The sequence below is a fragment of the Pinus tabuliformis genome, chromosome 5_2 (assembly GCF_031772625.1).
Source record: "Pinus tabuliformis cultivar Carrire ecotype Pingquan chromosome 5_2, CPIR1, whole genome shotgun sequence".
NCBI lineage: Eukaryota > Viridiplantae > Streptophyta > Pinopsida > Pinales > Pinaceae > Pinus > Pinus tabuliformis.
The window spans coordinates 1,040,796,171-1,040,868,259 of NC_142306.1; the positions used below are offsets into that span (position 1 = coordinate 1,040,796,171).

The following is a 72,089-nucleotide window of genomic DNA, read 5'->3' on the forward strand; positions in this document are numbered from 1 at the left end:
CCGATAATCAATGCACATTCTCCATGAGCCATCTTTCTTTCTCACCAAGACAATTGGAGACCCAAATGGTGATGTGCTGGGTCTTATAAACCTTTTCTCAAGCAGCTCCTGCACCTGCTTCTTGATTTCTGCATTCCCTAAAGCAGACAATCAATAGACTCTGATGTTAGGCAATGGAGCATCTTGATGCAAATTAATATCATGTACTATTTCCTTTTGGGGTGGCAGAATTTTAGATTCTTGAAATAGTATATCATATTCTGATACAACTTTTTCTAAATCAGCTTGCTATTTAGCATTACAGCCCTCAAAAATACTGGTTTTATCAGGTTTCTTTTCCTTTACAACCATCAGTTAAAATTGTTTGCATGAATTTACAATTCTTTTCATCTGCCCTGAGTATATGAGAGTATAATTATTCTTGAGTTTATGAGCTCTTACAATATATTTGATTCCATCTATAACGAGTTGATACTTGTTTTTAGCTCTATAGAAAATAGCTTTCCTATCATACAAGTAAGGACTTCCTAAAACAATTCCACATATATCCAAAGAAACTATATCTAACTCAACCTCATCTACAAATGCTGACCCAAAAGAAAACTTAAGTTTACATTGTCTAGTCACTTGTAGCTTTGCTTTATCACATAACCAACCTAATGGATATGGATTCTTGTGAGGTGTGGTTAGTAATCCCAACTTCTTTAGAATTGCTTCATAAATTAAATTTACTTGTGAGCCACTATCAAACAAAGTACCAATCTTTTGATGCTTGGAAATAACTCGAATATGAAAAAGCTCATGCTTTCTCCTCTCATTTTCTTCATTATCAGTAGATTGTGTAGAATTACTAGTAGATGCTTGAGAATTTTTACCTTTTATACCTGTGGCTGCGATTGTTGTTTCATCTCTTGAGTCTGACCCCAAATCCTTTTGAATAGTTGTAGTAGTCTTCTTCTTTTTGCCATCAAACTTATTGGATCTTAGCTCCGGATGCAGAATCCAGCAGTGTTCATCATCATGCCCATCCTTCTTGCAGTGAGTGCATGAAGGTTTGTTCTTTTGTACATCATTTGTCTTCCTCTCTTTCCATTTCTGTTTTCTCTTTTCCTTGCTTTTGCTTGCAGTGGGTTTTGATGATCCCCCAACTTCTGGGTTCACATTCTTGCCTCTAGCCTCTAGATGTGTAGCCTGAATAGATACCTCATCTATGCTAGTGGTATTAAACATAAGAATGGTGTGCTTTATATAGCTGTGTAGACCACCTATATACTGCAGCAGAGTTTCAGGTGAGTCTAAAGAAATTCCTAGAATCAAAGCCCTTTTTCTAAATTCTTGAGTGTAGCTTTGTACACTTTTCCCTTTTAATTGGCGAAGCGTTTTCCAGCTCATCATGGCTTGCTGCATATAGATAGAATTTCTTTTTAATTGCAGAACAAATTCACTCCAAACAGAAAGAATTTTACCATGCTTGTTCATGTCAGCTTGTGTCCTGCCTTCCCACCATACCAAGGCAGTGCCTCCAAGGCATAGGTTGGCTAGTTGAATCTTACTTTTGTCTGAGTTAATGCTCTACACCCTGCAATACACATCAATATGTCTGATCCAATTATCTAGCTTATCTGCATTCAACTCTCCATCATATATCGACAAATCAAATTTAACATCTAATTTAATCAAAGATGTTTTCCTTTTATTTTCAGGGCTATTAGGAGGTGTGGGAAACTTTTCTTCTTTCCCGTTTCCTTTAGAATGGTCATGGATGAGAGATTCCTCTACTCCTTTATCTTGTTTGGAGTTTGTTGAATCTTCATCTCTACCTTTCTTAAATTCCCTATACATTTCCTCCACCTTGGCTCTCATGGTCATGCAACTATCCATGAACGGGGAGTCTGATTCCAAGGGACTTTCTTCTGCCATTTTCCACTTAGGGTAGACTCTTCCAATTTCTGGGTTAGCTTCAACCAATTCTCCTTCTCCTAATTTGAGCTTTTTCCTAGTTAGCATTCAACAACAAAATCCAGCACAAGCTTGTCTAACCTTAACAACCTAGAGCGCTAATACCACTTGATCCGAAATTGATTGAAAACAAAAAATAAGGTATTATAGACTCGTGTGCATGGATGTGCCTATGTTATTTTATGCAACGGATCGATAAGATTACGAAATACACAAAAACTGGAGTAGTTAGAGAAAACACAACAGGAAAAACATATAAACACAACAAGTTTAATAAGGAGTTCACCCAATACTCCTGGGATACGTCTCCCGGTCCAACCTTTTGTGGTGGCCTCTCTATTGTGTTTTCAAAGCAGATTTTTTACAACAGTGAGCTCAATTTGAGTGTCACTCAATGGATAGATATCAGCAAGATTGTACTTGGATTCCCCAAGTTTCTGGAGTACACAGATTCTCTTTACTGATTCTTGACCTCCTATGGATCACAATGGTATGAGCCCAATCTCAGACTCAATGCATGATAGGTATTTACAGAGGAGTTCGCTTGAACCTCTCAAGCCTTCTCTAGAGTACACAAACTCTTTGATCTCTCAGTCTCTATCTTGAGACTGCGTTTTTCTTCTGCAGGTTAGCTCGATTTCTTCTCTGTGTTCTCTGTTCTCAGCTTTCCACTTCTAGCTTACTTGCTAACTGCCCTACTCTTTCTTTGTCAACTTGTGGCTTTAAAGCCAATCTTCTTTCTGACTGTTCATTTCCGCTTCCCGCTTTCTGGTTCCCTTGCCTCTGTCCATTTGAATTCCTTTTTTCTACCTCATCATCACTGTATAACACCTCACAGGGAGGTGGCCACCTGTTCCATAACGAACTGAGTGTCAGTTCTCTTGGACATTTTCGAACAACTATTTTTACCATTAACTCCAAGAATGCTCGTGAACACGATCTTTTGCCAATGCATCGTCCACGTCAGACTTCAAATCTTATACAACTTTTCTTGTTTACCCCATCGAATCCAGTCATCCATCGGATTGTGTCTCAACTGTCGATCTAGAGCCTCCAGATCATATTGTTATCGTCCATATCGGGTGGATAAGTAGTATGACATTTACCCATCCGATGTGACCGGTTTTGTCTCTCTTCCACCAGACGCGTGGCATCCATTGTGTGGCATCGGGCGGGTCTTGGTTGAAACCGCTTACCGCTCGAAGTCCTTCCTATATTCTGCCGGTTTATGTGGGACCCCACCTCTGATGGAATCAGTGCGATATCCGTTACATTTTATAACCTTTCGAGTCCGGGTGCTCGAGGATTTTCCTTCTTTGAGGGGTTTTCACAGCGATATGCGATTAGCGACTTGTCACTAATCGCATATCAGAAACCACACTTGTTTCTTGAAAATACCTCCTGTTTTGCTATTTCGTGATAGCGTGCGTTACCATGGGCCGATGGTTTGTGCGCATGACCAAGGGTCCTTGTTGCTCTGCACTGATGACAAATTACAATTGTTTCAAGGATATTTATGATAAGCTCGATCTTTATAAGACTTTGAAACTTTGGCATGAATTTTACAGAGTTCATGAAAACTTAGAGAGTGTTTTAGGATCCAATTTGGATCACAGCCTTCCCAATGAAAAAGCTTTTGGACCACCAAAAGTTGGTTTTCAAGCATCAATAAAGTGAGGGTACAAATTCCTCGCTTGCCCAATTTCTATCCATTTTGCACTGCTTGGTTTTGAACCTTTGAGTCCAATCCTGAGGTACTCAACATCCCCTTTGCACGTAGTTCTCACCTTCCTGTACAGAACTGTATCTTCCTGCAATTCATTAAGATATTCAGGCAACAGATCATCAATAGAAGGCAATTGACTCTTCTCTTCGGGATCTTCAATCAATGAAGGTTCAAATAGTCTCAAGCTGTCTGCATTAACAACTAAGTAGATGTGCATGTGAGCTAGCAAATCAAGGTGAAAAGCATTCTCACCAATTTTCTCAAGTATCTTGGAAGGTCCATACCTTATTGGCTTCAACTTCTTACCTTCACCTTGCATTCTACCTTCGTTGATATATAGTTAGACTTGATCACCAACTTGGAAACTATGTTCAAGCCAATGCTTATCATGCCTTGCCTTGTACTTGGCTTGGCTCTTTTCCAGCTGTTCCTGTACTGCCCGGTGAATCTCTAGGATTTGTTCAATGAACATGGTTGCCTTGTCCACATCATTGTGTCCATCAACCTCTATGTCTTTTCCAAAGACAAAATCCAAGGGATACCTTGGTGTGAAACCAAAATAGGTCTCGAAAGGAGATCTTTGTGTAGAATAATGTTTAGCACGGTTGTAAGCATGCTGCACATAACATAAATGTTCATCCCAAAGCTTAGGATGCTTGCTGCAATAGCCTCTGAGCAACTGGATCACTATCCTATTGACCATTTTTGTTTGGCCATCTATTTGTGGATGAAAGGTTGTACTCTTCTTCAGTCTAGTGTCCATCAATTCCCACAGACTCGACCAAAACTTCCCAAAAAATCGAGAATCTCGATCAGATACAATGGAAGTGGGTAATCCAAAATGAACCCATACATGCTGAAAGAACAACTTTGTTGTTTATTCAGCTGTAATCTATTTGTTACAAGGTATTAAAATACAGATTTTGCTGAACCTATCCACAATAACATATAAATAGTCATGACCTTTTCTAGATTTAGGCAGTCCCCCAACAAAGTCCATGGAAACACTTTCCCATGGCTGAGAAGGAACTGGTAGTGGAGTGTACAAGCCTAGTTTTCTATTGTTGGGGTTGCTTTTAGCACACATAGTACACCCTCTTACATATCTAGAAACTGTCTCATTCATTTTTGGCCAATAACAAAATCTTTGTAGTTGTGCAACTGTTTTACTTACACCAAAGTGACCTGATATTGGAGAAGTGTGTGCTTCTCGAATTATCTTTACTCTTTCAGTTTTTGGAATGCATAACTTTCCAAATGATACAAGAGTTGGTCCTTAACATGATAATCCAATTCTTCTACTTGTTTGTTGCGACTTAAAGTTGCATATACATCTTTAAAATCTATATCTTGAGCAGACTGTTCAATGTAGCTTTCATGCAATATTGAATTATGCTTAAGTATAGTAGATGCATTTATGATTGGTCTAGACAACAAATTTGCAACTTTATTGTGTATGCCCTTTTTATATCTGATGACAAGATGAAACTGTTGTAGGAAACCCATCCACCTATAGTGTCTTGATTGCTGCAACTTAGTTTGGGAGTGTAAATATTGAAGTGGTTGATGATCAGTATGTATAATTGTCTCTTTGCCCATTAAATAGTGTTTCCACTTTTTCACACTCTGTACTAATGCATACAATTCCTCATCATATGTGGGATAATTAAATACTGCAGAATTAAATGTCTCAGAATGATAACATATGGGTTTACCATGTTGCATCAACACTGCTCCCATGGCATAGTCACTAGCAACTGTTTCAATATCAAATGGTCTTTGTAGATCGGGCAGTGCTAGTACTGGTGATGTACTAATCTTTTCTTTTAAGGTGTCGAAGGCTTTCTGCTGTTTGCCTCCCCACTAAAACACCTTGTTCAATCCGGTTAAAAAATGTAAGGGAGCTGCAATCAAGGAAAAGTTAGCAATAAAATTCCTCCAATACTGTACTACTCCTAAGAAGCTTCTAACCTCTGTAGCAGATTTGGGTTTAGGCCAGTTTACAATGACCGCAACCTTAGAGGGATCTAACTTCAATTCACCACCCCTACAATATGACCCAAATAATTCAAAGATGGTTTGCCAAATTCACATTTTGAGAGCTTAACATAGAGATTTTCTCTTTTCAAAACATCTAGAGTCTGCTTGACATGCTTCAAATGTTCTTCCCATGTTTTACTAAATATAAGAATTTCATCTAAATATACAATGACAAAATCATCAATAAAAGCCCTGAGTACGTCATTCATTACTCTCATGAAAGTAGCAGGAGCATTAGTTAAGCAAAAAGGAATCACTAACCACTCATATAATCCTGCTTTGTTTTGAAAGCAGTCTTCCATGCATCTTGCTCTGCAACTCTGACCTGATGGTAGCCACTATGCAAGTCCAATTTGGAAAAATAAACAACTTCTTTTAATTGATCTAATAGATCATCTATGCGAGGAAGGGGATAACAATTTTTTATCGTTATCTTATTCAGTGCTCGGTAATCAATGGACATTCTCCATGACCCATCTTTCTTTCTCACTAAGACAATTGGAGACCCACATGGTGATGTGCTAGGTCTTATAAAACCTTTATCAAGTAGCTCCTATACCTGCTTCTTGATTTCTGGAATTCTCTAAAGCGGACAACTGGTACATTTTGATGTTAGGCAATGGAGCATCTTGCTGCAAATTAATGTCATGTACTATTTCCTTTTGGGGTGGCAGACTTTTAGTTTCTTGAAATAGTATATCATATTCTGAAACAAATTTTTCTAAATCAGCTTGATGTTTGGCATTACAACCCTCAAATATACTGGTTTTATCAGGTTTCTTTTCCTTTACAACCATCAACAAGAATTGTTTGCATGAATTTACAATTCTTTTCATCTACCCTGAGTTTATGAGAGTATAATTATTCTTGAGTTTATGAGCTCTTACAATATATTCAATTCCATATTTAACAAGTTGATACTTGTTTTCAACTCTATAGAAAATAGCTTTCCTATCATACAAGTAAGGACTTCCTAAAACAATTCCACATATATCCAAAGGAACTATATCTAACTCAACCTCATTTACAAATGTTGACCCAAAAGAAAACTTATGTTTACATTGTCTAGTCACTTGTAGCTTTGCTTTATCACATAACCAACCTAATGGACATGGCTTCTTATGAGGTGTGGTTAGTATTCCCAGCTTCTTTACAATTTCTTTAGAAATTAAATTTACTTGTGAGCCACTATCAAACAAAGTATCAATCTTTTGATGCTCGAAAATAACTCCAATATGAAAAAGCTCATGTCTTTTCTTCTCATTTTCTTCATTATCAGTAGATTGTGCAAAATTACTAGTAGATGCTTCAGAATTTTTACCTTTTATACCTGTGGCTGCGATTGTTGTTTCATCTCCTGGTCTGACCCAAAATCCTTTTGAATAGCTGCAACAGTCTTCTTCTTTTTGCCATCGAACTTCTTCGGTCTCAGCTCTGGATGCAGAATCCAACAGTGTTCATCATCACGCCCATCCTTCTTGCAGTGAGTGCATGAAGGCTTGGTCTTTTGTACAACATTTGTCTTCCTCTATTTCCATTTTTGTTTTCTCTTTTCCTTGCTTTTGCTTGTAGTGGGTTTTGATGATTCCCCAACTTCTAGGTTCACATTCTTGCCTCTAGCCTCTAAATGTGTAGCCTAAACAGATACCTCATCTATGCTAGTGGGATTAAACATGAGAATGGTGTGCTTTAAATCGCTGTGTAGACCACCTATATACTTCAGCAGAGTTTTAGGTGAGTCTAAATAAATTCCTATAATCAAAGCTCTTTTTCTAAATTCTTGAGTGTAGCCTTGTACACTTTTCCCTTTAATCGGCGAAGAGTTTTCCAGCTCGTCATGGCTTGCTTTATATAAGCTAGTGGATAGAATTTCTTTTTAATTGCATAAACAAATTCACTCCAAACAGAAAGAACTTTACCATGCTTCTTCATGTTAGCTTGTGTCCTGCCTTCCCACCATACCAAGGCAGTGCCTCCAAGGCGTAGCCTAGCCAGCTGAATCTTACTTTTGTCTGAATCAATGCTCTACACCCTGCAATACACATAAATATGTCTAATCAAATTATCCAGCTTCTCTGCATTCAACTCTGCATCATATATCGGCAAATCAAATTTAACATCTAATTTAATCAAAGATGTTTTCTTTTTATTTTCAGGGCTATTAGGAGGTATGGGCAACTTTTCTTCTTTCCTTTTTCCTTTAGAATGGTCATGGAGGAGATATTATTCTACTCCTTTATCTTGTTTGGAGTTTGCTAAATCTTCTTCTCTACCTTTCTTAAATTCTCTATACATTTCCTCCACCATGGCTCTCATGGTCATGAAACTATCCATGAACTGGGAGTTTGCTTCCAAGGGACTTTCTTCTGCCATTTTCCTCTTAGGGTAGACTCTTCCAATTTTTGGGTTAGCTTCAACCAATTCTCCTTCTCCTAATTTGAGCCTTGTCCTAGTTAGCATTTAGCAACAAAATCCAGCACAAGCTTGTCTAACCTTAACAACCTAGAGCTCTGATACCACTTGATCCGAAATTGATTGAAGACAAACAATAAGGTATTACAGACTCATGTGCATGGATGTGCCTATGTTATTTTATGCAACGGATCAATAAGATTGCGAAATACATAGACACTGGAGCAGTTAGAGAAAACACAATAGGAAAAACATATAAACACAACAAGTTTAATAAGGAGTTCACCCAACACTCCTGGGATACGTCTCCTGGTCTGGCCTTCTGTGGTGGCCTCTCTATTATGTTTACAAAGTAGAGTTTTTACAAAAGCGAGATAAATTTGAGTCTCACTCAACAGATAGATATTAGCAAGACTGTACTTGGATTCCCAAAGTCTCTGGAGTACACAGACTCTCGTTACTGATTCTCAGCCTCCTATGGGTTACAATGGTATGAGTCCAATCTGAGACTCAATACATGATAGGTATTTACAGAGGAGTTCACTTGAACCTCTCAATCCTTCTATGGAGTACACAGACTCTCTGCTCTCTCAGTCTCTGTCTCGAGACTACCTTTTGCTTATGTAGGTCAGCTCGATTTCTTCTCTCTGTTCTCTGCTCTCAGCTTTCTGCTTCTAGCTTACTTGCTAACTGCCGTGCTCTTTCTTTGTCAGCTCGTGGCTTTAAAGCCAATCTGCTTTCTGACTGTTCATTTCCGCTTCCTGGATTTCTAGTTCCCCTACCTCTGTTCGTTTGAATTCTTCTGTTCTGCGTCATCATCATTGTATAACGCCTCACAGGGAGGTGGCCACCTGTTTCATAACAAACTAAGTGTTAGTTCTCTTGGAATTTTTTGAACGACTATTTTTAAGGTTAACTCCAAGAATGCCCGCGAACACAATCTTTTGCCAATGCATTGTCCACTTCGGACTTCAAATATTATACAACTCTACCTGTTTACCCCATCGAATCTGGTCATCCATCGGATTTCATCTCCACCGTCGATCTAGAGTCTCTAGATCCTACGGTTATCATCCATATCAGGCAGATAAGTAGCATGACGTTTACCCATCCGATGTGAGCGGTTTTCTTTCTCTTCTGCTAGATGTGTGGCACCCATTGTGTGGCATTGGGCAGGACTTGGTTGAAACTACTTTCTGCTCGAAGTCCTTCCGATATTCTGCAGATTTATGTGGGACCCTGCCTCTGACGGAATCGGCACGATATTCATTACATTTTATAACTTTTTGGGTCCGGGCACTTGGGGCTTTTCCTTCTTTGAGGGGTTTGCCCGGTCGCTAATCGCGTATCAAAAACCACCCCCGTTTCTCGAAAAGACCTCCTATTTAGCTAATTCATGATAGCGTGTGTTACCATGGGCTGACGGTCTATGCGCTTGACCGAGGGTCCTCGTTGCTCCACACTGATCACAAATTACAACTGTTTCAAGGATATTTCTGATAAGCTCGATCTTTATAAGACTTTGAAACTTTGGCATGAATTTTACAGAGTTCATGAAAACTTAGAGAGTGTTTTAGGATACAATTCAGATCATTGCCTTAGCTATTTCTTGTCAACACATGAGAGTGGTCTACTTCTTGTTCGAGAAGAGAGGTTCACGTGCTTGGTGAGTGCTTAGTGTTACTTGTGTCAAGGTTATTTCACCGCAGAGGGAGAGGGTGGGAGTGAGTCTCAAGTCGAAAGGGAATAGTCCCAACTTTGTTAGAGACACACAACACAACATGACATGTGCAACTTCCAGCGGAATAGTCCACATGAATGCGGCAGTCACAAACACATAATGAATGGATAGCACGTAAAAAACCCAACGGAGTAGTCCACATGAGTGTGACGGACGTTATAACAAGTTTTTTGGAATGGTTATGTCGAGTGTCTAGCGGGATATACCACACGGGCGAGACAAAATTAAAAAATTATACAACACATTTTTGTAGGAATATGTATTAGAACAACTAAAATAGTTAGACTATTTTAACACAGGTTAAAGGAACATGCATTAAAAGTGTCGAAAGAATAGACTTACAAACAAATACTATACACATGTGAAAACATGTTGGCCTATTGTCAGGATTTTGATTAAGTGAAAGTTCCAAGACACATCAGTACACCATACATCACTAACCCCGATAGTGGGGCATTGGAGCCACTACTCTCTCCTCAAAGAAAAGACTACAGATTCTCAAGGCTATATGGGAGGAGCCATGGGTGAAAAGTCTTTTACATGTACAAATGAGTGGTATTTATAGCCAAGGGTAAAGCTCACCCTTGTGACTATTCGACTTCCCTCATGACTGTTTGACTTACATGACTCTTCAACTTTGCATGACTCTTCAAATTTATATGCGGGTATCTTGGTCTTCCACGTTACATTACATTGATTACAACAGTGTGGCCCACAGTAGTGATGTGGCTGAGATGACTCATGACATGACTCGACACGACATAGTTGGTGTGTTCATGTTGGTGGTGGTGTGCATGTCGAGTTGTAGCACTGCTGAGTGATGGATTTGCTCTTGGTGTATCATAGCTTCACCTCCATATGGCAAGGTGTGCAGAGCCTTCAATGGTCTTGGTGTTCGCTTGATGTTGCATGTGCACATTGCTCCTTCGCTTGTACTTTGGCATGATTCATGTGTTCATCCATTCGCGAACAAGTCTCCTTGCATGTGCTCATTTTTCATCATGTTCGTTGTCGTGCCATGTCTCATCCATGTACCTGTATATGAAATCACTCATGACGAGATGACATCAAATCCATAAATCTCCTAGTCTACCATGATTCATTATTTTTCGTGTTTGGATGCAGATGACTAGGAGAGAGGAAAAGGGTCTGAAATTTCACAAGGAAAATTTCAAGCTGGGATGCGGGCTTCATGCATTGTTCATGAAAATTGCGTAGAGGTCACTAGGAGGCTGAGATGGGCAATCCATATCGACAATGATTTTTTGCGGGATCTGACTCAGCTGGAGGGCATATATGCACATTTTTTCCAGGGAGACAGTGTAGGAAACAAGGGGAGACTGGCAGCAACAACTACACAACTTCTCCATAGAGCTGGTAGCAGGCTGCGAGAGGCTGCTCAGAAAGATTCCACAATTTTTTTGGGGAACTAGAAGTAGGCTATAGGAGGTTGATCGAAAAAATTGCGTAGAGATGGGAGCCTGGCCTGCTGGATACCCCTACGCAGTTTCTGAGTTGAGGGGGATGTTTGGCAGCTGGGAGACTGCTCATGAAAACTACACAGTTTTCTGAGTGAGCAACAGGTCAGCTGATTGGGAGACTGGCTGGAAAAACTATGCAATTTTTTAGGGTAGTTCAATGACAGACACAGGGTGTCTATCTAGCTTGTTTACACAGTTTCTTTAGTCAACGGAAGCGGGCATGCTTGGTAGCTTCTGCCCAATTTTTTGAAGGAGTGAGACCTAGGGTCACTACCTAGTCAAACTCTTTGGTTGACCAGTTGGAGGCTCGATTGATGTGCCTACGGGAAGTGCATATTGAAATGGATTTCTAACAAAATTCTACATTTCTCTGGGTGACATTCAGTCGAGTTGATTCTAGGATTACGCAATGTAGACTGCCTGAGAGGCAACCTCAAGCTCTACGCAATTCTGGGTATCAATACATGATCACTGAGAGCTGAAACTGCACAATGCAGGTGCGCAGATGTCCGACTGTTGGAGGATGGTCCGGTCGACAGAGTTTCAAAAAAATGACCAATTGTGTGAATGATTCACTTTGTACATGCATGACCTTGCAAACACACACTCAACATGACTTGATGACAAGACACCTTGAACCATCAAGACAACATACACCTAGTGTGACTGACCGATGGTGTAAGCAACAAGCGTGACACTTGTGATAGATCGTTGAACGACTGTGATGATGCTTGTGTGATAGTGCATATAATTTCGTGTGTGAGTGCGATGGATGTTTACATAGTGTACACAACTTGTACACACGAAGGTAGACCTTGTGCATGGCCAGAACATGACTTCCAATATGACACTGTGACCAACATGCAAAAAGATGTCGAATGAACAGTCAAGTGAGGAGGGTGCAAAGGCTCAACATGGGCTCACAGGATGAGCCCAGGTGCTTGCAAACATCAAGTAAAAACCCAAGGAAGGCTCTGAAATTGGATGCAAGCCAAAATTTTGGAGGGTGTTACAGCCACTACAACATACCCCTAACTTGTAAACTCTTAGAAGGAAACATATACTTTGAATCATTTAAGTGAATTTATTATTAATTTTGTTATTACTAATACTTTATATAATAAAATGATAAATTTCAAATAAACTTGTCATTTTATTCTATAATGTTTTGTTTTTTAAACCAATTTTATTTATATTTTCTAAAATAATTTATATGGAATTGTTTTCCAGAATGTTTTTATTCTCTCTCTTTTATTTTATCGATTAAAATAAATGTTTGATAACTAAACTTGAAATAAGTTGTTGAGCATAAAAATTAATAATAATGAAAATGATAATTATTTAACCCCTACTTACCTTTATAATAAAGTTCAAATCATACTGACTTCTCAACCAATTGGTCTAGACATGCTTTTTTAGTCCAAACACTCGGCAATCTAGAAGGGCAGAAATCTGATTTGATAATTTGAAAGCATAATTTGAGGACACTCAATTAAATATATGGAAAGTTCTGACAATTAATGAAGTCACTTCCAGGTATATCGGAAGGTCGGTAAGTGGTGGGGGAGATGCCAAACTTGAGTGAGAGGGTATAAACTTATATGTGAGTCACACACATAGAAAACCTGAGTGAGAGGGTATAAACTTATACGTGGGCCAATAGCATGTGAGTCACATACACAAAAAACTTATAAGCAGGAGTGAACACTGCAGTTTCTGGCGAACATCACTCATCAAAGCTTATAAGCTGATTAGTGCAAGAATTAACTCAATAATGGCTGGAAATCAACATGAACACCAACAGAGTTTTAACTCAGAGTCTCAAGGCTTAATTGTCATGCATGCTTTTGTCAATCTCAAAGGCAAGCCCATTCTCAGGTCCAAAACTGGAATATGGAAGGCTTTTTCCTTCATCTTTGGTAAGATTATGCAATGCAGTGGTCTGTTTCACTTACATGCTTTCTTCTCTTCAATAAATAAATACAAATTTGTTTTTTTCTTCTTATTGAATACAAATTTAATATGACATGAGTCTTCTTTGATTGATTCCTTGGTCACAATTTGTAACAACTGACATTTCTTCCTTAGGAATTCGAAATTGGTGATTAATTTCTTATTGGGCTTATTCTATAAGGATTGACCTTTGATTGTTTTTAAACATGACAGCCTATGAGGTCTTTGAAAGGATAGCTTACTATGGGATTTCACCCAATTTGGTGATTTACCTTACAACTAAGCTGCATGAGGGTGTTAGCACTCCTCAATGTAGAAACTCCTGTAGATTCACAAGCTAATGCAATTTGCTAAAGAAAGAGACAAGAATCTACTTCTACTCTTTATAGCGGAAGCCCATCAACATCAAGCAAACAATAATAAATAGAGGAAGAGAATCGAAGGAACATAACACAATAAATATCCGGGGAAAGCCACAGCTCAAAACCCCACTATTTGTTTTGTATTAATCCAGAAAATCAAGATGAAATTACAATGCTTGTTCTCTCTAGAACAATCCCAGCACTCAACAAATTCAATCTCCAACTCATAAGCAAGCTCAAGGCTAAATCTCAGCCTCTTCACAAGCTCTCCAAGTCTCTATTCCAATGTCTAATTCCTATGAAGGATAACTTGTATTTAAAAGGAAATAAAACCTCTAAAAATAATGCAATCCCTCAAGGATCAGTTCCTGATTGCATGCACTATCAGTGCAACTTAGAAAAATCTAAAACAAATAGTACACTATCCCTACACTCTAGTCTCAACTGGGTCTTTCTCAGAATCAACATGCATGAGTTTCTGATGGTGGAATCTTCAGTTAACTAGAGTAGCACTAATTAGGTCACTAGTGTCCCAACTGACTATTTACTCACTATTAGTTCTTGAAACTAATTGGAACTAATTTAATTGGACTTAACTCAATAAACTGTGTTAAATAATTACAACTCATTCATAACTCATACTTAACTCCTATAAGTTAGGGATAACATATACATGTCTTCTAAAAGACTTAAAATTCGGATTTCCTAAATTAATTAAGTCAATTAAACTTAATTAATTATTTTCAAATTACTATGAGAAAATAATTCTATTTTAATTCATAGTTTAATTCAAGGGCAAATTAAACTAGAATTTCTTATTGCCATTTCTCAACACTCCCTCTCAACAAGAAAGGGATTATCCACTACCCCAATCCTATCTCTGTGAAACTAAAATTTAAATCTTGGCAATGCCTTTGTCAAGATGTCAACATCTTTCTCCTCTATGGGAATGTAATCTAACAACATGATCGCCTCAATACACAATATCTAAGATGATGATACCATATATCTATATGTTTGGACCGATCATGAAAAACTGATTTTTCAGATAGTTTGATACAACTTTGGTTATCACAATAAATCATTGTCGAATCCGCCTGTTGACCAAACAAAGCAACCAAGATCTTCGTCATCTAGATAGCCTCACATGTTTCTTGAATTGCATCCATGTACTCTACCTCTGCCGAACTGAGTGCAACCAATCTTTGTTTCCTGTTGTACCAAGAAATTGCAGTTGAACCAATACTAAAGATCCCTCATGATGTGCTCTTCCTGTCAGATGGACTCCCTGCCCAATCTGCATCGGTGAAGCCTTGAAGCTTCACTACCTCTATCCATCTATACCACAACCCAAGCTAAGTAGTGCCTCTGAGGTAACACAATACATGCTTTTTGGCCTTCCAATACAACTTGGTAGGCCTAACCATCGCTTAACTAACCTGGTTAACTGCATAACACATATCTAGTCGTGTGTTCACCAAATACATTAGTGAACCCATAAGCTGCCTATAAATAGTAGCTTCCACTACTTCTCTTGAAGTAGCATCCTCCTTCCTCTAGTTACCATCTAGAGGAGTCTCCATGGGTTTACTGCTCTCCATGTGGAATCTCCTGAGTATCTCATTGGCATAATTTCCTTGAGAAACAAACAATTCCTCATCTCCCTACCATACCTCCATGCCAAGAAAGTAATGCATGAGCCCCATGTCCTTCATCTCAAACTCTCTTGCAAGATCCTCCTTGCAATATTTTATGAGCTTCTCATCACCTAGGGGGGATAGTATGGGGAACAGAGGGAGGTACCTAAGGGAATAATGTAATAATGGGATGGGTCATAGTTAATGGGTAATCCCATGGTATTAGATAAATGGTATTGAGAGAACCATGGTAATGACCCATGGTATTGTATGTATGAGGCCTATATAGAGGCTAGAGACTCTCCATTGAGATATTTCAAGGATTATTGTATGGACAAGCATATGGCTTGTGGAGTGTTCTCCTTCCTTAAGGAGTGATTGTAAGGTGTTACCCTACCTCAAGGGTTTGACTAATAAAGAGAAGAATTTTCATGTTATATTATTGGGTCGATCTTGTTATTTCTGGGTATATTTGTTATTCTCATATATTTATGGTCAAATCTATTACAAGTTTACTTCTCTCCATGAAGAATCTCCTGAGTATCTCATTGGCATAATTTCAGTGAGAAACAAACAATTCCTCATCTCCCTGCCATACCTCCATGCCAAGAAAGTAATGCATGAGCCCCATGTCCTTCATCTCAAACTCTCTTGCAAGATCCTCCTTGCAAGATTTGATGAGATTCTCATCACCTGTCAATATGAGATCATCTACATAAAGTACAGTGATCAAAAGCTTACCTTCCACCACTATGTGATACAAGTTCACATTTGCTTCACTCTTCGTGAAGCCCAACCCAGTGAAGTAGCTATATATCCTAGTGTACCAAGCACGGGGTGTTTTCTTCAATCCATACAACGCCCTCTTGAGTTTGTACACATGTGACTCATGGTCCAAGGTTTCAAAACCTTCGGTTTGCTCTATGTACACCTCTTACTCAATCATTTCATTGAGGAAGGTAGTCTTCACATCCATCTGATGGATACCCCAACCCATCTGTGCAAATAGCGTGAAAATAGATCTGATAGATGAGTACGTTGAAACATGAGAAAAGGTCTCATCATAGTCAATCCCCTCTACCTATGAAAAGCCACGGGCCATAAATCTGGCCTTCTACTTCTCCACACTATCATTTGCAACTTGCTTTACCTTGTAAAGCCAATGGGAGCTCACAACCGACTTGTTCTCCGGTATTGAGACCACATCCAAACCATTGTTTCGAACTATGGAATCATACTCCTCCACCATCACATCAACCCAAACTGGCTGTTGAAATACTTTCTGAAAGGAAGAGGGATCTGTCACAACACATTCACCCATAAATGCCATGTATCTAGTGTACCTCTCTGGTGACCTCCTCTGTCTACGCTGAGAAGAGGGTGCTCCCACATTCTCCCGTGCATCATCCAAAAAAAATTTAGCCTCTCTAGTGCGCTTTCTTCCCTCTCTGGAAGACTCTGCCTGAGTGGATGTCTCTACTCTCGGAACCTCTGCATGTGGCTGCTCCACATCAATCTGAGGCTCCTCAACCTTAGGAACTAAAATTTCCTCCTCCGCATGTAGCTCAAACTCCCTCTCAAGGGATGCTCGCATGACCTTCTCCTCATTAAACTTGACATCTCTGCAAATCACTGTCATCTGACTAGTTTGCATGTACACCCGATAGTTGTGGGGAGTATCAGTGTACCCCACAATGATCCCCAACTCTGCTATTGGCTCAAGCTTCTTCCGTGGATCTTTGGTCACATGGAAATAAATAGATGACCCAAAAATCCTAAAGTGACCAACATCTGGCCTCTTACCGAAACAAGCTTCCTCTAGTGTTTTACTCTCAAGTATCCAATGTGGACTACGATTCTGAATATAAACCACTTTGTTGCATGCCTCAGTCCAAAAGTGTAGTGGTAGGCCCTGATCATGCAACATCACCCGTACTTCCCCTACTATGCTCTTGTTATTCCTCTTGGAAACCCCATTCGGTTGAGGGTTATGAGGTTCCGTCAACTCTCGTTTAATACCTTCCACTGCATAGAAGTTCTTAAACTCATTAGAGACATATTCTCCACTGTTATCACTCCATAGATATTTAACCTTATTTCCTGTCTCTTTCTCGACCAATGCTTTGAATTCACAAATCTTTGTGAATGTCTGATGCTTTCTCTGCATGAAAAATATCCAACATTTATGAGAATAGTCATCTACAAATATAACATAATACCTGTGTTTGGTGGTTGATATTGTCAAGAGTGATCCACACACATATGAATGGACTCTCTCCAAAATAGACTTTTCTCGACTGTCTCTATCTCCAAAGGAAGACTTGGTGTACTTTCCCAAAGTACAACCCTTTCATGTATCAACTTGTTCAAGTGTACCTTTGGGAAGACCGATAGATATTTTTTGCAATGTCTTCAAAGCCCCACGATGCAAGTGGCCCAATCGCCTGTACCACAACCCACTGATGTCTCGGCTCAACATATTTTCTACTTTTGAACTCAAATCAACACAATCCTCTACCTCTATCTTATAGAGATTCTAAACTCGAATCCCTATCTTCTTTACTTGACCCATGGCTATGTGTCGAAGGAACACCTTTGCTTTCGAAAAGATCACATCATAGCCTCTATCCTCAAGCATGGAAATGGATACCAAGTTCTCCATCAGTCAGGGTACATGCATAACATTCTTCAAGGTGAGTGTAGCCACGTGATCCATCTGAAAAGTAATAGTGCCCATTCCAGTAACAATATACTTACCGTCATCACCCATCTCGATATGCATCTTGAGATATTTCTCCTCCAGTTCACTCAATGACACTTTGTCGCCAACCATGTGGAAAGAAGCTCCACTATCTAAGTACTAGACACTTCCCATTATTGAAGACACCATGCATGCAATGAGGAAAAATTCCAATTTGAATTGGGAGGCCAAAGCCTCACTTGCTGTTCCTCCTGAGGATTTCTCCTTAGACTTCTTCAATGGAAAATTTGTAGCAAAGTGACCCATCTTGTGACAATGAAAGCATTTAAATTTCGACATGTCCTTCTTCTTACCTCCATGATAAGTGTTATCACTGAAAAGATTTCAAAGGAAAAGCGTAAGGTAAGGGAGAATTGGTCTTGGTTATTCTCCTGTGTTTCTTTCATGCATAAGAAGACAATTGGCAAGCTTAAGGATGACACTCATCATAACTTTTTGAAATCTAAAGCGAGGCAGTTATCAATTTCAAATTCAAGCAAGGTAGTGTTCAAACCAATAAAGTGCAGGTTTATCTTCAAGTTTCCTTGTAGGGATTTCATAGACATGTTTGAAGAAAAGAAGAGTAACCAGAAGCCAATTTCAAAAGAGTAAAAGTCATTTGGAAAGATGTAAAAGTTCCAAGACATGAACTAGTTGACAGCCATGCTCAACATTTCACTTGGATTGTCCCTACAATAAAGAAGGAAAAATATATCAGAATGATCAATGGAAATTAGGAACTAAAATCAGGATGATGAAGAGACAGTTGAGGACCTGCAAATTCAGTTGAGAAAACCAGGAGGACAGTCTTAGCATAAAAGAACCGGGCAGTAAGTGATTGGAGCCTTAACACAATTTTGGTTAGAACATTACCTTTTTGAAGCTGTTTATGGATGAATTATGTCAAAGATATGTGGCCTATTGGCATAAGATGAAGCTGTGAAGAAATCACAAGAAGAATAATTTTTGAGAAAAAACTGTGTTTTTTGATTCACACAGCAGTTTCGTAGTGCACTACGAAACTGCTGTCACTGCACATTAGGTTTTCATGGACCAATGTTGAAAGAAAAAGGCAAATCTTCTTGAAGGAGAACCTCTACAAAGAATCATTTAAAAGGTGTAAACATTCAGCAAGGGCAAAACAAGTAGAGGAGAGACATTTTTGAACTCCAAACTTTATCAGTCAACTTATCAGTCAAACTGTCTTCTTGTTTTTACCAGTCAACTTCTAGAAGAGTTTCTGAGCAGTTTAAAACTCATCTCTGAAAATTGAAAGAGGTTTTCATTCCTAAGATACTAAAGTACAAAAACCTCTTCCACTTTCTTCAAATCAATTATGAGCTGGGAGAAACGGGTGACTAAAACTTGCGCTACGAAACTGCTGTAGGTGCAAGTTTTTCACAGGCATATTTCTCTGTTTGACACAGGTTTTTCAAAGACACATTCTGGGCGGTAGGAAAGGTGTTTCAAAAAACCAAGAGAGGTTTTTGTTAAGCACGGATTGGTTCACAAAAGCCTCCTTCAGTTTTTTCAAATAAATTGTTTGTGAGAAGTTATGAGCTCTGTCCCAAGACCTATTTTTCAGCCAGAACAGAGCAAGGGACAGTTTCCTAGTTTCTAGGAACAACAAAAGGATGAGTCATCAAGGGCCAGCTGGAAGGTTATGGGCTTCATCAAATTCGACTTCATGGAGTTTTATGTGTCAAAAGGAGTGTTTAATGCTTAGATAAGGTTGTTGTAATCATGATAAAAAGTTACACTCCTAGTTGTATTAGGTCTCTAGGACTCCTAGTTAGCTGTCCTTTGTATTAAATAGTTAGTTTTAAGTGTCAATAGGTGTCAAATTAGGAGGAATTCGAATTCCCCTCATGCTGGAGGAAGGAATCTACATGAACTCTATATATGGGAGAAGAAATAATGTATTAGGGGTTGGAAATTTTATGCAAAAGCTTGTATTTGGCCTATGTAAGACTCATTTTCAGTAATACATGCTTGACTTTACTTCTCAGGATTCATGAAGGATTTTTTATGTTCAGAATATGTGATGTTGTCCTTTTCTTAATTCTTACAGTGGTATGGATGTATAATCACTCAGAATTCACTGAATGTGCTCTGACTTCCTGTATACATTTATAAAATGTGTGGTCCCATATGAGTTTATGTTCTGAATGTTTAAATGCTGAATGCCCTGACTTCCATGTAAGGTTGAGTTCATTGTTATATTGAGGTGTTGTTGACTCCATAAGCCCAATGGATAGTTGTTTAATGTGTTTCCACCATTCATATTTTTCACAGTTGTTCTATAAGAGTTAGCCATCTTATCTTTAATCAAAATCATTAATCCATCAAGAGAGAGCCCTCTCAGGTTGAGGAGGCTAAGCCTCAGCCTAAAGTAGGTTTGAAATAGTTACTTAGAGTCAACCTGACCAGCAGCCTATCAGGGCCTGATTTTGAGATAACATTTTGGTGCGTCTGCCGGGAGTCTGAAGATTATTCATTCCTGAAATCAAGAGACTGAACTTCTGAAGGTAGCAGGAGCTTAGACATCATTTTGAGGCTGCAAAACTACCTTGGTGACTCCACACATCGAATAAGAAATTGGAAGGTGACTCCATTGCTAGAAGATCAGTAGCTTGATGAAGTTTCAAGATGAGTTCCACTGCAAGAATGAATGCCAGGTATGCTCCTATGAATCGGTCTCATATCCCTGGTTTTCCAAATCCTATGCCCAAGGTTGATTGGTTAGATGATCTTCCAATATTCAAAGATGAAAAGAAAGACAATGCTGCTCTTCATTTGGTTAGGTTCCATATGCATGTACGTAGTCTTAAGGTTCATTTCCCTGAAGATTGTCTCATGAAGATGTTTATGACCACTTTAGAAGGAAAAGCATGGTCTTGGTATAAAGGTTTGGAAAATGGTTCAATATATTCACTTGCTAATTTTCATGATGAATTCTATGAGATGTATAAAGAATGTCATCCTTCCTTATTGTTGCTCAAAGATTGTTGTAGACATTCTTTAAGTCTTATTCAATATTTGGAGGATTGTTATGATGATGATGAATTTATGGATGAAGAAATTTTAGAGGCTCTTCATAACAATGCATTTCAACACCAAGAAGAAAGTATAACATCTCATGAAATGCAGCATGAAGATCAGCAGGGGTTTACTTATGAAAATCATATTACATCCTCTGAGATTGATGTAGAGATGCAGCAGATTTGTCAGTCTTTTGATCATAAAGAATATGAAATTGATTGCAAACACCAAGAAGAAATATTGGAAGAAATTTTTTATAATCCTCAGGTAGAAGAAAAGGTTGTTAATTTTTGTGATTCCTTGCAGCAGCTTACATCAAAGAATGATCACAATAGTGAGGAAAATTACATTGTCTATGGGAATCATGCAGAAAGGCAGTTGGATAGCACATCAAAGGAATTTTGTGTGGCTAAGGATCAGTTGTCTAAAGAGATAGAATGTTATGATGATTATCAAAATAACCATGTTTTCTTTGACCCTATAAATGAATACATGGCAAAGTTTTGCACATCAGTATTTCAATTTCATTTGCATTATGAAGATCATATACATTATAGGTTGATTTGGTCATCTCACTACCATGGTTATTTTGAGGTTGAATGCAGTCAAGAGCCTCCAATATCAGAGAGGACAATTGATTGGCTTTATTGGAAATATCATGTTGCTTGAGCTACAAGTGGAGCTTGCAGCTGATAGGGTAGGTAGGTAGGAAAATGCAAATAAGCTCAAGGTTGACTGAGCATTTTTTTAGTAGTGGTAGATTTCTTTCTCTCACAATGATCATCAAGTTTAAGCCCGAGGTGAAAGCCCAAGAAGCTTAAAGGGGATGCTTGTCAAACAAATTTCCGTTTCTCATAAGAGGATAAGGCACTGGACCTGCGAGTTCTTAGTGTACCACAAGGGCACACTATCCCAAGTGGAGCCACTGTTATCACTGAAAAGATTTCAAAGGAAAAGGGTAAGGTAAGGGAGAATTGGTCTTGGTTATTCTCCTGTGTTTCTTTCATGCATAAGAAGACAATTGGCAAGCTTAAGGATGACACTCATCAGAACTTTTTGAAATCTAAAGCGAGGCAGTTATCAATTTCAAATTCAAGCAAGGTAGTGTTCAAACCAATAAAGTGCAGGTTTATCTTCAAGTTTCCTTGTAGGGATTTCATAGACATGTTTGAAGAAAAGAAGAGTAACCAGAAGCCAATTTCAAAAGAGTAAAAGTCATTTGGAAAGATGTAAAAGTTCCAAGACATGAACTAGTTGACAGCCATGCTCAACATTTCACTTGGATTGTCCTTGCAATAAAGAAGGAAAAATATATCAGAATGATCAATGGAAATTAGGAACTAAAATCAGGATGATGAAGAGACAGTTGAGGACCTGCAAATTCAGTTGAGAAAACCAGGAGGACAGTCTTAGCATAAAAGAACCAGGCAGTAAGTGATTGGAGCCTTAACAAAATTTTGGTTAGAACATTACCTTTTTGAAGCTGTTTATGGATGAATTATGTCAAAGATATGTGGCCTATTGGCATAAGATGAAGCTGTGAAGAAATCACAAGAAGAATAATTTTTGAGAAAAAACTGTGTTTTTTTATTCACACAGCAGTTTCGTAGCGCACTACGAAACTGCTGTCACTGCACATTATGATTTCATGGACCAATGTTGAAAGAAAAAGGCAAATCTTCTTGAAGGAGAACCTCTACAAAGAATCATTTAAAAGGTGTAAACATTCAGCAAGGGCAAAACAAGTAGAGGAGAGACATTTTTGAACTCCAAACTTTATCAGTCAACTTATCAGTCAAACTGTCTTCTTGTTTTTACCAGTCAACTTCTAGAAGAGTTTCTGAGCAGTTGAAAACTCATCTCTGAAAATTGAAAGAGGTTTTCATTCCTAAGATACTAAAGTACAAAAACCTCTTCCACTTTCTTCAAATCCATTATGAGCTGGGAGAAACGGGTGACTAAAACTTGCGCTACGAAACTGCTGTAGGTGCAAGTTTTTCACAGGCATATTTCTCTGTTTGACACAGGTTTTTCAAAGACACATTCTGGGCGGTAGGAAAGGTGTTTCAAAAACCCAAGAGAGGTTTTTTTTAAGCACGGATTCTTTCACAAAAGCCTCCTTCAGTTTTTCCAAATACATTGTTTATGAGAAGTTATGAGCTCTGTCCCAAGACCTATTTTTCAGCCAGAACAGAGCAAGGGACAGTTTCCTAGTTTCTAGGAACAACAAAAGGATGAGTCATCAAGGGCCAGCTGGAAGGTTATGGGCTTCATCAAATTCGACTTCATGGAGTTTTATGTGTCAAAAGGAGTGTTTAATGCTTAGATAAGGTTGTTGTAATCATGATAAAAAGTTACACTCCTAGTTGTATTAGGTCTCTAGGACTCCTAGTTAGCTGTCCTTTGTATTAAATAGTTAGTTTTAAGTGTCAATAGGTGTCAAATTAGGAGGAATTCGAATTCCCCTCATGCTGGAGGAAGGAATCTACATGAACTCTATATATGGGAGAAGAAATAATGTATTAGGGGTTGGAAATTTTATGCAAAAGCTTGTATTTGGCCTATGTAAGACTCATTTTCAGTAATACATGCTTGTCTTTACTTCTCAGGATTCATGAAGGATTTTTTATGTTCAGAATATGTGATGTTTTCCTTTTCTTAATTCTTACAGTGGTATGGATGTATAATCACTCAGAATTCACTGAATGTGCTCTAACTTCCTGTATACATTTATAAACTGTGTGGTCCCATATGAGTTTATGTTCTGAATGTTTAAATGCTGAATGCCCTGACTTCCATGTAAGGTTGAGTTCATTTTTATATTGAGGTGTTGTTGACTCCATAAGCCCAATGGATAGTTGTTTAATGTGTTTCCACCATTCATATTTCTCACAGTTGTTCTATAAGAGTTAGCCATCTTATCTTTAATCAAAATCATTAATCCATCAAGAGAGAGCCCTCTCAGGTTGAGGAGGCTAAGCCTCAGCCTAAAGTAGGTTTGAAATAGTTACTTAGAGTCAACCTGACCAGCAGCCTATCAGGGCCTGATTTTGAGATAACAATAAGAATCTGATTTGGAATGAGAAATTTTACCTTTCCCCTTCCTTGCCTTAATCGCTAAGGCACAGTTCTCTTCATCATTAGTCTTTGATGAAGAGCCATCCCTGGTGTTCCTCCTGATCTCATCCTGCATCAAATCCAACCATAGTCGTTCCCAATCTGGCAGCTTCTCTTGACCATTGACAAAGTCTTGATAACTATGCCAACTCTTTGGGAGTTAAAAAAGAGCAAGGCTCACCATATCCTCCTCGAAAACCATGATTCCAACACTTACAAGTTCATCCTAACATTGATTGAACTTGGTCAAGTACTTTGGAATCGTCTCGCCTTTATCCATCTTGATTTTATGAAGTTTCTCCTTCAGTGCCAACTTCCTTTGATCATTGTTATTCTGATATAATTCTGTCAATGATTTCCACATAGCATGCAGAGTTTCCTTGCCATAAATATTCAAGACAATGTGGTCTCAAACTCCCTCAAGGATTATCCACCTTACCTTCGCCACACAATTCTTCCATTCGGTCAAGTTCTGTGCATTCGTAGCTGTTGGCTTGGGGACTTCTTGATCAATGAATTCCTTCAAGACATGATCTTCTAGCATAGTCTCCATCCTGCCCATCCAGGCTATAAAATTCGAGATTCCTTCCAAGGCATACTCAATCCTCAAACCATGGAACACCATCTGCCGATCCTAAACTATGTATTGCAAATTCGACTTTCACTTGTAACCCATAAACTCAAAACTTTGAAATCTCCTCTAAAGAGCTGATTTTCAATGAAAGATATCTCCCTCATCCGAAGTCCAATTTGGCTGATTTTTTTTTTAATTTGGGTATCTTTTCCCAAGGAATCCAAATCTACATTTTTTTCCTGAATTTTTCTCACATAAATTCTCAGATTTTCTCTACAAACTCTCTGCCAAAAAAACAATCTTTCTCGAATACCATGTAGAAAATCCTATAGATTCACAAGCTAATGCAATTTTCTAAAGAAAGAGACAAGAATCTACTTATACTCTTTACAGAGGAAACCCTTAAACAACAAGCAAACAATAATAAATAGAGGAAGAGAATCAAAAGCACATAACACAATAAATATCCGGGGAAAGCCACAACTCAAAACCCCACTTTTTTTTTTGTATTAATCCGAAAAATCAAGATGAGATTACAATGCTTGTTCTCTATAAAACAATCCCAACACTCAGCAAATTCAATCTCCAACTCATAAGCAAGCTCAAGGCCAAAGCTTAGCCTCGTCACAAGCTCTCCAAGTCTCTATTCCAATGTCTAATTCCTATGAAGGATAGCTTGTATTTAAATGGAAATAAAGCCTCTAAAAATAGCACAATCCCTCAAGGACCAGTTCTTGATTTCATGCACTATCAGTGAAACTCAGAAAAATATAAAATAAGTAGTACATTGTCCTTGCAATCTAGTCTCAACTGGGTCTTTCTCATAATCAACATGAATGAGTTTCTAATGGTGGAATCTTCAATTAACTAGAGTAGCACTAATTAGGTCATTAGTGTCCCAACTGACTGTTTACTCACTATTAGTTCCTGAAACTGATTGGAACTAATTTAAATGGACTTAACTCAATAAACTAATTTAACTAATTACAACTTATTCATAACTCATCCTTAATTCCTATAAGTTAGGGAGAACATATACATGTCTTCTAAAAGACTTCTAATTCGAATTTCCTATAATAATTAAGTTAATTAAACTTAATTAATTATTTTCAAATTTCTATGAGAAAAGAATCATATTTTAATTCATAGTTTAATTCAAGGACAAATTAAACTGGAATTTCTTGTTGCCATTTCTCAACACCCATCGTCCCAATCCATCCCTTTAAACCAGATTTCTCCATGGTTAAGGATACTAGTGGGTAAGGCTATGGAATCTGCTAAGATGATGAAGCCAACCCCTACTATGTTTGACTTATCCCTCTTAAAATTGGTGGAAAAGAGGCTTGTCAATTTTGCATGGGAACCCGCCTCTTGAATCCTTTGACAAAAACCTAGGCAGCCCACATCTTGAAAGGATTTCTTGATGAAAGACGAGGCCATGATATCTTGGACCTAAGTGGGCTCACACCTAGAAATTTTCCCTCCTTTGTTTTACTTTTTATTCTCATTTTCCATGGTTTCAGTCTGCATGATAAAACCCTAGTTTGGTAGGGAGGAAAGATAGAGTATGATTTGGGAAAGTAGGAAAAATGGGACAATTGTTTTGAGGGAAGGGAATGAAGGGGTTAGGGGTTAGGGGTTAGGTAAATTTGCAGGAAAACTCTAGAGGGTAGGGATAGGTGTTAGGGAGTGTAGGGAGGTGGAACTTCTTGGAATGAGTGAGGGAAAGGTGTGAAAAATGGGATGGGATTATGAATGAAGGTGATGAGAATAAGCATGAATATTGCAGAGATGGATGGAGGTGGGTGAAGGTGAGGGTGAGGTGGAAAACATGTATATTCTAAATAAGATGGGGCAGAGAGGGATGGAGGTGGAGAAGAGATTGTATATTTCAAACTAAGAGAAAATAGTGTGAAGGTGGGGAATATAATGTACATATTTCAGGTGGATTATTTTAACTAATCCTTCGAGATTGTTATCGTATAATATGTAATTAGTTCTAAATTCTGTTTTTAAAATTAATAAGTTAGCAAGACAAAATTGTATCGTACCTAGATTGCACATGTATAAATAAGTAATTTTATCATTAATACAATGCTCTTTCATTGTGGAGTTTATTTGGGCTTGTATAGTGGTATCAGAGACCTGGTTGAGTTTAAGGATAGTATTTGCATTTACGACAGTAAACAAGAGTTTAATCACAGTAAGTAAATTTTTTTAAGGATAGAGTATATATATATTTTGATGGTTTGAATTAAAATTTTTAAAGGATAGAGTGTATATATATATATATATATATATATATATATATATATATATATATATATATATTGGTGGTTTGAATTAAATTTTTAATTGAAGAGTGGTCAATTTTATGGTGATTTGAAATACATAATTTTTAAAAGGCCACTCGTAAAATAAAATATTTATAGGCTAATAAGATTCGAACCTATCTCTTTGCTAGGCTACTTTTGAAACTTACAATTAAACCATAAAGCCAACTTTGTTTGAAACAAGAGGATAAACGGATTTATATGTTTTCAGAAGTATTCCATATATTTTTAATTTGAAATGATTTGAAGAATATTTGGCTGCATAACAATTATGGCTTCAATAGTTTCCATAGTTGGAGTTGTTCTTAATGGAAAGGAAAATTATCAAGAGTGGTTTAGAAAGCTCAAAAATGCCCTTGTTTTTAACGATTTGTGGGAATTTTTTCAAGGCAAGAAGGATAGTGATGGAAAAAAAATTGCACCGGAGCCACCTGATAATAAGAAGCAGCATGCAATTATGAAGACAAAAGACAACAAGTTAATAACTTCATCAGTTACAAAAGAGGTAAGTTGATATATCGTTTCTTGTGGTACCTCATTCAAAGCATTAAAGAAGTTGAAAGAATTATTGTATGATTCACACTCAGAACTCGAAATTATTCAGTTATTGTTAAAGTTGTTTAATTTGGAGATGAAGGATAATGATCCTTTGAAGAGTGCATTTGAAATAAAAGCCACTTTTCATGATATAGAAGCCACTGGAATTAAAGTATATTTACAACTTACAACTTTTATAAGTCCTTCACCCTATCTATTCACACTATTTGGAATCTCTCCAAGCTAGTGGGCAGTTAAAAGACATTACATTTGATAAACTTGTAAGAAAAATAGTTGAGAGAGAAAAGGCCTTTGGGAAGAAAGAGGCTCCACCTAACTCTAATGTAGAAAGTTTGTGCCATGCACAAAAGGACTAGAAGTCTCATGCTGAAACTTATAGAGGCGATAAAAGTAGTAGAGGTCATGGTAGGAGAAATTATAGAGAGAGACGCGGGGGGGCGAGGGGAAATAATCAGGGAGACAGACAACAAAATGATAGACCAAAATAAATTTTAATGATATACCAGCAATCAAATGTTTTAGATGTGGTAAAATTAGTCATACTTCTACTAACTGTAAAATACCTTGGGAGAAAGTCACTGAAATGAGAGAATATTTCAATGAAAAGAAAGGTCAGCCACCACCAAATAAGGGAAAATCATCAGAGTCTGCACATTACATTGTTTCTCACTGTAACTTTAATATTAATGATGTTTTCAACACTACATTTTCTTCATGGCAAGATAGTTGGATTTTGGATTTAGGAGCCACTTCTCATATGACATTTAGGTGATATTTTTTTGAAACATTTAGTAGTGATATTGATGGTGTTATTTACTTTGCTGGCAAGTCTCAAATTAAACCATCTGGCATTGGGTCTATTCATTTGAAAATACTGAATTTTGTAGATTATGTTGTACATGATATACTTTATATTCCATAGTTTCAATGAAATTTGATGTCTCTTATCCATATTCGGCAAAAAGGGCATTATATTCATATATTTGATGGCATCATAGAGATAAGAAGAGCATCTGATCATGCAGTTATTATGAACAGTGTGGAAGAAGGCACTCTTTTAAAGTTAAATGGTACTTCATCTACTAATTGTCGTGAAATTTCTACTTTTTTGGCACAGAAAATTGATATCCTATCTCCCAGCTTGTTATGGCATGCTCGATTTGGTCACATCAATTATGGCAGCATCAGAATGATGAAAAAGAAAGGTTTTAAAGGTATTCCTATAGTTCCAAGAAAGATTACACCTTGTGATGCTTGTATTCTAGGAAAGCATTGTAAACAACCTTTTCATAGTTCTTCTTTTAGATCAAGTTCATGAAAATTAGGTCTCATAAATTCAGATTTATGTGGACCTATGCCTATTACAACTGCAAATGGAAATAAATATGTGCTGACATTTATTGATGATTACTCAAGAATGTGTTGGGTGTATTTGTTGAAGAATAAGTCACAAATGTTTCAAGTTTTTAAAACTTTCTATTTGATGATTAAAAATGAAACTCAAAAAAATATAGGGATTCTCAGAACTGATAACGATGGTGAGTATACTTCTCATGTTTTTGAACAATATTTGAAGGAAAATGGCATCACACATCAGACTACCATACCTTATAATCTACAACAGAATGGCGTTGCAGAATGTATGAATAGAACTTTGCTTAATATGGTTAGATCTACGATATTCTTTAAGAATGTTAAGTTAATTCTTTTGTTGGAAATAATACTGAGAGGGCGGGTGAATCAGTATTATCAGATCAATAATTTAATTTTCAAAACTGATTTGTATACGCTACTTCAGCACAGTGAACTAGTGTGTATACACAATTGTACTTAATGCAACTAGCGTATATGCAGAGATCTTTTGATTTACCCAAATTATCATGTATTGAACTTTAATCAGTATATCAAGAATTCATTAGACAGTGTAGTAAAAACAGATTAAAGAATCACACATAAGCAACACACATGAACACCAAGATATAAGGTGGAAACCCAATGTGGGTGAAAACCACTTGCTGCTGTCGTCTCTTTCTTCTTTTAACAACAAGAAAATTATGTTTAAAATTTTTGTACTGGTGTAGTCTTATACCAGTACGCAGGCTTCTACCTACAGAAGGCTACAACCTTCTCTCATTCGCCAGCTTCTACTAGAAGGGAGCTACAACCCCCTAGCTCTCGTACTAACCATTTTGTTTGCTTAGTACGTAGGCGCCGACTTACAGAAGGCTACGACCTTCTCTTTTTCTTCCAGGGACCACATTTCATAAATTTTCAGACTGGATCCATCAATAACATCATAAGTGTAATTCAATCATCAAATATATCTGCATCAACCAATCACCTTTTGAACCAACCACAACCAAATCAATCAATCATTTTGACAACCCATCAATCTGATCATTTAGAATACTATCACCAGAATACAGTAACCAGAACCCAGACCAGAACCCAGAACTCTGCAACAGCAAACAACAACAGCTAAAACATATTTTGTAAGGTATACGCTGCTTTCATATGCTAAACCTGCGGTATATGCACTTTCCTCAAAGCCAATGAGCATATACATCTGCAAATATTAATTCATAATTCTGCAACTATACCAGACTTCAGTTATACCGAGATCATATCATTTACATAATAATATATGCATTAGTATTTAGATCTAGAATATTCATGAGAAAAAACACATAATGATAGTTCACTTTATGCCTTAAGATCCCGATCCATCATCAGATCTTATCCTCCATCAACTGCTAAGGTTCTTCCTTGGTTCAAATCTAGCAATGCACCATAACCCAATAACCTACATACTAGATCTCACACTTCATCAGATATTCAATGCTTGTGTATCTTGGCCTAATGATCTTCTCCTCCTTTTATAGTTTTAGGCCTTTCTCAATACCATGGACCAAAACCACTTAGGACCAATACCTTGGATCAAATACCTAGGGTCAATACCTCGGACCAAATACCATGGACCAATACCATGGATCACAATACCATGGACCAAATACTTCGAACCAAAACTTAGTTTTCCAAGGTATACATGCTTTTCTTTCTATGAAAGTGCGTGTGTACGTTATACGCTCTTTTTGTTCTGTTAACCTGCGTGTATACGCGGCTTGGTCAATAGTGAACCTGCTTATACCTCTCTTTCTTCATTCTATGAAGACTAATATGTAATTCTTTCCCATCAAGTATAACACATACATCATAATGCCAACAATTCTTCATTGTTTGCCTGCTATACTTTGATTCCTTGAAGCTGCCCTACATTGCATTCTGTCACATCTGATATCTCTTATGTAGATTCATCTAGTTACCATATACAAGTGAGTTGTTCTACTACAAGTGGGTTTCCATCAAGTACAACACATACATCATAATGCCAACAATCTCCCCCTTTGGACTTGATGGCAACAACAACCACACCAAGTCACTCTCCCCCTTTGACATCAAGGGCAAAGGGTCATGCTCCCCTTGAGTGCATGCTGAATTCTCTGATATGCTGAAGTGTGCTGATTGAGCTCCCATGATCGAGTCCATGCTCCCCCTGAGCATAAGTGATCCGGATTTAAACAGGAATGCAACAAATTACAGAGATAACCATATACACAAAGATGCAGCGGAAATAATACTTCATTTCATTAATGGAAAATACTGAAATATGCTTACAACCAGAAATGGGAATAAACCACTTAGGGCGATGGTAGCTTATCTCTGAGAAGAGATGTGGTGGCTACATGCCTCTGAACTGTGTTACAATGAGGCTCGAAGGCCTATTTATTGTTGAGAAACAATGGAAAACCTTTCACATCCCGAAACCTAACCCTAGAAGATGAAACGCCAAATTGTGGGCCCCGTTTGGGTAAATTGGTACATCAATTTCCCGGGGTCGTAACTTTGGCATACGATCTTCGTTTGACGCGTACAATAGCTCATTAGAAAGATCTATCCAAGGACTACCACTTTGGGAGGCAACATGGGTCCATGGACCCATGTTGCCCCAGATTTCCCAAAAAATGTTGTTTAGGGCCTCAAAACAGCTCCGGAAGTTCAGGACCCAAAAAAATACTAAAAATAGTAAACTGTGCTACAATTTAGGAAACTGAAAATGCTGAAAGAGACAGTTGTGGGGGTCCAAATGGGATAGGTGGGTGGCCACCAACATCCACCTGGATCATTCCTCCCCCCTTAGGAAGCAATGGTCCCCATTGCATTGAGTTCCTCCTTGAGATGAGGAAGCTTCTGCTGAGCTGGGTCTCTGGTGAGTTGTTCTGCAATCTTTGATGTGTCCAGAAATGGTGGGAAGCATGGTCGACGACGGTCCACATTGAACACTCGGTGCAAGCCAAGGAATGGAGGAATGTTGTGCTTCAAAGCATTGTTGCCCGTAGCCTTGGTACTAGTGTAAGGACCATGTCGGAGTCACCTGAGTTTCTGATGGGTTCTGGTAAGGCATTCTCTCTGCAGATGTAACCAAACTTTGTCGCCCACCTGAAACTTGTGTGGTACCCCTGTGGGTGAGGAGAAGTTGTTCCTGTGTCTTGTCATGACTGTATCCCTTTGCTGCTACTGCTGCATGGAGGAACCCTTCGCGGGGGTCATGGATGTGATGACAATCTTCCCCTTACTTTGGGAGTGAACCAGACAGATGAATTTCCTGGTCTGGGAGATGAGCTTGCTGCCTTTCTTAGCGGTGATCAAATATGTGGTGGTAGGTGGGGCTACCTCCGGTATCCTGTATAATGAATTATTCAAAGAAATAATGACAGCACGAGGCCTTGACTCATACACAGCATGTCGCCTCCACAAGTATGGTTGGCCTAGTAATACATCACAAACATCCAGAGGTGTAACATCACACAATACCTCATCTGTGAAGGGCTTGATGCTGTAGGGAAGGCGGCACTGCTGGCGAACTTTGAGATCTCGTCCTTCATGAAGCCATCCAATACTGTACGGCTGGGGGTGTGGTGTAGTCGGTAGGCCCAACCGCTTCACGACCTCAGCTGAAATAAGGTTCTTTTGGCTGCCACTGTCGACAATGAATTGCAGTGGCGAACCCTTCACCCACATCTGTGAGTGGAAAAGACGCTCCCCTTCCTCTGGATTTTCGGGCTCATTTTTCTAGATCTTAGCAGTGGCAATAGTGGCACTGGGATCTGCATCAATGATTTGCTTCCCTTTTCCATTCCCCTTGTTGGGTTCTGGCTCAGGGTCGGAACATGCATCTGATTCAGAAGCCTTCAACTCGGCCACCAGTGACTGCTTTGTCCGACACTTACTTGTGTTATGAATGGGACTCTTGTGGAACTCACACCACTTTCCTGTGTCCTTCTTTGGCTTCGTGGTGTTGTTCTTTTCCTGCGGCTTCGATGGGTTGTCTTGGGTCACCCTGCCTTGGCTTTGTCCTTTAGGCTTCGGATTTGTAGATCCAAAGTCTCTCTTCTTCTGTTTGAACTTTTGCTCGATTTTGACAGCGTATCGGTATGCTGTGCCAAGTGAGGAGATGTTCAAGAACTCCATCTCTTCCTGGATGTATCTATGTAGGCAGCCGCGGTATTTGAGTACTAGATGTAGCTCAGAATCTTTGATACCCAACTGTGTGCGAAGGGTATGAAAAATTTTTGTGAACTCCGGCACATATTGGTTTCGTCCCTGCCGCAGTGTGGTCCATTTGATGTATTTGTCCTCATAGCTTTTGACAGGGTAGTACTGCTCCTTGATGGCATCCCGGAAGTCATTCCAAGTGGGTGCAGCTGAAAATAGTGAGCCTGTACTTTCATCCTTCTTCATGCAGTAGGTTTTCCACCAGTCCTTGACGTGGGGGGCTGCTTTGAGAAGAGCGAAAACAATTTTTTCCCGACTCGAAAATTCATGCACAGAAAAATAACCCTCTAGCAGATTTAACCATTTATCTACGGCATCTGCGTCTATCTGACCCTCGAATATGGGGATTTCAAAATTAACTTGTACCTTAAAGGGCGTGGCGTTTCCAGAGTAGCTACTGGAAGCCGATGCGTCACTTTTGGGTAGCCACTGAAGGATCTGGGCAAAGTTGTCCATCATCGCGTTCCGTTGTCGCTCGAGGGCTTCTTCGAGCAAGATTTTGATAGGATCTCCTGCTCCCTCGTCTTTCTTCTCATCCGCCATGGGAGGCCGTCGGGATTTGTGAGGCTGGTCTTGCAAAGGTTCGATCAGTTCAAGCCCTAACTCCTTATATCCCGACCTCGTTCGGGACATGCAAAGAAAAATAGAGAAAAAGCAGACCGCTCTGATACCACTGATCCGGATTTAAACAAGAACGCAAAAAATTACAGAGATAACCATATACACAAAGATGCAGTGGAAATAATACTTCATTTCATTAATGGAAAATACTGAAATATGCTTACAACCAGAAATGGGAATAAACCAGCTAGGGCGATGGTAGCTTATCTCTGAGAAGAGATGTGGTGGCTACATGCCTCTGAACTGTGTTACAATGAGGCTCGAAGGTCTATTTATTGTTGAGAAACAATGGAAAACCTTTCACATCCCGAAACCTAACCCTAGAAGATGAAATGCCAAATTGTGGGCCCCATTTGGGTAAATTGGTACATCAATTTCCCGGGGTCGTAACTTTGGCATACGATCTCCGTTTGACGCGTACAATAGCTCATTAGAAAGATCTATCCGAGCACTACAACTTTGGGAGGTAACATTCATCCATGGCTCCATGCTGTCCCAGATTTCCCAAAAAACGTCGTTTAGGGCCTCAAAACAGCTCCGGAAGTTCAGGACTCGAAAAACTGCCAAAAATAGTAAATTGTGCTACAATTTAGGAAACTGAAAATGCGGAAAGAGACAGTTGTGGGGGTCCAAATGGGATAGGTGGGTGGCCACCAACATCCACCTGGATCAATAAGCAAGGTCTGCAAAAAGATGTTCTAAAAGAAGAACATGACTCTATTCATACATCATAAATGACCTTCCTATCACCAAAGACTCATACATACATCCATCTCCCAACCAAGTGGGGATATACTAAATTTGACTCATCCACCCAACCCAGTGGGGATATATAAAAAAAACAAGAAACATTACATCATCCATCCCATGCACAGTGGGGTTACAAATTAGGTTTTTTCATGACAAACAGAGACCAATTTTTTTTTAAATAAGACCATAATAGCCATCAACAACTATCATATGATCTGCACCATCAACAACATCTGTCAATCAACATCTAGACCAGTATATGTCCATCATTAGTTCCCAAACTATCATCAACCATGTTCTCCCCCTGAACTTGTTCCACCTATTCACTGTCAGATCTGATCATTGCATATGTTAGTAAGAGATATCAAAGCATCATCATCAATCAGATATTCATCAAGTTATCAACAACTTTATGAGGACCAATATATTTCCACATGTTATCAGCAGAGTGAAACCATCATCAAACGGTGCAGATAATTGACAAAACCATAGCAGACCCCTTTTTTTTAGTGTGGCCCACTGCTTTCCTTCAAACCAATAGATACACGATTGCGCCCAATCTGCATCTGTATATGCATGAAGTGTAAGATCGGTATCTCTAGGATACCATAAAGCAAAGTTTTGTGTTCCTTGAAGATATTTGAAAATCCTTTTGACTGCCTGAAGGTGTGTTTCCTTAGGATTTGCTTGGAATCTTCCAACTATTCCTATTGCATGCATGATGTCCGGGCAGGTACCTGTTAGATAAAGCAGACTGCCAATCATGGATCTGTAAGTTGGTTGATGTATTGCTGCTGATTCATCATTTGAGCTAAGATTACATCCTATTACCATTGGGGTACATACTAGTTTAGAATCTTCCATTCAGTACTTTTTCAGGGTCTGTTTGAGATATTTGGTTTGTGAGAGAAAAATGCCATCTTTATTTTCTTGAACTTGTAGACCAAGAAAATAGGTAAGCTCACCAAGCAAGGACATTTCAAATTCTTGCTGCATTATTGAGGCAAAATTTTGACTCATGGATTCTTCATTTCTACCAAAAATGATATCATCAACATACACAACAATTATTAGCAATTTATTAGTGTCCATATTTGTATATAGATTGTTATCTATTGACCGCTTTGAAAAACCCTGTTGGTGGAGATATTTTTCAAAATGGTAATACCAGGCCCTTAGAACCTACTTTAGACCATAGATAGCCTTTCTGAGTTTGCATACAAGTTTTGCATCATTTCCAAGAATGAATCCTTCTGTTTTTTCAATATAGGCTTCTTCTTCTAAGTCTCCATTAAGAAAGGCAGATTTTACATCCATTTGGTATACTTTGAATTTCTGAAAACTAGAAAGAGCAAGAAACATTCTTATGGCTTCAAGTTTAGCAACATGTGCAAAAGTTTGTACAAAATCTATACCTTCTTTTTGAGCATATCATTTGCAAACAAGTCTGGCCTTGTTTCTAATAACTTCTCCATTTTCGTTTAGCTTGTTTTTGAATATCTATTTGGTTCCTATGATATTCTTATCATGAGGTCTAGGAACTAATTCCCAAGTGTTATTCTTTTCAATTTGCTCAAGTTCTTCATTCATTACCTTGACCCAACATTCAACTCTGCATGATTCATTTACATTTTGAGGTTCAGTGGAAGATAGTAATGCTAGATATCTTGAGGCTTCGGCAATAGCTGCCCCTTTTTCCCCTAAAATTTGAGTTTCTGGATGATTTTTTTGAACATACCTAGATGGAGTCTTTTCTTCTATCGTTATCTCTTCTTCTGGTGCTTCATTGGTTTCTTCTTTAGAATCAGTGTGATTTGATGTGGGAAAAGGATCCTCATCTTCTTCATTGTCATAATCTTTGATTCTTATCTGTTTTGGATTTTTGCATGCTTCCTCAACTACAACATCAATACTTTCAATAATTTTCCCAAGTCTTTCATTATAACATTTATATCATTTACTTCAGGAAGAGTAGCCAAGAAGAATACCTTCATCCTCTCTGGGTTCAAACATACCAAGTTTTTCATCAGTCCTTTTGATGTAACATTTTCTTCCAAAAACTTTGAAGTATTTTACAGTAGGAGTCTTGTCTAGTCAATTTAATGTCTTAAATTGCTCTACATAAATTATCAATCCGGGTATCGTAAACTGATGAAGTGTGGTGCACTATATGTGCTTAGTTAACCTTTCTCTTACTTCGTTGTTTTATAGTTTATGTCTAGTCAACTGAATGTCTTAAATTGCTCTACATAAATTATCAATCCGGGTATCGTAAACTGATGAAGTGTGGTGCACTATATGTGCTTAGTTAACCTTTCTCTTACTTCGTTGTTTTATAGTTTATGTTGTTTTTGGGGTTTTGTTCTAACATGCAATAATCAAATAATGAGAAAATGACTATGAGACCAAGTATCCTTGCTGCAGCAAAAGGACAAGATGATTCTATCACGTCATTAGTTCATTAGAAGGCTATGTGCATCACTAATCTACAATCAACTTGAAAGCATGCAGTAATTCAAACTGTACATTAAACTTGCAAAGAAAGAGCTTGAAAGAAATAACTTGAAATGAAACTGAAAGCAAAGCATAAAAACCACTTTCTAATGGCACTAGTCACTACTCATGCTGCTGCAAAAAAAATAAGAAAAACTACTTTAAAGACCAGTTATAATGTTCAACTCTTCTTAACTCTCTGCTTCCAACACATGGGATTATGTGAAACACGATTAAGAAGTAGTTAGAAATAAGTCTAAAAAGTAATCAAAATAAGAAAAATCCACTTTAAAGACCAGTTATAATGTTCAACTCTTCCTAACTCTCTGCTTCCAACATATGGGATTATGTGAAACACGATTAAGAAGTAGTTAGAGATTAGTCTAAAAAGTACTCAAAGCAAGCTGTAATTTATTAATATTCTGATCTCTTAAAGATGAACAACTTATGATAAAGAGACCATCAATATGTTAGCATACAACTTGAGAAACTAAACTAGAAATCAAGCTAGAAAAATAAAATAAAGGCAGCAACTTATGAATATGACAACTGAAAATACCATTAGAGATAAAGCAAATACAACAAAGACACACAATCCCGGGAGAAAATAACTTGCATAAATTAAAATTGCATGAATGAAAATCTAATCTACCTTACATTCTACAAAGCAATATTTACAAAATGAAATCTAATCTACTTACATCCTAATATGCTCCATGACATCTACTTCACATCTCCTTCCATGTTGAGAACATCAAAGCTTTATTCAATTTCTTCAAAAGTGCAAAGTACAACAAAGCTCTCCAAAGCTTTCAAAAGCCATGGGACTAACAAACTAAAAGGACTAAGAAAAGACTAAAGGAAAAGACTAGCAAATGAAGGAGAGAGATCTCCTATTTATACAAAAAGATGAGAGCCATCTCATTAATGATAGTCCATGAATCTCTCCCTCTACCTCTAGAGTCCTAATCAAAATAGGAACTGATAAGACACATGTCTTTTTAGAGTTACAATACAATTAGGAGATGTGACACATATCCTCATGATCCCATGATTCTTTCCAACCAAATTCGAATTTGGCCTTAGAGTGCCACATAAGGGTCTTCTAGAAGCCTCCTTTCAACCTACACATGTCAACAAACTCAACCCATTTGTTAGGTATAAGCATATGCACATTATTTTCTAATGTTTAACCACAAATTCACTTAAAAGGCTTAGAAATAATAAAGATTGGAAAAACATAAAGGTGGCCCAATAATAATGAAAGTGGGATGAATGTGGTGACATAGTAGTGAAATGGAGGTGAAATGGAGGTGATATAATGGACATAATAGTGAAAGTATAATGCAAATGAATGACATTTTCAATACTCAACAAGTCTTACCATACCAAAGTTCATGTGGAGTTTGAGTGCTGTTTACCTGAAAATTTTCTTGGTTGAGAATAGTGACGAAGGCGAATACAGCTTCACCCCAAAAGGTTGTAGGAGTTCCAAATTCATCTAACATAGCACGAGCCATTTGTTGAATAGTTTTGTTCATCCTTTCTACCACTCCATTTTGCTGAGGAGTCCTTGCGGTGGAGAATTGCCTTTTTATTCCATGTTCTTCACAAAAGTCAAAGAATTCATCTGAGGTAAATTCCCCTCCTCGATCAGATCTAAGGCATTTGATATTGTAAGAAACACATTGAGTAGCTTTGTGTCCAAAATTATGACATGAGAAACATTAACCATTAAGGAAGTTCTTGCGATTATCGAATCTACTGACCTGGTGATTGTAATTTCTATTGATATTCATCTTTGAAGCAAATTGAGTACGATTTACCTGAGGTTGGTTGTGGCTTCTTTTCATCCTTGAAGTAAATTGGGCCTGATTTACCTGATGATCTGCTTTATGCCTTTGCTGACGATTGTCAAACTGTTCGTTGCTCTTTGCTGCATCAAGATAGCTTTTAGTGGAGGTTGACAGCGTCTATGTTTGAGATGCTTCTTCAGTATATCCAACACCTGTCTTTATCATAGGAGAATGCTACACTTTGATAAATTCATTTAAGGTTTCTCATCCTTTATAAAATATAAGATTTAAAGCTTTTGTTTTCTCAAGATCCTTTCTTAGACCCACAATTTTACATTCTAGTTTTTCATTGTGTTTTTCTCTTTCAGCAAGTTGGTATGTCAAGGTATCTATAATCATATTCTTTTCTTCTAAATAGATTTTGAGTTTAGATATTTCTTCATAAAGGTCATCTTCATCTAAATCATCCAAAAAATCATCATCTTCATAAGCCATTAGAAGTCTATAGCCATTACTATTTTCATCTTCATCACTATTTGATAAACCATCGCTATCTTCATGAGTATAGTAGCTCTTTTTACTTACACTTTGTTTTTTATTCCATTTTGCAGATTCCTTCCTTTTATCATATTTATCTTTATGAGGACATTTGGCAGCATAATGACCGACTCTACCACAGGCAAAACATTTGAAAGGTAGTTTGCCTTTGAATCTTCGGGAACCCCGTTGAAGCTTCTTAACAAAGTTTACTTCCTCTTCTTCTTCTGAAAGATGTCCTGATTCATTGAGTTCTTCTTTTCCTTTTGCTAAAGCTTTAAATGTGGCTTCTCTCATATCTAATGGACCTCCTTTTCTCATCTCAAAGGCAGTTAAGATTTCATGAAGCTGTGGTATAGTAATAGTCTGTAGATCCTGCTTTTCTTCTATGGCAGATACTTTTGATTCAAACTTAGCAGACAAGGATCTTAAAATTTTTTCAACTAAGGTAACTTCCTTTATCTCTTCACCCAGATTCTTCATGCAATTAACAACCTCATCTATATGTAAGAAGTAACTAGCTATACTTTCATCATTGTGCATCTTGAGATTTTCATATTGAACTCTGAGAGTTTGAAGTTTAGAACGTTTTACCTGAGAGTCTCCTTCATAGCTTAGAACAATTTTGTCCCATATTTCTTTGGCGGATTTGAGCTGCATAACTTTGAAAAACTCTGATTATGACAGACTTCCCAATAATGTATTGACAACCTTGGCATTGGTTTCATATTGCTTTTTACCTGTTGTATCAGTAGGAATTGTTGATGGAAATCTATGTCCTCCTTCCATGATTCCCCAGACATCTGTTCCAATTGATTGAAGTTAGGTTGTGCTTCTTACCTTCCAATAAACAAAGTTGCTCCCATCAAAGATTGGAGGTCTGATGGATCCCCTGCTTTCTTGATTACTCATGATGATGGATCTTCCGTTAAGCGATCAAGCTTTTTCTGAAGGACCTGCTTTGATACCAATTGTTGGAAATAATACTGGGGGGTGGGGGGGGGGGGTGAATCAGTATTATCAGATCAATAATTTAATTTTCAAAACTGATTTGTATATGCTACTTCAGCGAACTAGCGTGTATACGCAACTGTACTTAATGCAACCAGCGTATATGAAGAGATCTTTTGATTTACCCAAATTATCATGTATTGAACTTTAATCAGTATGTCAGGAATTCATTAGACAGTGTAGTAAAAACAAATTAAAGCATCACACATAAGCAACACACATGAACACCAAAATATAAGGTGGAAACCTAATGTGGGTGAAAACCACCTGCTGCTGTCGTCTCTGTCTTCTTTTAATAATAAGAAAATTATGTTTACAATTTTTGTACTGGTGTAGTCTTATACCAGTACGAAGGCTTCTACCTGTAGAAGGCTACAACCTTCTCTCGTTCTCCAGCTTCTACTGGAAGGGAGCTACAACCCCCTAGCTCCTGTACTAGCCGTTATGTTGGCTTAGTACATAGGCGCCGACTTACAGAAGGCTACGACCTTCTCTTTTTCTTCCAAGGACCACGTTTCATAAATTTTCAGATTGGATCCATCAATAACATCATAATTGTAATTCAATCATCAAATATATCTGCATCAAACAATCACCTTTTGAACCAACCACAATGGAACCAATAAATCACTTTGGCAACCCATCAATCTGATCATTCAGAATACTGTCACCAAAATACAGTAACCAGAACCCAGAACTCTGCAACAATAAACAACATCAACTAAAACATATTTTATAAGGTATACACTACTTTCATGTGTCGAACCTGCGTGTATACGCGCTTTCCTCAAAGCCAACCAGTGTATACATCTACAAATATTAATTCATAATTCTGCAGCTATACCAGACTTTAGCTATATCCAGATCATATCATTTACAGAATAATATATGCGTCAATATTTAGATCTAGAATATTCATGAGAAAAAACACATAATGATCATTCATTTTATGCCTTAAGATCCCAATCCATCATCAGATCTTATCCTCCATCAACCGCTAAGGTTCCTCCTTTGTTCAGATCCAACAATGCACCATAACCCAATAACCTGCATACTAGATCTCACACTTCATCAGATATTCAATGCTTGTGTATCTTGGCCTAATGATCTTCTCCTCCTTCTATAGTTGTAGGCCTTTCTCAATACCATGGACCAAAACCACTTAGGACCGATACCTTGTATCAAATACCTAGGGTCAATACCTCGGACCAAATACCATGGACCAATACCATGGATCAAAATATCATGGACCAAATACTTCGGACCAAAACTTAGTTTTCCAAGGTATACACACTTTTCTTTCTGTGAAACTGCGTATGTATGTTATACGCTCCTTTTGTTCTGTTAACCTTCGTGTATATGCAGCTTAGTCAATGGTGAACCTGCATATACCTATCTTTCTTCATTCTATGAAGAATGATCTGTAATTCTTTCCCATCAAGTACAACACATACATCATAATGCCAACAATTCTTTGTTGTTTGCATGTTATACTTTGATTCCTTGAAGTTGCCCTGCATTGCATTCTGTCACATATGATATATCTTATGTAGATTCATCTAGTTACCATATACAAGTGAGTTGTTCTGCTACAAGTGGGTTGCCATCAAGTACAACACATACATCATAATGCCAACAGTTTTGGGGAGAAGTAGTGCTTTGTGCAACTTATATTCACAACTGTTTTCCTTCTTCTGTCATCAATAATAAATATGCTTATGAAATGTGGTATAAACGTCTTCCTGTTGTTCAACATTTTAGTGTCTTTGGTTCTCTATCCTATGCATTAATTCCTAAACATCAACGCAACAAGTTGGGTGCTAGGAGTCGCAAATGTATTTTCTTGGGATATTCTGCTACCTCCAAAGCTTACATGTTGTATGATGAGGAGAAAAAGAAGTTCATTCTTTCCAGAGATGTTATTTTCCTTGAATCAAATAAAAATAATTCCATTGTTGATAGGCAAGTGGCTCATTTGGAGAAATTTGCAGATGTTCCACACAATGAAGGGGGGGTTCCCATTCTGGATTAGTCTATCGTTTTTCTAGCTTTGACTCATGAGAATGATGAGGATTTTACTATTGAAGAAAATTTGGAGGATAGTGTTTTTTCTACACGGTTAGAAAGTGTTTGTGAAGAACCTGTACTTCAGGATGAACAACTATCACAACCACTTCAACAACCTTTATGAAGATCTGCATGTGCTCGAAAATTTCCAAGAAAGTATGGTGATTTTGAAATAGGAATGTCTTCTAAAGGTGATTTAGGTAATGTTTCTCATGACTGTGAATTCAATCATTGTACAATTAGTGAACCTAGTTGTTTTGAAGAATCTGCTAATTGTGATGAATGGAAGGATGCAATGAAAAATGAATATGAGGCACTTATTAAGAACGGAACTTGGAGGTTAGTGGATCCTCTTGCAGCAGCACGATTAGAACTTTGATTTCTCTTGTAGCTCAAAATAGATGGAAGATACACCATGTGGATGTTAAAACAACTTTTTTGAATGGAGATTTGAAGGAGGATGTTTATATGTTTCAGCCCGAAGGTTTTGCTATTAAAGACAAAGAGAAAAATGTATGTAAGTTGGTTAAGGATTTGTATGGACTGAAACAAGCATCTCGTGCATCATATGAAAAATTAATTGAACACCTTCTCAAGTTGATTTATAAGTTATTTGATCTAAATGATGCATCTCTTTTTGTTAAGAAAATTGGAAAGTCAGTTGTATATTTGGTTGTGTATGTAGATGATTTGATGATCACAAGAAACAACAATGACTATATAGCATCCATTAAAAGAGAATCATTGAAATTTTTTGACATGAGATATTTTGGTTTATTACATTATTATTTAGGGATTGATGTTGATCAGAAACCCAAATATATTCTCATTTCTTAGAAAAAGTATATTGGACATCTATTGGGCATATTTGGGATGTAGGATTGTAATCCTGTCGCTACTCCTATGGTGCGGAATTTGAAGTTTACTTCCATTGAAGGAACTATGTTTGAAGATCCAACAAAGTATAGGCAACTTGTTGGAAGTTTGAATTTTCTAACTACTACTTGACCTGACATAGCTTTTATTGTAGGGATACTTTCCAGGTTCATGCATAAGCTATGTGAAGGTCATTGGAATGCAAAAAAGAAAGTGTTGAAGTATTTGAAAGGCACTCGAACATATGGCATCAAATATTCCAAATTTGCAAATTTCCATCTCACGGGCTATTTAGATTCTGATTTTGATGGAGATAAGGAGAATGGAGTCTCTACTTCTGATTATTTGATGAGTCTTGGATCAGAATCCATCCTTTGGAGATCACGCAAACAATCTATTCCTACTGATTTTACCACGAAAGATGAATATGTTCCAACAGCTCAAGCTACATAAGAAATCATTTGGCTTTGCAAAATACTTGAAGACTTGCACGACAAACAAAAAGCTCCAACTCCACTACTCATCAACAACTATTCTGCAATTCAGTTGGCCAAGAATCCCAAGTTTCATGACCGAAGCAAGCATATTAACACCAAATATCACTTGATTCAACATTATGTAGAGGCCAAAGTTATTCATTTGACACATTGTCCTACTTCAAAGAAGAATGCAGACATATTTACAAAGCCACTTGGACATGAAAAGTTTGAAAAGTTCAGAATGTTACTTGGCATGTCAAATGTCCCTTCGGATTAAGGGGGGAATGTTAACTAATCCTTCAGGATTTTTATTATATAAAATGTAATTAGTTTTACATTCTATTTTTAGGGTTAATAAGTTACCGAGACACAATTGTCTTGTACCTAGATTGCACATGTATAAATTAGTAATGTTATAATTAATACAATGCTCTTTCATTGTGGAGTTTATTTGGGCTTGTACAAATTAAGGAGAGTGAGAGGATTTGAGATGCACACTTTGATTTTATTTTTGATATTCGTTGAGATCAAAATGATCACTCTTTACTGTTTGATAGAATATATGGTAAAATAGTCAAAAGCAAATAATTTTCATAATTTTCATAATTTTATAGAAAGGATTATTTATCAAAAATATGGTTTTAATTTATTTTTATTTTATTGATTCCATGATGTTCCACAACCATCCATTTGAGCTAACCCCTTAGTGTCCAAGATCACTTATGTAGTTATCTGTTGTTGTATTTGATAGGGGATGGTAATTTTGAGTTTGGTCGTTGTATTTCCATCTCTGAGACAACTAGAATGCCAACCGGACTCCAACTTTTGTGAGAAAGCTTCCAAGTTTCAGGTTGGGATTTTCTACTTTGCCTTGTACGTTCTTGTTGTGGACATTGGTGGTACAAAGCCCAACATCTCCACCATTGGTGCAGATCAGTTCGATGAATTTGATCCCAAGAAGAAGCTTCAAAAAGCCTCTTCCTTCAATTGGTGGATATTTAGTATGTTTTTGGGAATGCTATTTGTAGATAGTTTTCCGATATACATCCAAGATCGTGTGGGATTCACTTTAGGTTATACGATTCCCACTGTGGGATTTATTATATCTATCATACTATTCTTGATATGTACTCCATTTTATAGACACAAAGTTCAGAATGGGAATCCATTCAATCACATGTTTCAATTAATTGTTGCAGTAATTCTTAAATGGAGAGTTAATGTGCCGTCAGATCCCACCAAACTTCATGAGGTTGACCCCAAAGAGTATGTTTCTAAAGGCAGATTCCCCATTTCTCATACTCTGATTTTGAGGTGAGTTAAACAATCAATAATTTTGATTTTCAGTTTGATTAGTTTTGTAAGATATGATTAATGGTAGACAAAACCTTGGTTTCGGTAAAGAAAACTAAATACAATATAATATCATAAACAAACCAAAATAAATGACACACATTGTGGAAACCCATTAGATTCTTTCCATAATGCTTCATAACATGCCAATTGAACTACCTCTTATTAAAATATTGATTTAACTTTCACATAAAACCCAGTGTCTTGTCTTTATACTTTTACACACTCAAATTCAAATTCCAGTGAACACTGATATTTATATGAAATGAGAACATATTTATTTATATACTTTTAATGATAGCTTTGACAAAGTTTTGCAAATGCATTTGGAATCCCATTATAATACTTTTCTTTTGGCCTTCTCTGCACACCCAAATTTAAGTATTGCCAAGATATGTAGATGAAATCCATGCATCTTAATCCACTTTGGCCATTTTTTACTTTTCAACATAATGTGCTTAGACTTCACCATATGCAAGGCTCAGAGAACTAAATATGAAATCCATTTCACAGCCTTCTCAACGTGCTTTGACTTATTTGCAATGAAATAGATATTTAGACTTGTATATCATGCACAATCACACTAATCCATATTATTAGAGAATATGTTTATATGGAGTTGCTCCATGTTACTTTTCTATTAAGGGTTTTTATTTTTGGGTTGGTTTGTAATATATAATGGGATGATATGTACTCAAATCTAAAAATTTATTTGATGTAATTCATATAATATATATGGTGGTGGTGGTGTACAAATGAATTTGTCTTTACCTATTCATTCAAATAAAATTATTTTTTTCTTATCACAATCCCTACAAATTATTTTTTCTAAAGCTTCATTGCAATATTATTTTTTCTAATTTTCCTTCTTCAACCTTGCAGATTTTTTGAAAAATCCACAACAAAGGATGGTTCAAACAGTGGATGAAAGCCATGTCCTGTAACCTAAGTAGAAGAAACCAAGATGATGCTAAAAATGCTTCCAGTTTGGGTTGTTTTGTTCATACCAAGCACCTTGATTTCACATGTAACCACACTATTCATAAAACAGGGAACGATGCTAAACAACCATATGGTTTCTCATTTTCAATCCTTGCAGGCTCACTCACATCATTTTTCGCTTTGTCAATGGTGGTATCCATTATAGTCTATGAGAAAATGTTCGTAAATATTTTCAGAAGATTCACGGGAAACCCCTGAGGAATCACCATCCTACATAGGATGGGTATTAGCATCTTCGTTCACATGGTATGCATGGCAATAGCCTCCGTAACTGATGTGAAATGGATCAGTGTTGTGAAAGCACATGGTTTTGAAGGCAAAATAAAAGAAGTATCCCGACTCATTGTTTTGATTTTGCTTCCTCAGTTTCTGTTGGGAGGCATCGCATAAGCCTTTCTTGAAACAACAAAGTTAGAATTCTTTTATGATCAGGCCCCCGAGAGCATGCAAAGCATAGGAACTGCATTATATGCTAGTACATTAGGGTTTGGGGGATTTTTCACTACACTCTTTTTGAAAGGTACAACTAAGATCAGTGGAAGAAAAGGCCACACTAGCTGGGTTTTAAACAATCTCAACGCATCTCGTATTTACTACTATTATGCCTTTATGGCTATTCTTAGCTTTGTAAATTTCATATTCTTCCTAGTTGTCTCTCGGTTGTATGTTTACAAGAGAGAAACCAACGAAGCATTTAGAAACCACAACCATGTCTATCCAGGTATAGTAACAAGGGAACATCACGAGCTGCTTGTGGATATCAAAGGTGGTGCAAAGGAAATGGAGATGAGGAATATAATAAACAATGTTGAGCCATCGAGGGAAGTATAAAAGCCACTCACTGGATGATGTAGGAATTTATGATATATATCTATTGAAAAATAATATTATGTTGGTTTCATGGCGATCATTAATATTTGTAAATTACATGCTATTGAACATGCAAGTTTTTCTAATGTCAATGTGATTGAAATGTCATGTATGGCTAGTATTTATTTTATTTCCTATGAAGATATGAAATTGGATTTAATAACTTTCTCAACACTTTCTCGTAGTAATGCAGAGAAAGGTTGCTTCTTTTGAAATGGGATATGGTTTCCGCTTATGTTTATTCTAAAAATGATGTCCTCATATGGCTATAGGTGGGCCTTTTATGTCAGAAAGAAGGTCAAAGTAGGTCATTGAATAATGTAGAAATCAATATTTTTATTCTCCAACATATTCGATATACAGATTGTTAGAAAATGTAATTCCTACTTGTCTCAGTTGTGATTCTTGCTATGTAAACAAGTTTGTTCTTATTAGTTAGGATTTGTTTCCTAGATTGGTGTGTGGTTGAGATATTCTCTCAACCAAGTGATTGTGTGTCCAAGATAGTTTCCCTATCTTGAGAAAACACTTCATATATTTATTTGTAACATTATTTGATTAATGATAATATAGATTTCCTTATGGAAATTTAACATGTTATCAGAGCCCTTAGGGCCTAGTCCTTGGCCCCTCCTGGGCCAAGGGAAATATAGAGTTTGGTGAAAAAAAAAATTTGTCCATCATAAAGGATTCATCGCTCCATTTGAAACAACCACCTTGTTATCGGGAAAACTAGTGTCCATTCAAAGCTGCTAGTCCCACTAAGACAGGTAGCTATCTTAGAAACAAACAATTTAAAGTCACTTGTGTTTTCCTTTATGAGAGATAAATGAGAGAGAAGCAGAGAGTACCAACCTTAGTCTTTCGCTAGTCTCCTTGCTTGTTTCCTCTCTCCCTTGATAGAGCTTTCGCCACTCCTTTCTCACTTGTCCCACTTCAAAGAACACCTATAGATTCAAAGCAGCAAAATACCATCAAAGCATAGAGATCTATAACCATAAAAAATATAGGATCAAATGTACATTAATCATACAAATGCATACACAAATACAAGATTAAGAGATATACAAGTATATGGAGGAAAACTCAAATAGATTTATTGATAGAAGTAGTAGAAGAGAGGCCAAGCTGTCTAATCCAGCACCATCCTCCCAGCATGAAAGCCCTTTTCACCTCATGAAAAGCTAGATCACCCAACAATACAATGTTTCACAGAGAAACCAACAACACTTCCTTACAAAATACAAAATTCCAACCTCCAGATCTCTAGGATGAGGGATCCATATATAGATATTTGCAGGTGGGTGAGTTAGCTTCTAGGATTTTGATTAGTGTCATTTCACTGATAGTTCTTGGTTCCACTTGGAGATTTCATTATCTATTACTCATCCCTGGGCGAATTCAGAGAGGCAAGTGTCACAGGGGAAGTTTCTAGAAGATTCCCTGGGTTTCCACTTAGCAAACTGTCTCTGCCTTTTGTCTACTCTCACTCATCGCACCCTATAGAAGGGACTTTTAGTATGCATCGCACCCTTTGTGTGCTGCAAGTGAGATGCATCGTACCCTTAGCATGGAGCAGTCTGTATGGTCCAGTTTTGACCAGTTCTGAGTAGTTTTTCAGGGAGAACTTTTGGGAAATGATGTAATCAACTGACCTTGTTCCTTTAGGGTATGAAACAACACTTTTAGGGGTTTAGAAGCCCTTGTTTATGGACATATGTGATTGGGGTTGCAGTGCCCAAATATGTCTATAACATTTGCCCCCTAAAGCATGAGTTCGTAAATCTTCTGATGTCGGGTGAAATGCTTTATCATGAGGATCCGAGGTTTTTCGAATTGGAAGGTGACCTGTAATAAGATACAACACAATACATTATCTTGATAATATTTTCATGATCTAGTTGAGGCAGGCATTCCCATGCTCAGCTTTATAAATTCATTTTCATGTACATAGGACAGACAACTGTCTGTGTGGCAAACTGATGATTCTGGTAGAGTCATCATCCTTTGGCTTGGATGATTATCTATGCAGCTATGATGTACATTTGATGTCTTTATTTTCCTAAATATATCACAACCCGGATGGATGAAACTAGATCCGAGGTCTTCAAACTCATTCAATCTTCACCCGAAGTATAAGTCGATCCATGTGAAAAGATGTTTTGATGTCAAACATGGAAAGACATCGCCTGATTACCAGCCAATGATGTAAGCTATTAACAGGTGCGAGAGGAATCATTGATAATGATAATGACCCTCAAGGTATTGCAGTACAATTCATGTGGTGTGAATACATGAGTCGTTGTTGAACACCACGTAAAATCTTTTGTTCGAAGGCCATTGATGTAAACATGTTGTTGGAAGTGAGAAACTTGCCATTGAGGCATGCAAGCTTCAAAGTACTGAAAGGGTTGTTCCTAAGTCGAATTCTTGGATAATGAGCTGATGTCGACAAGAAGTGACCCGTCGTAGGAGGGCCTTAATGAATCCCACATCTACGACATGGAACAGAGCAAATGATTTTTTGGAGGTGAAAACGATCTGATGATACAAGGTTCAAGGTGGCGGTCATGAAAAATGGAGAGTGAAGGTATTGTAGCGGATGAGGTGTAAGTTGGGTTGGTGAATTCTCTTAGCGACTTCTCTTGAACATATCAGCAACATTGAAATGGATTGGTAGCGTTAACCCCAAAAATTGATGGTACGGAGGACCAATGGTGATATGATTGGTGAACAGAATAACCCAACCCGACTCAATCATGGTGATGGAGTGAAAGTGTCATGTTCAAGAGCGACCTGCTACCAATGAAGTTATTCAAGTTTTCTTCCTTTTTTCCCCAGTCATTTCTGACCAGTACCTCTTTATTTTTGTCAAGCTTGAGGAGGATAACATATGCTTGCTCTATAATTTTCCCTTCGAGCAAACCTATCACTATGTTTTAGCGATCCTAGCGACAGTGAAACTCACTCTTGTCTGCATGGAAAAGTTTGTTGCTATTGCTTTAACGACAAAGATAAGTCGGTACTTTTCAGTTTTAGAGAGTCTGAAAAGAGATGGAAAGGAAACTCCAGTAATCCTTTTTCATAGTATAATCCCTTAAGTCTGAAAAAGTATAAAATAATACAAAAGGGATGACTTTTTCGATCACTTTAACGAGCCGAAAAAGACAAGTGCTTGATCTTTTTGTGTAATGATCCCTCAGGTCCAAAAAGATTAAAATCTAGAGGAGGGATGGCACTTCCAATCACTTTAACAAGCTGGAGAGTCCAATTGCTCGACAATCTTTTTATATTTTACGAGTCTAAAAAGAGCTTAAAAGAGACTTGTTTTTGAGGAACAAGAGATGTTTTCAGGTAGCAGCTGGTTCCAAGTAAGGTTTGGAACTTTTCAATCACGGCAGTGTAAATAAGGTGGCTAATAGAATCACTCATCGCAGTTGTTACTCAAAAGGGTAAACAATCAAGTGGAGGCATATGAACGGCTAAAAAGTGGAGGTGATGGTAAGAACACGACCAAGGTTCAAAAGCTGATAGCGATGCGATCACAAAGGTTATTTACTGAAAGATGGGTTCATTTTTTAATGAGCTTAAACTCTGGGGGAACATATGCTCATTGCTAGGTTTATTTTTTAACGAGCTTGAACTTCACGTAAACCTGCTCGTGCCAGTCATATAATAAGGATGTCTCTCATTAGTAGGTTCATTTTTTAGGGAGCCTGCCCCATGTGCAACTTTTCTCCGAAGCCTTTTATATGCAAGCTAGGAATGACCAACCTATGAGGTTAAAGGGTTGAGAGCCTACAAACTAAGAAAATAAGCCTACAAAATAAGAAAATAAAAGGTTGATTTTCACTTGCAAGCAAAAGGTTTGCATGCCCCTAGGTATAAAGAGAAGTAGAGTTTCCAGGTTTCCATATGGAAGTTATTGCATTAAAGCAAGGTTGTTTTGTCCACATTTGCAGACAAAGCACTTCCTTGGCTCTGTCCATCGAAATGGACAAAGGTGAATGGTGTCAGTTCCGATCACATAACCTTTGATGAGGGAATCCTTTTCCAGTCTAATCCCATTTTCCTAAATGGATGGGTGTGTCAGACTAGTCATATATCCTACGCGGAAACCTACCTTATATCTGGGGTTTTCCTATCGAAGCAGACCAAGGTACATGCCCCCTGGGTTTAGTCACATTCACCGAATCACTCGCGCTCATCAGGTATATTAATTGGAGGTTGATGAGACATTCCTTGTGCAAAAAGACCAATTAGGGATGGCAATTGACTAGCAGCCATGTTTGAACCGGGGAATGAAAGCTGGTCTACGAGCTTGACCATTCTGCCTTCATGTGGGAAACACATCACTCGAAAGAGTGAGGAAACAATAGCTCCCATGCTATAAATGTAGTCATGCCCAAGGAGTAGATTGTAATCTAATGGCCCTTGGACTACCATCATGTTCAAATAAATGGTTTTCCTTCTCAAAGTTATAGGCAAATTTGGAAGGATCCCTAATGGTCGACTGGTTCCTTTATTGAAGCCTGACAGATTTCGAATCTCAGGCAGAAGCGATGGTGAACCAAGCACTTTCCAAGCAGTTGAGGAAAGGATACTCACGGAAGCCCCTTCATCTATGATAGTACCAGCCATGATCATTCTGTAAGCTTGTACTATGATTTGGAATGGTACATTAGATGGTAGGCGGGGTCTCCCTAGTAGATTCCAATTGAAGGAAACGACTAGATTGCTTGGAGGAGGGACTGAATAAATAGCCGGATGAATCTCTGATGAACTTCCTTCCTGTGGTAAAGGAACGGGTAGATTGCCCCCATGTTCATTGGATTCTATGTTAACAAAAAGAATTTGAACGGTGTCGTTCTCATTCTCTTTGGTGACTGTATCATCTAAAGGTGGACCTTCTGAAGACAAGACTGGGTTGACTGCCATCTCGACCTGTTGAATTTGGTCTGGTGTGGACTCAGAGGGTTTATCTTCAATGATAGGTGCTTCAACCGACAACAAAGGTGTGTCAGTCATATTTTCAACTAGTGATGGACTCGGCAAGAGTTTCTTGTATCGAGGAGGAAGTCGCTCTGGTGAAGTAGGACAATTATCCAAGACTCTTTTAGCTTCATCCAGGAAAGGGCAACGGTGGAGGGCATGATCGCCTTCACACAATCTACAAGGAAATTTAGATCTTCCTTTTTGTCCATTGACTTCATTTCCACCAGTTGATGGTGTGCTCTCAACATGATCGTTAGAGGTTGAAGACACCGGATTGTGCAAGCGGGGAGACCAGTCCCTTAAGATCCGTGGGATGCAAGGACAATCTCGATGATAGTGGTCTCCTTTGCAAATGACACATGAAGATTTAGATTTGGATGGTGCAGTGTGTGGATTTTGACCAGACGATGCATGGTTGCCCCCTTTCGCCGTTGGCTTCTTCTTCTTCTTCTTCTCCTTCCCTTTCTTCTTCTTCTCAGTTACTTGGTTTTTAGCATTACTAGCTTCACCAAGTGAAGAGGAAGAAGGAGAGGAAGAAACAAACGAAGTAAAATGTTGGGGGGTAACTCTAGTATCATCTAGTTGCTAATTTGATTGTTTAGGAATTACGGTGTTTTGAACGACAAAGGTCGAAAAAAGCCATACTGGCAGGCCAATTGTGAGTCCTGGAAGGGACAATGTAGCCATGTGTGGGGCACCAACATCTCCCCAAGAAGAGAAAGGACTAGGATTCCCCCCAAGGGGAAATCCTTAATTGGTGGACTCCATTTTCTCAACCTAAGACCAAGGAGGGAACAGTGATGTTATTCCAATTAAAATAAATTTTATGACGCTTTGACACAACTTTCTTTTTCAATTTTTAAGAGTCAAGAAAAAGCTAAAGATGACTCTAGTTGCCTTCGATTTTTAATGAGCCTGAAGTGACAAGTGCTCAGATGGACCTTTTCTTTTAAGGAGTCTGAAAAGGAGCGGAAGTGACTACTCTGGAAATCTAGACAGAGGGATTACCAAACCAATCACAAAACTGCAAAATACTTTTTACGTATGGCAGTCAATCTTCTTGAATGCTGTGTTTAGTGCATTGTGATCGATAGGGCGATAGACACAGCTTCCTATGGATAAAGAATATAGCCTATCGTGGTCTCCCAATATATACTCGATGGTACGTGGGAGCACAATTCCATACTCGCACTTGTTGTATCAAAGAGGAGGAATCAACCAACCTATGATGAAAACGATAGTTACCAGGCTTTACGACACCAGAATACGTCTCTAGCCTAGACTTCTAGATGTTGTGCGTTAGGTTCCAAAGCATTTTTATGTTCATTGAGGTTTATTTTACAGTTGATATTTCTTAAGAAGTTTGCCTTTCAGGTTCACCGCGTGATGTAGATATACAATTCCTAAATATGGAATCTAAGATGATAAACAATCATTTACTTTCTTTTAGCAATGAAAATCCTAGCTACTAAGGAAAAAGAAATAAAATTCTTTCAACATAGAGCAGAGAGCACACACTAAGATGCACTGTCCTAAATCAATTTTCGCATGTAGTTTAAATGCAAATGCACATGCATGTATTTGTTTTTCAGTTTCCTTAATTTGTAAATGACAAAAAGAAAACTAAGTATAGGTCTAAACTATCTTTCCTCAAAGCGACACTTTAGCAATTTCTTTTCAAAAACGAAAGGAAGACTATGACGACACTTTCAATTTTGACTTGAAAACTACTTTTGACACTTCAAAGAATTGATGATTCAAATCAAATACAATGGAAAAAGTGTAATCGACTATCTAAAAGAGGAATACTTTACGACACTCTTTTCTTTGACTGAAAACGACACTTGCGACACTTTCAAATCAAAAGACGACAGTTCGATTAAGCTACTATTTGCAAAGGAGGACTGTAAATGATGAAAAATACATTAAAAACATTCAAAATTCCTTATCAATGGAGGCTGAATAATGTAAAGTAAGAAGGTTTCAACGGTTATATACTGATCATAGACAGAAAAACTACTAAATAAAGCTGAAGACAATGAAGAAAAAACCAAAATCTGGAGGCAGAAACAGTCTCACTCAATCATCGCACCTATAACACAGGGAAACAGGGATTCATCTGAATTTCAACACATGGGAGGTGCGATGCATCTAGGTAGTCAATGAGAGACAATGCGATGGTCCAGGGACGCGACTAAGCTTGGTTTTCACTCACAGTTTACAGCTAAGTTCAGGGATTTAGGCTGAGCTAATGATAGACAATAAACACAAAGCATAGGGGCTGATCTAATGAGGTTATTTGAGCTACCACCAGGGCACTTAGGATGTTTTCAAGTCAGTTGTTCAGTTCATAAAAAAACCTGGAGCTTGACTGAAGCAGCGTTGATCTACTTTGCACTTGCATAGCAAATGTAGTGCGCAGGCTAGCTGGCTTAACTTTAGGCTCCGTCTATAGTTTATAAAGCAAACAAATAGAAACAAACAAACAAACTATTCGCTCCCCAGTGGAGTCGCCATTTTGTTATCGGGAAAACTAGTGTCCATTCAGAGCTACTAGTCCCACTAAGACGGGTAGCTATCTTAGAAATAAACAATTTAAATTCACTTGTGTTTTCCTTTATGAGAGATAGATGAGAGAGAAGCAGAGAGTACCAACCTCAGTCTTTCGCTAGTCTCCTTACTTGTTTCCTCTCTCCCTTGATAGAGCTTTCACCACTCCTTTCTCACTTGTCCCGCTTCAAAGAACACCTATAGAGTCAAAGCAGCAAAATACCATCAAAGCATAGAGATATATAACCATAAACAATATAAGATCAGATGTACACTAACCATACAAATGCTTACACAAATACAATATTTAGAGATATACAAGTATATGGAGGAAAACTCAAATAGCTTTATTGATAGAAGTAGTAGAAGAGAGGATTACAACCAATCTGTTTGATCCAGTGCCATCCTCCCAGCATGAAAGCCCTCTTCCCCTCATGAAAAGCTAGATCACCCAACAATACAATGTTTCATAGAGAAACCAACAGTGCTTCCTTACAGAATACAAAATTCCAGCCTCCGGATCTCTAGGATGAGGGATCCATATATAGATATTTGCAGGTGGGTGAGTCAGCTTCTGGGATTTTGATTAGTGTCATTTCACTGATAGTTCTTGGCTCCACTTGAAGATTTCATGATCTCTTACTCATCCCTGGGCAAATTCAGAGAGGCAAGTGTCACAGGGGAAGTTTCTAGAAGATTCCTTGGGTTTCCACTTAGCTTACTGCCTCTGCCATTTGTCTACTCTCGCTCATCGCACCCTATAGAAGGGTTTTTCAGTATGAATTGCACCCTTTGTGTGCTGCAAGTGAGATGCATCACACCCTTAGCATGGAGCAGTCTGTATGGTCCAGTTTTGACCAATTCTGAGCAGTTTTTCAGGGAGAACTTATGGGAAATGATGTAATCAGTTGACCTTGTTCCTTTAGGGTATGAAACAACACTTTTAGGGGTTTAGAAGCCCTTGGTTTATGGACACATGTGATTGGGGTTGCAGTGCCCAAATATGTCTATAACACACCTGAGGAGGAGGTCCACCGTACCACGCCACTATTTTGGCACTACTTCATCATTTGACATTTTGCAGCAGAAGTTCACTTTTACATTTTATTCACAAGGTCCGTTAGAGTAGAATGGCTACCGGTGATAGTACATGTCTGAGGATATCTACTGTGGATCATTGGTTTATAGTAGTTTCGTTCAAGCTTGGTGGGAGACAATAATCAGTGGATTGCTTGAGCACTTCGCTAGAAGAGAAGCGGTGGTTGTGGCGATCGACTCCTAAGATCTGTCATTGAGTGAATGAGTTAATCTGCTCCAATGGTGGATTGAGTTGATATGTCAAACAAATCAGGATTTGTTGGATTGATCGAGCCCTTGAAGCTACGCAAAGGTAGAAGATATGTGCAGAAGACTTAGACATGTTGTTGATTTCGTGTTGTAGTGGATCTGTGGTAGCCTACATAGACTGTGATACCACGGAGACCAAACTTCTTAAATCAAGGTAAAGATTGATGTTAGAGCTTTTGGTTTGGTTTTGTGACCTGGATCATCCGATGGTGGGGAGCCTATTGCAGCTTGCTATGTAACAACTGTGATTGAAGAGCAACTGGGGCAACGATGCTCCATCCTTCATAGCGGTATTGAAGCAACACGATCATCAGGTTGTTGGAATCAATGATTAGAAAGTTCCTTATTCGTCGAATTAGAAATTCCCAAGTCACGTTTTCTATTCTAACACTTCATTATTAATAGATTCAAAGATCTAAATTATGTATAAAGAACTACGATCGCGATCCACACATAGCATAGGAAAATTTCAATTTTTCCAAAAGAGTGGTCAACAGTCGTGTTATGTGCTTATGAGCCATGTTCAGCTTGCTACAGACGTGAAATCGACCTTTTAATTTCGATTTGTCCAAAAGAATGGTCAACAGTTGTGTTATGTGCTTATGAGTCATGTGCAGTTTGCTACAAACTTGAAATTGTTGAAGAATCTAGGGAAAAGTAGTGTAGTGTGATTCTCTGTTACTTGATAACAATTTGAGGAGTCTTTTTCCTTTTCTTGTTAGATTATGCTTCTTCTTCTTATTATTAGTTCATATATGTGTACTTCATCAAACTTTTACCAAAACAAAATAACAATAATACAAGATGTTGCCTCTCTGCCAGGGCCAAAACCTCTCTTCTCTTGAGAGGAAAACACTTTGATGAATTTCTCTTATTGAAGCTTCTATTGATCCATGCCAAACCCTATATCCTTGAAAAAGAGATACTCCAAGCACAAGTCAATTATTCACTCCTTTCTGCACCACTTCTTCCAGCACTTTGTTTCCTTGCACTTCGTCCTCCTTCCTCCGGCACTTCGTTCTTTTTTCAACTTCTTAGTAACCTTGTTTTACTTGCTCTAGGGAAGGTATCTTTCACTTATGATGATCCCTCACCCTCCAACCAAAGAACCTTTTCTTTAATTTCAAGGGAGAGTTGTTATGATAGCAAAGGAAGCCTCCTATTTCCTCACACGTGTGACCGTAATGGCTTTTCAGACAACCCTATTTCCTTCATTCTTCTTCCTTACTTCTTCGCTTGAGTGAGAGGCACTCTAGATGAATTTACTTGGCCCAAACAATGAATTTTATAGGACTGTGGTAGAGATCTTCTATAACAACAGAAAGACCCTCCCTTCTTTCACACATGTGACCATTTTCTTCCCTAGAAAACAATCATGCACCTTCGTTGTCCCTCTTTCTTTCTTCGTTGCACCCTTAGACCTTTTCCTTAACTTACTTCGTTCCTTCTTCACTTCTTTCACTTGCATATTTCAAAGCTCAAGTTATGTGTTTTATGAGTGGAAAACCTCTACAAATATAGGTTTGTCCCTCCTTTTTAGGTCGACTTGACTGTTCATTAGGCTGATTTGGTTGCTTCTTGTAGGCCGACTTGTAGAGTAGACTTCGGGCAGAGTTATATGCTTGCATGAGCTTCTTGATGATGCCATTTCTTGGAGGAGACTTGTGACTTTTCTTGGAGATATTCTCTTGACCATAATACATATACATACAAGGTATAATATGGCCTTCATGTCTTCAACTTATTCTTTTGACTATTTGACTCAACTATAGAACTTTAAATAGTGTTGGACCTATTTCAATGAGAAATAAACTCATTGACATATATTATAAAAACAATATTTCTTTTTTTTAATAAATACAAATATCAAAAGTACATTTATGAAGACTGAACCTAGTTACCTTTCCTTCAACATTCCCTCTTAACTAGGGAGGTATTCATACAATATTACAAGGTGTTGGCTATTATCAATCTTGAAGAATTCACATAAGAGAAACCAGATTAGCAATCCATCTGTTATAGCATCATATCCATCAACATTTTCATAGTGCAAGGCCTTGACTAACAACTCCATCTCTTTACGATACCATGTGACACAGGAAAAACATGTGATACCCATAGTATGCATATAAAATGCATAATCTCATCTATCCCAAGAATTTCAATGGCCTGCTTAGTCAAACCTTTATTGCTTAAGGTTTAAGGCCCCTTAATTGAATCTCATGCAGAACGAGTTAATTACTAACCCCAGTCTGATCCTTAGTTAATCCTGGTTCGCGGAACCTTGTAAGTCAACCCTTCAACCTTTATACCATACTTTGGTTAATTCTATAACCGCGCATGTTAACCAAACCCCACTCTACGTGCCAGCTCATCCTTTATCGCAATCACAAAGTTTCAAGGACTCAATGAAATATGTATTCAGAACTCTTGATTTACGATATGCGATTGCCTTTTCCACCGTGATTTTGTCCACCAGATCAACGGCTATCGCAATCTCGCATCACACCAACCTATGACTCCATCACCTCTCGCATGGGAAATGTGATAACACAACCGGACTTCAAATCAAATAAAACTGTGCCTATAACCTTCTCGGGTCTGACTTCAATCTCCACCGTTGATCTTACCTTTAATCCGATGGTTGATATCTCCCCCGATCAACAGATTTTCTCGGTGATCCTGCGCCATAGATCAAAACCCATTTGATCTGATGGTCCAAAATAATATCGTACAGACCACTTGCACGACGTTTAACAGCCTTATGGATCCGATAAGGATTATAAATCCTTAATTTATAAATGTTCAGGTCCGCCCTTGAAGTTAAAGTCCGATCTCTTTATGGCCCGATATCCGTTGGATGACGGAGGCCATTAAATCCTACGGTCTATGGCCCTTCAACTAGCACACGGGTTAATTACAGGTCTAATGTCGTAGTTGACTATGACGTAAGAATCTGAATTTGTGATCGACCGCTAAGAACAACTGTGGGTCTTCAATTGCGATCAAGGCATCCCGTACTCTCTACCCCCCCTGCGGTTATTAATCACCGTTGATCTACCAGATCTATTGATCTGACAGTCCAAATCGATTCTCGCCTTTCACCTTCTGCAAGTGCTTTAATTTAATCTCTACTATTCATTTCTTTTACTTATGTGGCATGACTTAATATTGGTTGTCCATTGCCTTCAGCCTTGTTCGTTGATCTTTAGATCCAACAACTCCTGTGCACCATTACCTCACTCCTTCATCCTTCTCTTGACTTTGTTTTTATGTCATTCTTGTCTTTCTGTGGTTTCGACTTTCTTTAGGGTTTTGTTCCTTCGTTGTTCTACCACATAACTTCCTCCTGAGCTTAACTCTGCATATTCTTTAACCATGGTCACTCTCGAACTGTACTTTTATCCTTTAATCGTATTCAGTGATCCGACCCTTCATCCTCACTTCTTTATGTATTCTGTCTGAACTCCACCTACATACATATACGATGCAAAACCTCTAATTCACACACAATTTATCCTCCAATACTCAAACCACACATTTACATAGTTTATGAATTGACTCTCTCTATATATATATAAACAAATGATTACATAATGAGACTCTCTATCTCTCAGGCCTGATTTTCTAATCAGTGGCCTCTGTTTTCCTACCTGTCGTAGGCTTACAATCAAACCTATCCAACTCTCGACCTGACTGACTAACTAGCTAACCAACCCCTGACTATGCCTTTTAGGCTTACATTTATACAAAAGGGATTCTACAACCAGTTCCTGGTTTAGATCCATAATCTTCTCAATAAAATTCTAAAGTCTCTTCCTTATCTCTAAGGATCCTCTCTAATCCACAAAATCATGAACTAACTCCTAATCTAAGATTTATAATTAATTCTCAAATCTCTCAATCTCTCAACTATCCTAATTCTCTCATGTTCTCCTACATTCGAGAATATTTACTAATATGCCTCACTATACTTAATTAAATCCCTATTCTAGCTTCTCTCATTAAAATCACTCAAAACCTTAATAATTACATTAATTCAAAACATAGGAAACCAACTTCCTTGGAAACACAAGACCCCTATGTCTACTAAGATACAATGATATTATTGAGTTGAATGCTCCTGCATCACCATGTGCTGCAATGTTGGTGAGACTAATGATTTATAGACACCTTCATCATTATCTCTCAAGGTACATACCCGCCCGGGTGTTCTTCAAGTATGACCTTCTAGGACTATTCTTATCCTTGGTTCCCAGCCCCTAAAGAATATTAGTCCTCTTGCCTACTCTTATCTTAGATGCCCTACACATCCTCAAAGAGTACTGAATGCCAGATGATTACCTAAACCTCCCATTATCTCTTCCCAAATGAAGACAATAATGTTGTGTTTATCTTGTGTCTACATTTCCATTCATGCCCTTCATCTAGAGTTACGGTTGTTAGTCCTGGTCTAGTGCATGACCCATGAAATGGAAAACACAATTGTCACTCCTTTGTAATTAGTGGTGATTCAAAACTCCCTCTTGATCAAGGACTTGTCAGAGCTCCTTCTTAACTGGGGACTCTTTCCTTCATCAACAACTTCTTCTTCGTGTGTCCTTCATCTGCTTGATCTCCTTCCTTTCTTGATGTCATGAAGTATTTGTTCGAACTTCTTCTCGGTAGGGCACCATCCATCGATCACTTTCCTTCTTTGCTTGTCATGTCATTACTTTGTGGAAAGTGACTATCAGGTTTTTCTTGTCATCTTGGCTACTCCTTTGTCATCTTTTCCATGCTTTAGAATACTCTCCTCATGGATGCTTCATAGTACTTGCTAGGTTACATGCTTTGACCTAGTAGCCCATCATGACTTCATCTTGATATTGTTTCAACATTGCTTTTTCTTTTGTTGGATGGCTTCTTCATCATGACATCTTTGTAGAGTAGAGTCAGTTATCTAGACCTTTTGTATCTACAAGGATTTGATAGGTGTCAAGGGCATTTTCTTCCTTTATTAGAGTCATCCTGCCCTCTTTCAGGAGATATATTTCAAGGCATTTTGTAAGATAGTGATTCTTTGTGATCATGGTGTTCTTCACATGCTTGATCTCTTTCTTCATTTTCTTTTTCTCAGATAGATAGGTCAACCATCAAATGCTTCTTGTGAGAGAATTCCTTGCTTTATGGACTTGTGAGCATTTCTTCTTGCTTCTTAGTCAACAATCTTATGTTCTTCATGTGAGCATATTATTTTGTTGACCTTCATTTCATTGTGGCACATGCCTTCGAGCATGTTCTTGGTGAAAGAGATTTTTTTCATGCTTGATCATGTTATACACATGAATCAATAATATACAAATGATAACATGACTTAAACTTTGATGCATACATACCTCATCTTGATTCTCCTTTGATCATCCTTTGGTGTGGCCCTTCTTTCTTCATCTTAGCTTGCCTGCATATCATTCTTTTCTTGAAACCCATGAAAGCAATTCCCAATGTGACATATGCTTTGGTCCATGAACCTTCTTTTGAAGATTCCATCATAGGATCTTAAAGATCCTCGCCTTGCAAATGTTTCCTTTCTTTTGATGATGTAGGTCTTCTACAATTCTTATCATGATCAATTTTCTTTCATCATGTATGAGGTCTATACTAGGTATGCTTCTTCTACATGAATATCTTGAGCTATATCTGCCATGCTCCTATATTCTTGAATATATTTCTACTTATGCTTTTTTGTTCTTATCATAATGCTACATCTACATGAGTATCTAGAACTCTATGTACATCATGCTGCTAGATTCTAGAGGATGTTTCTAGCCATGCAATTTTAATGTATTCCTACATGCTCCTATTCTACTCAAAACTTTGAAAGAAGTCTAGAAGTAAAGAATCTGAGCTAATCATAGTATATATCCAGAGGATATTCCTTCTTTTGCTTATTTCCTTCTTCTTTCATCTCTTGAGTTATGTGAGCTTCTTCCCTCTTCCTTTTTTTATTGTTGTCCTTCTTAAGCTTAGGGCAATTCCTTTTATAGTGTCCATATTCTTGGTATCCAAAACATTGGATCTTAGACATGTCTTTGTTGTTTGTTCTTCATGGACCAAACTTGCCAAATTTACCCTTTATTTTGACCATGGTAGCAAATACTTGCTCCTTTGATCCCACATCTTCTTTTTCCTTAAGTCTAGTTTCCTCTATTCTACATAGAGACCACATTTCACTGAGAGTGGTTGCTTCCTTCTTGGAATATATGCTAGATGTGAAGTTTCCCCAATCCTCAGGTAGAACATTGAGTACTACAGTTGTCATCTCTCTGTCAGACATGACTTCCCCAAGCTCTTGAAGTTGATCACTCATTTTAGAGATTTTCATGAAGTAGAGAGCTATTCCTTCCTTCGGTATCTTCATCTTGTATAATTCATTTCTCAGAGATATAACTTCTCTAGCTGTGGATACAGAGAATAGCTCTACTAGCTTATCATAAATTTATTTTGATGTTTCAAACTTGGAGACATAAGGAATGAGAGAGTCTTTGATTGATTCTATCAGAATCCTTTGAGCTCTTGTCTCATCCTTATTGTACTTGGCTAAGTCTTGAGTCTGTTCCTTAGCAGGGATAGCGATATTTCCTTTAACATGTTCTAGGAGTTCATTCTCCTTGAGAAGTAGATCAATCCTCTTCCTCCATTCAAGAAAGTTATTGGTACCTACCAATTTATTACTTTCCTTGCAAAAAGACATTGATGTATATTCAGAAGGGGACATGTACTTACTTGATAGATTTTGAGTTGTAATGGATTTGCTTCCTCCTTGAAGGCTTGATGGCTTGTCTTTCCTGGATCTTAATGTTCTTCAAGTTTCCTTCCCTAAGTGAACTTTCTTGGTGATGATGTTTTCTTGAAGACTTGTAGCTTAATGTAGGTCTTGCTTCAATCTTCTTTTCTTTGTAGGTGCCTTTATGTAAGGCTCTTCTTCTAGCTTTGTATATCTCCTTGATGATTGATGGTTTGTATACCCTTCTTATCCTTGAAGTGATTGATATTTCTAGGCTCGATCCTTCAACTTTGTAGATGCTTTTCCTTGATGAGTGTTCTTGAGTTGCCCTTTCCTTGATGAGTCACCCTAGCTCTAATACCATGTTGAAGAATATAGGGAAAAGTAGTGTAGTGTGATTCTTTGTTACATGATAACAATTTGTGGAGTCTTTTTACTTTTCTTGTTAGCTTATGCTTGTTCTTCTTATTATTAGTGCATATGTGTGTACTTCATCAAACTATTACCAAAACAAAATAAGAAGAACATAATATGTTGTCTGTCTGCCAGGGCCAAAACCTCTCTTCTCTTGAGACGAAAACCCTTTGATGAATTTCTCTTATTGATTCTTCTATTGATCAATGAAAAACCCTTGACCCCTGACAAAGAGATCCTCCAAGAACAAGTCAATTATTCACTCCTTTCTGCACCATTTATTGTGGCACTTCTTCCTGCACTTCTTCCGACACTTTGTTTCGTGTCACTTAGTCCTCCTTCCTCTGGCACTTCGTTCTTCTTTCAACTTCTTAGTAACCTTGTTGTACTTGCTCTAGAGAAGGTGTCTTTCAGTTATGATCCCTCACTCTCCAACTAAAGAACCTTTTCTTGACTATCAAGGGAGGGTTGTTATGACAACAGAGGCAACCTCCTATTTCCTCACATGTGTGGCTATAATGGCTTTTAGGACAACCCTATTTCCTTCATTCTTATTCCTTACTTATTCGCTTGCGTGAGAGGCACTATAGATGAATGTACTTGGCCCAAATGATGAATTTTATAGGACTATGGTAGAGGGATGCTATAAAAATAGAAATACCCTCTCTTCTTTCACACGTGTGACTATTTTATGCCCTAGAAAATAGTCTCGCACCTTTGTTATCCCTCCTTCTTTCTTCACTGCACCCTTAGACCTTTTCCTTAATTTCCTTTGTTCCTTATTCACTTCTTTCACTTTCGGATTTCAGAGCTCAAGTTATGTGTTGTATGAGGAGTGGACAACCTCTATAAATAGAGGCTTGTCCCTCCTCGTTAGGCCAACTTGACTATTCATTAGGCCGACTTGGTTGTTGCCTGTAGCCCGACTTGTAGAGTAGAGTTCGAAGGGAGTTGTATGCTTGAATGAGCTTCTTGGTGGTGCCATTGCTTGGAGGAGACTTGTGACTTTTCTTGGAGATATTCTCTTGACCATAATACATATACATACAAGGTATAACATGCCCTTAATGTCTTCAATTTATTCTTTTGACTATTTGACTCACCTATAGCACTTTAAATAATGTTGGACCTCTATCAATGAGCAAGAAACTCATTGACATATATTATAAAAATAATATTTCTTTTTATTGAATAAATACAAATATCAAAATTACATTTATGAAGACCGAATCTAGTTACCTTTCCTTCAACAGAAATCGACCTTTTAAGTATGATGGTGCTGCTCCGGCTAATAATGTTGTGGTCAAAATTCAGATAATTTGCTAGGATTCGAACCTGTGTAGCCGAAATTTGTAACTTCGTTGAAATCTGCGGAAAGGGCTTAGATTTGATTTGTTGCAGGAGACCCCATTTGGAGGAGCAGAAAAATGGTGGAAGTCTGGTGCATTGAAGGACACCATGGAAGTTGGACTCGCCAAGGTCAATAGTGATTACAAGGAGTTAGACGTAGCTGTGGTAAAAGCCACCAATCATGTCGAGTATCCTCCAAAGGAAAGTAATATCATAAAAAAAATCCGGTCACCTTATTATCTTTGCTTCGGGCTGATGCTTCGGGCTAATGTAGCTTATTGTATACATGCCCTTGCCAGACAACTGGCCAAAACTCATAACTGGATGATTGCATTAAAGAATGATATTTTTCGATAGAACATTAATAGAGGGAGATCCTAAATTTAGGGAAAATATATTGAACTTCTCATGTCGATGGCATATTCTTCGTTTATCCAATTTTAAGGATGAGTCAAGTAGAGCATGGTTGTTTGTGTATGCTTGGGAAGCAAAAAATTTTCATGATGAAATTATTTTGGAATTAAAATCAATATATATATTGAGATTAACCACCTCAATATAAAGTTATTTTGTTAGAATTGGCTATTCTAACAAATGACAGGTTAAGCATGGAATTCCAAGACTTAATTGACAAAGACAAAGATGCCTGAGATGTGAACAATTTTAAAGGAGGAGGTAAAGGAGCAGAAATAGAGATTAAAGGATGATGGACAACTAGGTGAAAGTTTGTGTGAGTTAGTGTGAGTTTGTGGAATAGACTCACTAGCATGATGTATTATGAGTCACACATATTAATTGTAAGAAAGTCTAGGATGTTTTGTAGTGGTCTTTATAATGTATGTACCTGGTAACTCCAAGAGTTGGAGTGTGTAATGTAAGCATGATGAGGCATATGCCCTCCCATAAAGTTCATGGTAATCTTAAAACCACTTTGTAATTGCAATTTTATGGTCAACCAAAAACCACTGTGCAGTGTTGGTTTGTGGTAAGACAGAAACCACGTGTGAGAGTGAAGTGGATAGGGATTCTTGTAGGCATGGGCCAGGGTCAACCAACAAAACCCTTGCCATGGTTGAGGGTGAGCCGAGAAATCCCTGGGCCTAGTTAAGTTTGCTCTATGGTGAGCCTTTGTGGCCATGTTGAGCCTTCATGGCTGAGTTTAGCCTTGGTGTTTGAGAACCCTTGTTGGCATGGTTGACGGTAATCCGACAAGACCCAGAGCATGGTTATGGGTAATCCGATAAAACCCATGATGATGATGGAGGGGTATTTTCAGGTACATGTACATGTATGCAGATAATGGTTGATATAACCATGTATACAAAGGACATACTAAACTGGTGGTTGAAATGGTTGGCCACCCATGCATTCTGGTGGATGGTTGTTTCTTTATATGGATGTCGACATATTCTCTTGTTATGTTTGACCACAACTAGACCTTGCAGATTGATATCGATACAAGTAGTCATTAAGGGGATGTGTTGGAAAATATAATTCCTACTTGTCTCAGTTGTGACTCTTGCTATGTAAAGGAGTCTGTTCCTATTAGTTAGGAGTTGTTTCCAAGATTGGTGTGTGATTGAGATATTCTCTCAACCAAGTGATTATGTGTCCAAGATAGTTTCCCTATCTTGAGACAAAACTTCATATATTTATTTGTAGCATTATTTGATTAATGATAATATAGATTTCCTTATGGAAATTTAACACAATTGACCATGAATTAACCTACCTTTTGACCAAAAAGATTGAACGCTAATATTAACATTATAAAGAAATTAATTTTTTTATTATTATTTTAATTCTATTTTTTTAGTATCTTATTGGTTAACTAACCCTCAAGTCTTAATATCCCTGTCGTAGGAAGATATGTGTTTGACCATGAATAAATTCGAGTTCGTATGTGTTTGACCATGAATATATTCGAGTTTGATAAAAAATAAATAAACAAGATTTTACAAAGTTCACATTATAAACTATTTTAATTTATTTTTCAGATATTTTAATTTTGTTTTTCTCTACACTTTGATTGATTATAGGTTTTATGGTTTTATTAGGTAATGATGACAATGTACCATACAAATGAGTAGTTGATGTCAATCTCATTAAATGTCAAATTTGCATTTAATGTATCTATACATTATTTACTATTCTCGTACACTGTTCAAGTCAATTCCATGGACTTCCAAATCTCATGCCTTGTGAACTCTATTTTCTAGGAAAACATGTTATAACCTCATGTACAAACATGGGACATGGATCCCATATGTCCATATTACTACCACTCAAAATAATCTATCTGTAGAAGTGTAAAGCTTATAGTGGAAGAACAATAATCTAATTTACAAATATAAAGGTTTTCTTATAAAAATTATATATATAGATAATAATTTTTATTATTTTAATATCTTAAAATAATCTATTTTTACAAATATGAAGATTTTATATTCACAAAATTAATTTTTTTTTTTTTTTAAGAAACCTAATGTATACTTAACAAATTAATCGATATATATATTAATAATGAAATACTTTTTCTATGAAGCGATATTCTCATTTTACTTAAATAATTATTTCAATATATTCTTAAAATTATAGAGAATGCTCCAAATTTTCTAATATAAATAGGTTGAAATTTAAATTTAAATTATTTATAATATATTATATAATTTAAATTATTTATAATATATTAGATAAATTTAACCTTTTTAATGAGTTTTTTTTGGTAAGATAAAATTACATCTTAATAATTTATCAATATTTTCATATTTTCATTATTTAGATATTTTAAAATGGGCAAAAAATTTTAAATCACAATTCTCATAATTATAACTTAAGTTTATTTACTATTTAACTTGCTTATAAAAGTAAATTTAATCAATTTCACAATTTCATTTATTGATAAAATCATCCTTCATAAATAACTAAAAGGGTTAAAAACTTAATTTCCCTCTCTAACATATTAAATATATTACAATTCAGTGTAACTTGTTACAAGGATGAAATCTTTTATTAATAGATATAAATATTTATTCAAAAATAAATGAAAGAGTTCAACAAGGTATTCATTTTTATTTATTTGTACAACAATATAGTAGTATTAATAATAATAAGTTGATTTTAAGGTTATAGCCAAGCCTACACCAAATTGGCTTAGTGTGAGACAAGGGACCTACCTCTGTGCAACAATTTGACTACTAAATCTAGGAAGGTGTACATACCTAACCACTCTAAATTTGAACTTGCTAAGCACATGTTCTTAACCATTAGGCCCAATCAAGTATTTTTGTGACACAAAGATATATCACTTGGAGAATCAAATGTAAAATATTTTTTTAATGGATATGGATCCCTAATCAAAAGTTTAGATAATGACATTTAAAAAAAAAAGTTTCCATTGGTTTTGTAGGACAATACAGTGTTGTCATGATACATGGATACACTAGATACAATGCTTGGAGAATCAAACACAAACTTTTTCTAATTGAGATGGATCCTAAACCAAAACATTGAACTCACATTCAAATATAGAAACTGAACTAATTTATACTTTTTAAAGTTCAATAATTAAACTATGTGGCAGGGAACGCTAGCTATGCGGCCTTGTTAAGTAATCATGTTTCTGCCACCATTCACATATTGGACAATACTGTTTGCAATGTCACTCACTTTGTACTCTTTAGCCTGTATATCCAATTAATCCTTAAAAAGTTGTAATGGACAATGTGAAAATATTGTATATCATCGAGGATTGTATGTCTCTTACTCTTGGAGCTTTGTTATCACTACGAAATTAAACTAAGTGGTAGGGAAGACTAGTTATGCGGCCTTGTTAAGTAATCATGTGTCTACCTCCATTCGCATATTGGACAATACCATTTGCAATGTCATTCACTTCATACTCTTCAACCTGTAAACAATGCAATTAATCCTTAAAGACTTGTAGGAATGGAAAATTTGAAAAATACTGTATATCCAATTAATCCTTAAAAAGTTGTACGAATGGAAATTTGAAAACATTGTATATCATCAAGGATTGTATGTCTCTTACTCTTGGAGTTTTGTTATCACTATGTAATAGCTAACCATTTTCACGAGGATAAAACCACACATAATTTTTTTTATATATAATATTACACTGCATAAAAGAATATAACACTATGTATTTGTAATATAAGTTCATTGATGTATTGAGAAAGGGTCCAATCATGAATTTCCTTTAATTAATTGCCTATAAACATACCCAGTTATTTGAATTTTTTTCGCTTATGTGCAATCTAATGCCCAAGGTTCAATACATTGATTCTAGAGTTACCATACTCAGCATAGTACTTAGAAAATGCAAAACTTCGTGATAACTTATAATCTCTGCAATCGTGCAAGGTAAGGTTAATGTGTAATGTTTAATTTGTTGTTTTCAATGCTCTGAATCTCGAGGTCATTAATTTAATTAAATGCGGCAGGAGGATTCACTAACATACATCGCTTGTATTTACCATAGTTATACACCTTTCAGACCCTTCTGCATAGATGAAGGTTTCTCCCACCGTCAATGATCGAGATCTCAATCCAACAACAAGCCATGACTAGGGGGAAAGAGGTAACTTCCTACGTTCTCCATCGGGAAACTCACGGCATTTGCACAACGGTTTTCCTATGGAGAGGTTCTGCAAGTTGAGGGTTTGCTAACATTAGGGTTTGATTGGCTAATCTATCCAATGTGACCTTATTTCTAGCCTTCACTAAACCGACATTTCATTTCTTCCAGGGCGAGCATGAGTTTGACAGTATTACTGATCGTTTTCTCTTTCTGATGGAGTATTTCAATTGTAGTGAAGATTCTACTCCTCCCTCGGCAACGCCTACATCCATAGTGCAACCCAAGCTCTTCTTCGATGGAGGTTTTGGCAAAGGTAAGGATGGTGTCATTGCTTACCAAGTTCGGATATGATAAAATAATTTCACTTATACTTACCCTTAATAAATTCTTGGCTAACAGGGTTCTTCAAAGTTTTCTTGCTTTCAAGGCTTCTTTTATAGGTAGGTTTCTTTTTCCCTCTTCCCCTGTCTAAAAAAATTTGAAGGTTTTCTATTCAGTGATTGGTTTAACTCTCAACAACCCTCTCTTGCAGGTATTTGAGAACCCTTCACTACACATTTTTACATTTATGAATCCACCGGCAATGAACCCACTAGATTATCATGCTTGTTTTAGGTTGGTCTTCTTACATGGTCTCAAGCCTGCAGTTTGGTTTTGAATCACAGTTTATTGTTCAGTGAATCCCACCAAGGAGGCCACAACCTCTGCCAGTTCTCTAGCGGCAAGGGATATAGGGTTTCATGCTAGGGTTTCATTTCATTTCTTTAAGACTTTGGAACTATATTAACTTTGATGTTTGTTCATGGAAGTAGCAATTTCTTGAATCTGTTAGCAGATTATTATGCATTTTGTGTTTTAAAGAATGATTTGAATATTGTGACTATGAAATTGATGCGGCAAGACTCATACAATGCTTATATTTATTAATGTTTTGTTGTTAAACAACGATTGCAGTCCAGAGTCATATATATATATATATATATATATATATATATATATATATATATATATATATATATATATATATATATATATGAATCTTGTTATTGGACGGTGAATGTTTTCCCATCTCCACTCAAGGTTTATTTTACATTTTGGTTACTCTATGGCTTTGCCTCGTCTTACGATTACTGTTGGTATAAAATTGAGATAAGAGGGTTTTATTGTACATGTTGTGTGAGCAATGAACTTGATTCCTTTGGTGCGCTCTTGTAATTTTTTGTATGAGATGGCTTAGCTTTGATTGACCATTTGGTCATAGTATTCTCTTAGTAAAGGCTACAGGGCCTTAGAGTACTTCCATTCTCGGGAAACTGATGCATTTTGCAGTTATGTTAAAACCTAAATGCTTACTGTTTCTCTCTTTTCTGAAAATGTTTGTACAATTGTTGATAAAAGTTTTATCATTCTTTACCTCAATTTATAAATCCTGCAGCAGTAAACTATAAGTATACACGTTACACAATGTACCAATTCCTTAATATCTTTCTACATACTTACATAATGGAATTTCATCATTCATAACCTGAGTTATTTAACATATACAAAATTTCATTTGGACATTACATAATAACAACTCAGTAGTCCTCAACCACATAACTGTATTCTTGAATGAACTAAAACTCAAAGAACTAAATCATACTTATCTATTTTCTATCAGCTGAACAACCTCATATCCTTTTTTTTGGAAGATCTCACCTCCTAGCCTCAAGTCTTCAGTGATGTCCAGACTCTCCCCCGATCTCTTCTTCCTCCAAACAATATTTATAAGGTCTATCTTAGTCTAGGTGTCTTGAAGCGTTGGGACTGACTGTCTAGCATCAAGTCACATACCCTCATAATTGTTCTCCAAATCTCACACTGGTTTATTTCACCCAACTCAAGGAGTTTCTTGAAAATACTTTAATTCGTATTATGCATTATTTGTAAATTATTTTGGGCAACTCAGTCATAGTTCTTTAATATTCTTATCGAACATATGATGACAAAATCATAATAGTAAGTAAAAGTAATACGTAAAATAGTAAAATAAGTTAAGTGTCCATATAACGTTGGGTGTTACATCTTCCCCCCTTATGAGGAACATTGTCCTTGATGTTCTCTTTGGTTTACGAAAATAGTGCAGGATAAGATTTCCACATGAAATCCTCTTCTTTCCAGGCGGCTTCTTCTAGGCCAAAGTGTTTCCACTCCACTTTAACCTAGGTGATGGCTTGTTTCCGCAAGGTTCTTTCTCTTCGTTCGAGAATATGAAGAGGTTCTGCCAGAAATTCTCCTTCCCGTTCGACCTGCATGCTTTCACGAACTATGATCAGAAATTAAATTTATATAAAAAAAATACACTAATTATTTCATTAACTGATTTACCTGCATATTTTCCCAGTTAATTATATGTAGCAGATTGTACACATATTTTTTAACAAGGAGACATGGAAAACATTGTGAACTCAGATATGGCTCGGTAACACGAGCTTATATGCTACAGGTCCAATCCATTCCAGTATTTGAAAAGGACCACAATATCAAGGTGCTAACTTAGCACAACCCCTCCACTGCAAGGTGCTTTTCCTTGACTTGACTCGCAAATACACGTTATCTCCCACATGGAATTCTCTATAGTTTCTCCTTTTTTGCGCATAAAATTTCTGTCTGTCCTAGGCAGATTTTAAGTTCTGATGAATCCTTTTAATTGCTTGCTCCATCTCGACTAGCATATTAGGACCCAATGTTAGCCTATTGACAAGACTGTTCCAATCTATGGGTACCCTACACCTTCTTCCATACAATGCTTTGAAGGGACTCATTCTCAATGACTCGTGGTGTCTGTTATTATAAGCAAACTCTACTAAGTGGAGGTAATCTTCCCACTTATGCGGTTGTTGCATCACAAACATTCTTAACATATCCTCTAAAACTTGATTAAC

General features: G+C 37.4%; 1 pseudogene; it reads left to right on the top strand.

The window, feature by feature from the left end:
* The first annotated feature begins 13,133 nt into the window (after positions 1-13,133).
* On the top strand, positions 13,134-47,104 carry LOC149162791 (protein NRT1/ PTR FAMILY 5.2-like; annotated as a pseudogene).
* The last annotated feature ends 24,985 nt before the right edge of the window (positions 47,105-72,089 follow it).